Source organism: Pinus tabuliformis, chromosome 9 (assembly GCF_031772625.1).
Source record: "Pinus tabuliformis cultivar Carrire ecotype Pingquan chromosome 9, CPIR1, whole genome shotgun sequence".
NCBI classification, from domain to species: domain Eukaryota; kingdom Viridiplantae; phylum Streptophyta; class Pinopsida; order Pinales; family Pinaceae; genus Pinus; species Pinus tabuliformis.
This window is the reverse complement of record NC_142307.1, coordinates 318,124,302-318,196,390: the sequence shown is the minus strand read 5'-3', so window position 1 is coordinate 318,196,390 and position 72,089 is coordinate 318,124,302. Positions and strand designations below refer to the sequence as shown.

The 72,089-nt window shown below is 39.0% G+C and overlaps 1 protein-coding gene and 1 pseudogene across 2 annotated transcripts; one reads left to right on the top strand and one right to left on the bottom strand.

The window, feature by feature from the left end:
• Positions 1–51,293: 51,293 nt before the first annotated feature.
• On the bottom strand, positions 51,294–52,427 carry LOC149148498 (early light-induced protein 2, chloroplastic-like). The gene is made up of 3 exons (XM_089440108.1): positions 52,062–52,427; positions 51,869–51,952; positions 51,294–51,784 (listed from the first exon to the last, which is right to left on the bottom strand). Exons 1-3 carry the CDS (start codon positions 52,209–52,211, stop codon positions 51,437–51,439), a joined length of 582 nt encoding a protein of 193 aa, XP_089296234.1. The 5' UTR covers positions 52,212–52,427; the 3' UTR covers positions 51,294–51,436.
• Positions 52,428–66,739: 14,312 nt separating this feature from the next.
• LOC149148497 (early light-induced protein, chloroplastic pseudogene) lies at positions 66,740–67,816 on the top strand (annotated as a pseudogene). Its single transcript, XR_016262833.1, has 2 exons — positions 66,740–67,037; positions 67,205–67,816. The product of XR_016262833.1 is annotated as an early light-induced protein, chloroplastic pseudogene (transcript).
• The last annotated feature ends 4,273 nt before the right edge of the window (positions 67,817–72,089 follow it).

Sequence of the window (72,089 nt, the reverse complement as noted above, 5' to 3'; positions counted from 1 at the left end):
CTTTTCAACTCAGAGACCTTGCACTTAAGTGGGATAAAGCACATGAGGAGAAAGCTAAACATACCAAATTCCAAAGAAAGTGGCTTCGCCCATTTCAGATTGGGGAATAAATTAGCCCATCAACGTTTTTATTGTAAGATTTATCAGGAAAGAGAGATTCTCTATCTATTAATGGGAATATTTTGAAGAAATATTTTTCATAGGAGATAAACTTTTCTATCCCTTGAACACTATTTCCTTTACTTTTAGTAGCAAAATAAAAGTTAAATAGTATTTACTTTTGGCCTTTTAATAAAAAATCTCTTTAAATATTTTGATTTTTCTCTTGTATAAGTAGAGATTACTAACAAGATAACTATGACATTTGAAAATAAGATAAGTCCTATTTCTCTGAAATTTGCTTGTTTTCCACCAAAATCATTTATGCTTTGTGAAACCTCAACTTTATAAAGATACCTTTGTTCTATTATCAGTCAAGAAAAGTATCTTTAACAAGGTAAAGACTCTCTGTAGATAAGAACCTTTAACTCTATAATTTTCGTCCAGAAAATCTTAAGGAGTCAATGATTCTGCCCATCTAGTAAAATTTTCTCCTTTTAGAGTGTAATTCTAAAGATATACTAAAACTTAAAGGATAAGAGGTTTCATTAAGAGCCGACTTACCATGTTCATAGGAAATAATAAATTGACATTACCAATATTGCATATCAAAACAGGGTAATGGCTTGAGATTATTTTAATCAAAAGATAAGGGGTCTCATCATGAGCCATCTTGTTCAGTTGGATTACAACCAATGAATGGAATTGTCCTTTTTTGGACACCAAACCAAAACAATGACCTTTAAGTAGAAAAAAGGAAACATTTTTACAAGAAAAATAAATTGTTTAAAAACGAAAGAGAAGAGAATAAGTATATGAGTATGAATTTATCTCTAAAAATTGCACTCTTATTTGGATGGGATACTGAACCATTGATGGTTAAAAGGTAACCCTGTCAAGGCTATGGATGGCTGCTGGAAGCAGAGGCTCTACTTGTGGAAAATGAGTTCATCTAAAAGCTAATCTGCAAGAGCCCCCTGCTTTATCTTTAAACCAAGTAAACATTGATATAGACAAAGGAGTTTTCATTTTGAAAAGGATATCAACTGGATAGTAATTAGGTGAGTTTTGTTTTCTTATTCAGAGAAATGTTACTTATCTTAAATTTCATCTATCTCCTATTTTTTGAACTATCTTTATTTTTGAAGTTTTAGAAGTTTCAAAAAACTATCAGAGATAACTGGTTCTTCTAGTGAATCGCTAATTGTTGTATTGTTCAACAACGCCCCCATTTATTGATTTAATAGTTAATATTTTATTGATAAATGGGGAACCTTTATAAAATTCCTCCAAAAAACTTAACTCTAAAGTGCGCTTTTTTTGAATTATTAGAAATAAATTGCTAAATAATAGAAGGTATCAAGCCAAATCCCTTTATGACTAGAAATTCTCGCTTTATCGCATATCATTGGATCATGTGTGTTAGAGGTTAATTAGGAAACTGAGATTTACAAATTGCGATACGAAGGGATCATCGCAATAAACTTATGATATCATTAAAATTTCCATTTAAAACTAAGGATTAAAGTATTTCTTGTAGAATAAAGCACCTATCGCAATCGCATATCGACATTCACGAAAAGCACAACCAACAAAACCTTCAGAATATGTGAATTGTGATATTGCGACATAACAAGTCAAAACTCATCACATCACGATGCTTTCACAAACGCCAATCTTGTGAACTATGAAAGTTTGTGATATACGATATGAACTAGACCCATTGGAAGTACGCGATAATTGCTATAAATTTGGTTAAGTCTGGTGCATAGTAAAAGGCCACTTTATGCAGTAAGTACTCATTCAAGAAAAATGCACTTTAAACAATAAAAGGTATGTCGCTCACAACGAATCTCGCAAAATTCTAAACAACTTCAATATAACGCCTAATTGAAAATGCGATGATGTGATTTGTGATATTGCGATAATCTTTATCGCAATCGCATAATCAACACCGCTCACTTCAAACTAATCACCTTAAAGTTTTTCCTCACACGTTTGTGATGCAATGGCTTAAATGAATAATAAAGACCAAGATAAAATATTTTAGTGTGTATTTAATAAGTTTTTAATGGCATTTATTTTTAAAATGACTCGACGTGATTTGACATCTTTCATCTGCATTTTTGAATAAAAGCTTCTTCCTTGTCACCTTTCAGAATTAACTGTATCATTGAATTTTCACTGTCATTTTCACTCTGTGTTTATCCAATAATCTCCATTTCTCCATTTCAGGGAACCTCCGAAGAAAAAAGTGTTGGAAAAGATGGAAAAGAAGGGAAAAACTACTGCATCTGAGAAATCAGACATGATACCACTCTTCTCCAATGCCACCTGTAGCAAAGACAGAGGAACCACATCATGGGAAGCTATTTATAACCTACTAGAAGAAGAGAAACCCGGGCCACTAGAAACAAAGGCAACAACTAATACCCTAGAATCATTTGACGCTTCCTATTTTGAAGCAGTATGTTCATTTTTACACAGAAAGGCTACAAGACCTACGATATTACCATACACAGATATGGTAAAATGGGTGATTTATGATGTAAATGTCTCTAACATAACTTTCAATAATTAAGAAAATGACATCATGGGGTATTTCACACCAGATAATCTACACCAGATGTACCAGCTACCAGAGCCTTAAAATCTCTATATTATTTCGTTGAGCATTTTGCCAAAGATAACAAGGACCCATTGACATTACACAAACCTAGAGGTCAGGCGGAGGAAAATTAAAATGGGAGAAATCTGGTATGTACTCTATAGCATCCCTCTCTACCCTAAATAATTTTGCAGCTATGATTATGTGTAGATTATTTGCTAAAGCTGATAGTACCAAATTTTCTAGAGAGTGGCTTCCATTAATTGATGTAGTTTTAATGCAAAAATTATGAACTGGAGTCAAATTTTATCAAATAATTCAGCAATGGCTATTAGGGAATATAGACATAAGAGAAGTGTTCCCTCAAGAATTCCCCCCACCCCCACCTTTTTTATGAGTTCTTATGTTATGGACGCCATTTTTTTTTGTTCTCAATTTCCAAACTTGGGTTGGAAGTGGACTGTACAAAACCCTATCCCCATCCATGTATGCCATAAAATATTGTTGGAATTTGAATTCAATCCCCATTTTTACAAAATCCTCCAGGGTGTTATAATGCCTATTCGTAAAACCAATTTCGATAAAATAACCCCCAGGTTTTCCAAAGAAGCCAGGACAAACTTATTGCCAATTGAAATATGGTTCAGTGAAGAAACGTTCACTTATATCAGAGTCTTTGGGAACATTTATGCACTGCATGTCCTCCCATATTATGTTCCAGACAAGCTACTGGCCAGAGAGATAGCTTACCAGACAATAGGGGAGGGCAGTTTAACCAAAGGGCCGAGAGAACAAAAGAAATCCATTTCGCCAGCCTTCCGATTACAATGTGGCACTTTCACACTACATGACTATGGGCACATAGTAAAATAACCATAGATTATTATGGCTCTGAAATTGGCCACAGTTCCAGGGAGACAGTATGACCCAAATCAAGTTACTAAAGACTTTACCACTATGGTTAAAGTCAAACAATTTACTCATGAAGAGGATATCTTTGATGACCTCTTTCAAGGACCAGAAACATTTCCACATGTCCTACATTTGGCATCATTATAGTTAAGCCCAGAAGATATTAATTCTTTTCATGTATATAGAAAATAAAAGATTGTTAAAAGTCCCATTGGACCTATTACAAATTGAACCAATAAGAGAATCAACTCCTAGCCTAATCTTGGAGGGAAGTTCAAAGGAAAATTATGATGAGGAAACCCAAGATAAGTTGACTCACGAGTCAGAACACTCAGAACAACTATCTCAGAATGGAGAAGGAATTCCAAATAAATATTCTGAGAAAGATACAGAAGGAAATATTGAGGAAATGGCCAAACAAGCCTTGGCCAAGAAGTAAACAGAGGTTGGTTTGATGTTAGCTCAATCAAGGAAGGTTCTGGTCATTGAGCTAGACAAGGAATGGGAGAAATTCAATAAGAAGCTCCAAACATGCACAAATCTTGAGGAAAATCTGAAATTTAGAACCCCAAATAGACTCAGCACAAAGAAAATCTAGAAAGAAGAGAGAAAGGGGCTATAGACACTCAAGATATTGAGGTTATTTCTACATTTCCTACATTCAAAATTGTCTTGAAAATTGAAGAGATACATCCAGTAGATATATTATATAGTCCTACTCATAAGATTGTACTTAAAAGACAAAGAAACAAGAGGAAATTAGACAACACAACTGTTGAAACTCTAGAGAACGAATCAATGGATTTTGTGTGGAAGGACACTCCTATTGACCCATTAGAAAATCTTACGAAGCTGTCACAGTTTGCAAGAGATTATGCCACAATGACCATTGATAAAGAAAGGGAATTCTGATACTACTAAAAGAAAAAGAACATAAAATTTTTCTGCTTGAACAACAATTAGAACAAGAAAAAAACTAATCAACAAGTGGAACAATAGGTAGCTCAGCGTCAGAGGGAATTCAAGCAAATGAGGTTGCAACACCAGGCTAGCTTATTAGAAAAGGACTCGCAGATTCACCAAATGCAAGCCATGGTGGGTAGATTTAAAGATAACTGTCAAACGAACGAGTTAATCAAAGAGGAAATAATGCTAAATTCCCTATTAATACAACAAGAAGAAATGTTTTGCCAGAAAATATCACAGATTAATCCTTACTGTGAGACAAGTGATAAATTTACAAATCAAGCAATTAATATGAGGTTGGAATATGAAGAAATCCACAAAAAGATTTCTAGATTTATTACCTCGTAGGAGTCGGATGAGGGAAGAAAGGTTGACGTACCAAAAACAGAGGAATCCCACAAAGGCATTATGTTTACAGATTGGGATACATGGTTAAAACAGGCAGAATGGTTGACAATGACAGGAGCAGGTGCAACAAGCAGTAAAATAGAAGCCGTTAATGAAAAACTCCACAGTGACAATCATGTTAAAGAGTGCATACCAGGGTTTCTACAAAATTTCAAACAACTGGAGGAACAATGGAAACAAACAACGCAAACAAAGGAAGAATCAATTAAACAGCTGACCAAACTAGATTGGCAGACATATCAGCAATATCTAGTAAAACCACATAGCCTGTTGGAGAGGTAAATCCCCTCTATGGATAGAGGCGATCCCTACTAGCCCAGAATAGGTCTAGCAACAATCAATCAATGGTACTATGCAAGTTCCTAATTGCAATTAAAAGGTAGGCAATGAACACCTACTTTGATTCCAACGCTATTGTTTGATGAAGAGATATCGTTCTCGCTCCTTCGCTTTGGCCGGTCACGATCCTCCATCATCCCCGTAGATAGATACCTGCACACACGAAGAGAAACACAAACACAAGCGTGAAATCTAATAAATGCAATTATACATCAGTCAGAAAGGATGTAATTCACATTAACCATTACAAAGACAAATGAGAATGGAACCATAATAGTAGTCATCTATTATTAATCAATAACAGAGAAAGGTACAACCAAAGTTATGACACTGAGTCCTTCTCTAGAGGGTCCAGCCAGCAAGTCCCTTAAGCATTCACCCTTGGAGGTAGATTCTCCCAAGACAAAAACTCTCTCTCACACAAGCAATACTCACAACCTTCCTTAGCCTCTCTAACAAATCCACACCTGTCACACCAACTACCTACTAGCAGCAACACTCTAAACACTATGAATCCCACACTATCCAAACTATCAAAAACTAGCTGCTCATGGCAATGGTAGAGGTTTAAATAGGAGAAGGAGTCTCCATGAATGGTGGGAGGATGAGCTTATCTCCAAGGAAGGTGGCTCAAATTACGAAACAAACATGCCAGAGAAGGGAGGGCGACATTTACAAGGCCAACAACCAGGTCTGGAGTCATCTGGAAGGCCAGTTGTTAGAACAAACTCGCCCAAACTGGATCAGCGCGGGTCCATAACTGCACTGGAGCGCTGACATCGCATCTGAATAACAAAGAACGTCATGTCAGCGTGATCAGATACGAATAACAGACACGCTGGCTCATGAAATTTGATCAGCGCAAGAAACACGTGTGCTTCCGCGCTGGAAGCGCATTCGGTCTGTTATGGAGTGCCCATCAGCGCGGTTATTTTGAAAAAAGTCACGATGATAGTAAAACTTTGGCAAAGTGGGTCATTTGGTAACATTAGAGAGCATGAGCATGATTAATTTGATTTCATGACATAGTAGGGAGACTGACAGAGATACAGTGACAAATTACTGTGTAACAGATGCCCCCTAAAGCATGAAGCCCGAGAGAGTGGGAGGGGTGAAATGCTTTACAAAACTCGCTAAACTGGAACACCACTGGGAAGAACCTGCACGTATGTACAACTGATATCTCTATTACACGTAGTCTAGGCATGGGCGCAGCCATCCAAAAGACATACAAAAAGGTTTGTGGTATGGACGCAGCCACCCAGCTGAAGAGACCATGATGATAAGAAGGTATGGTCGCAGCCATCCCAAAAGACTCAGGTATGGGCACAGCCATCCATCAATGAGTCATGTAATAACAATCCACAAAATCGCAGCCTGGTTCGCAACAGACAAAAACCAGGGTCTTGCGCTCCCTCCCAACCCGAACAAAGTACAAGTCCAAGCATGTGAATACATGAGCTGAAGTCGAACATGCATGAACATCGTCTGATTACCAGCCAATAATGAAAACTGTTAACAGACGCGAGAGGTACCACCAATAATGACAATGGTCCCCAAGGTACTTATAGGTACAATCCACGGCGTGTGAATCAATGAGCTGGTGTCGAACACCCGCGGAATCATTCGATCGGAGGCCAATTATGAAAACCTCGCGTCGAACACGAAGAACTTGCCATTGAGGCATGCAGGCTCTAAGGCACCTGAAGGGAGTCTCTAAGTCACTTTCCTGGATAATGAGCTGAAGTCGACAGGAAGTAACCTTGATTGAAGGTGGGCCATAATGTTTCCCACATCATCGACACGAGACAAAGAAGGATAAAATATTTTGTGTGAGACATCAGAGGGAGGTGCTAAGTTTGCAGAGGTCAACTTCTCTTGAACATATTGGCGGCACGACAGTGGATTTGGCAGTATCTGACGTCAAATGAGCAGAGGTCATGGTGACAAGGCAATGAGCAGATGAGAGGTCAAATAGGATAACCCAAACCCACGGAGGCTAGTGTAAGACAAGATGAGAAATCCCCACCCAAACACGAATGCAGATGAGTGCCATGTTCAAGAGCGACATACTGCCGACGTGACCATTATTACAGTTCCATTTTCCCCACCATTTCTGGCAGGTACCTCGATTATTTTTGGATGACAAGCTTGTCGGGGATAGCATATGCTTGGAAAGCGTCATTTCGACGGTGTCCGATGTCATTGAGTTTTAACGAGTTTGACAAAGGAAGAACTCAGCGTCTTTTCTTGTTTAGAGAGTCTGAAAAGACAACGGAAAAGAAAACTCCAGGGGGGTCCTTTTTCGTAAAGTTGTGTCTCTCGAGCCCGAAAAAGTATAAAACAATGCTCGAAAGAACCGTCCGACCAGTATGATCAAGGAGTACTTTTCGTAAGTAGTGACTTCGACCCGAAAAATTAGAAAATCGGTCAGAAGTACGTCGTTTTGGAGCCAATAACGAGTTCAAAATGACAAACACTCGGTAATCTTTTTAGTTTAAACGGTCGAAAAAAGAGCTTTAAAGGCGACCGCCTCTCATTCCTTTTAACGAGTCAAGAGGGAACTCAGCAATCTTTTCATCTTTAAACGGTCGGAAAAGACCTGAAAGCAGACCTCCATTTTTATTCTCTTTAACGAGTCAAAAAGGGAAAAGTACTCGGAAATCTTTTCACATTTTACGAGTTAGAAAAGAGCTTAAAAGTGACTCGTCCTAGAGGAACGAGTGGTATAAAAGGTAGCAACTACTTCCGACAATGGTGGAACTGCTCAAAACATGTAATGGTCAAGAGGCTGGCTAATGAAACCACTCATCGCTGCGGTTCCTCAAGAAAGGATAAACAACCAAGTGAGGGCATATGATCGGCCAAAGAGATGGTAGCAATGGAATGAAACAACCAAGGCTCATCTAGCAGAATTGAACGGATAAAAATGGCAATCACGAGGTGTAAAGTGGGTATGGGTTCATTTTTACACAAGCTTGAACCATGGAGAACTCTGCTTGGATTCGGTTTCATGTTTACACAAGCTTGAAACGAAAAATTATGCTTGTTATAAGTTCGCATGCCCCCAGCATAATAACGCAAATCGAGGTACATGCCCCCCAAGCTTCATTGCATTCAACAAAGTGGATGGAATGAAGGTTCACTCTCGAGATCGATGAAAGACTCGACTTGTATTTTACGAGATCTTAATCGAAAGACTCGATTTGGAAAGGGAGGTGTTTCATTTTTTAATGAGGTTGACACAGTAAAAGAACTATCCTCATAACCCTTGTTTCATTTTTTAACGAGCTTGACACAAGACAAGGAACTATGCTCCGACCAAGCCTAGTTTCATTTTTTAAGGAGCTTGACATAGGAAAAGAACTATGCTCCAACCAAACCTAGTTTCATTTTTTAAGGAGCTTGACACTGGAAAGGAACTATGCTCCAACCAGACCCAATTTCATTTTTTAGGGAGCTTGACATAGGAAAGTGAACTATGCTCCGACCAGACCCAATTTCATTTTTTAGGGAGCTTGACATAGGAAAGTGAACTATGCTCCACCCGAACTTCATCATAATGAATAGAAAGTCAGGGCTTCCAAGATTTCCACTCCCGGTGGAAGGGAAACATCTTGGAAGTCAGGGTCCAATGTCCCCAGGACACTATGCACGATGGCGGCATCACTGGATCCAGGCATGGGATAGGTGGCCACGTAGTTGATCTGTGGTGGGGTAGATACAACTCGTGGATAAAATCTAGGAGGGGACGACAACTACGCAGGAGGCATTGGGGGACTAACGAACGACAATTTATCGATAGTCACAATTCTTCCATCGTGCAAAAAGAAAACCACACGGAAAAGCGAAGAAACGAGGGCCCCCATGGCGTAAACATAGTCGCGACCAAGGAGAAGACTAAAGTCTAAAACACCTTGGGTAACCAAGACGTCTATATAGACGGTTTTGCCTCCCGAAGTAATAGGGAACTGCGGGAGAACTCCTAGAGATGGACAGGCTCCTCCGTCGAAGGCCAACAGATTCTGAGTGACTGGCCCAAGCTACGGGGAACCTAAGGCTTGCCAAGTAGTGTATAACATAATACTGACAACCGCCCCTTCATCCAAGACAGTGCCATGCACTGCCTTATCACAGGCATGTACTGTGATCTAGAAAGGCATATGGGATGGAAGGCGACTGGCGATCAAGTGATTCCAATCAGAGGAAGCGACTAGACTACTTGGTGGGGGAATCGTATGATTTCCCCCATGTGCTAAAGGAACCGAAGGAGAACCTTCGGGAGTAGCTGGGTTAGTAGAGTCATTTCGGGACTCCGGAGAATCTGAAGAGACGAGAAGAACATGGGCATGATTCTCTTCCGAAACAGAGTGAGCGAGTGGTGGACTCGAGTCGACACTCTTTCCGACCAATGATTGGTTTGGAACAGGCTGGGGACAGCCAGGTTCAGGAAGAGGAGGTTGGACAAGAGAAGAATATGAATCAATCTCATTGTCATGAGGCGGATGAGCTACAGCTGCAGAAAGATGTTGATATCCAATGGGGAGTTGGGGTGAGGGAGCTGGGAGACTTTCCAAGACACTGGAGGCTTTATCCATGAGTGGACAAAGGTGAAGGGGATGATTGCCTTCACAAAGTCTACAGGGGATTCAAATCTTCCCTTTTCCCTTACCTTTCCCAACTGATAAGGTAGCATCGCCGTGAGCTTCAGAGGATGATGAGGGGTGGGCCGGATCGCGAGACCATACTTCTAGTACCCTGGGAATGCCAGGACAATTGCGAAGAAGATGGTCCTCCTTGCATAATTGACAAGGAAACTTAACCTTCCGCGGAGGAGTGGAAGGGGGCCCGACTCTAGGTGTACTCGAGGGAGTAACGGTTATACTTGTAGCCTCTCCCTTAGGAGACTTCCTCTTCTTGGTCTTCTTCTTCTTCTTAGCCACCTGGTTATTCGAATCGAGACTTTCACCAGGCGAAGTACAAGAGGAAGATGTAGAAGTAGGCGTCGAAGGGGAGAGATCCACCTTAGGATCAACATGATGTTGTTCAGGTGGAGGGACTGATGGACCAGCAGCCGACACGGTAGGGACCAAAGAGGTTGAAAACAACCAAACGGGCAACCCGACAGTTAACCCCGGAAGGGATAACGTTGCCATATAAGGAGCACCAACATTCCCGAGAGGAGGGAAATGACCAGGATTCCCGTCAGGAGGGGAACTTGGGTTGGTGAACCCTGGAAAAGTTGCCATGGCAAACAAAAAGAAGCCTACCCAAGCTAACACACACAAGATCTAACCAGGTGATGTTAACGTGGCCGAATAAATTTTAAAACGCAAAGACACAACTTAACCTTTTCATGTTTTAAGAGTCGAGAAAAGGACGAAAAGATGACTCTAGTCTCCTTCGAATGTTTAATGAGCACGAAGTGACAAGACGCTCACTAGCACCTTTTCTTTTAAGGAGTCCAAAAAGGATCAAAAGTGACTACTCTGGAGACTCTAGGCAAAGGGTTTACCAAGCAATCCGTAAAACTGCTTATACACCTTGGCAATCGTATGAGAACTAAGGACTTTCCGTACTGCAGTCAATCTTCCCGAATGCTGTGTTCGGTGCATTACAGTTCACAAGGCGGTAGACTCGGCTTCCTATGGATCAAGGATAAAAGCCTAGTGGGGTCTCCCTATATACGTGACGGTACGTGGGAGCACAGTCCGTGTTAGACCACTATCGAGTCACAGAAGGAGGAATCACCCAACCGTAATGTGAAACAACAGTGACTATATTTAAAGACACCGGAACACGTCTCTAACCTAGACCTCTAGATGTTTGCATTAGGTTCCAATGCGTTTTTAGGTTTATTCGGTTTATTTTATGGTTGATCTTGAATTAAGTTTCGGTTTCAGGCCCTATGCCAAAGAATATCATTTCGTTCAATGAATTCTAACTATGATAGGGTTAAGAGTTTTCAACCAAACAAAATGGACTCAATCAATCAAACAATCTAATGCAGCTAATGGCAAAGAAATGAAATTTTTCTTTTGAGAATACAAATAAATGAAATGTTCTTCTTTTCATTAACTATTGAATGCAAAAGACATTAGTTCGATTTCTTTTTCAATGGCACTGTGCACTTAAAATGAATTTTGAGAGACAACAACACCGAGTAAAGAGAAATAAAATCACTCAATTAAAAACACAACATGTGTGAAAAGAGCTGATTGAACCCAAGAAACTGTAATCCGTGTCCGGGTAGTGAGAAGTAATCAAAACAATACGAAGACTGGTTCAATAACAATCACCTAAACAACCAAGCAAGTGTGAACTGATCGATCCAAACAATTGTGATCTATGCTTGGTAGTGAAGAAATCGAATCAACATAAAAAGTTGTTCAATAATCGACACTAAAAATCAACCAGCAACAAGCAGTGAAAAAGCCTCAAGCAAATCAATAAGAGGGTTGTGGACGAACCTTGAATAGACAATTAACCTAAGCAAATGGTTTCTCGATGAAACTTCTAAAGGGCTAGGTCACATGGTCTAAAAAACACAAGACTCACTCGAATGAAATCAAAGAGAGTGTGCCCCTAACCAAAAGTAATCAAAACAAGCTAATTGAGGGACAAGAAACAACAGGGGATAAGAAAGATTGATGAATTCAGGAGATTAAGTTACAAAAACAACTTTTCAGGAATCAGCGCAAGTTACACACTGAGAACCCGAGATGATCACAATGTCAATGCAATTTTTACACAGACCACCCGAGATGTCAGAGCAATTTTTACACAGACCACCTGTGCTGATCCGATTTCAGGAGTCGTCGCGGGAATTAAGCTAGCAACCCAAGGTCAGCGCGGGTAAAAAGCATACCAAGTGGTGTTGACATCGCGACTGTACCTCGATTTCGATGTAGTTGAGTTCGACAGGACTCAACGGCATCATATCACCCAAGAGTCTTCCTGATTGGTGGGAGGAAGAACCCACGGATCAGAGCGTACAGAGATCATGTTAATAGGGGCGAGATTCGGAGGTGGGAGGGGAAAGACTCCCATTAAAGTGGGATCCTTGAAAAGTCTAGCACCCACGCTCTCGAGTGACTTAGAGGTATGCTCCACGAATGACACATTACCTTCAGAAGAAGAGGCGAAGAAGGAGAGCTGGTCCACCATGACAATCTTCCCCTGATGAGGGAAACGAATGACACAGAACAGGGAGGAAGCCACGGCTTGCATGGCGTATGTCCAGCTCCGTCTGAGGAGGAGATTGTAGGTAAGATTGGCGTCAACAACTTCGACCTCCACTTCTACGGTCTTCCCTTCCAAAGAGATGGGCAAGCGTTGGAGGATACCGTAAGGACGGGACTCTCTTCCATCGAAGGCTTCTAACATCATAGGAGACTGACTCAAAGTGGGAGAACCAATAGCCTTCCAGCAAGCAACAGACATGATGCAGGTTGAGGCACCTTCATCAATAACCGTATGATGAATCGTTTTGCTATTGATGATGACCTGTATAAGGAAAGCGACTTGGTGAGGCAGTCTCTGTGTAAAACCATCGAGATCAAAAGAAATCAAATCTGAATCTGCCGGGTCGATGCCACCAATAGCTGATAGCAAGGACTTCCTCTGGGAGGGGTAGCTCTGGAGGACTTCTAGAGCGGACATAGTAGACGGTGCCTGAGCTAAGTCCTCAACAATGCTATAGTGCTGGGCAGCACGAGCATTAGGGTTGTAAGACGATGTTCTGATTACACCTTTTGGAGGGGGTCGGGGGATCGTCTCAGTGCTGGCCCTTTCGATGTGGAGAGGACTAGAGCTAGACGGAGGAGCGCTGGAGGGGACCTCCGGCTCTTTCCCGGCATGGGATGGATATTCTTTTGCTCGAGTTGAAACATGGATGGGAATCGTTCCAGCCATGAACACTTGAGAACCGAACGAGGAAGAGGGTTGAGATGGGTCTACCACCATTTGAGTCTGCTGGGAAGGGAAAGGCTCTTTAAGCACGACAGGAGTCCCAGGAGCACCTTTCAATAATCGACTAACTTTGGATCGCCTTGGGTAGTCATTAGTATAGTGATCCTCATCACAGATGAGACAAGGATACTTAGGTTTTCGTTTAGCTCCTTCCTCGGGTGGAGGCTTAGGGGAATCTTGCTTGGGCTGTCCAGATTTATCCTTAGCTTTCCCTTTCTTTTTCCCTTTTGAGGATTTATCCACCGCGGTGGCTGAATGGCATTTACCTCAGAGGTACTTCCAAGATTAGATTGGCCCTGAGGATCATTTCCATTAGAAGCGTTCTGTTTTTGCTTCCCAGGGTTCGCGGCCGATTTCTTTGATGACGAATTTACAGAGCCAATGACTCCATCAACAGATGGTTTTAGCGGAGCCTTGGGTTGTCCAGGCCTTGGGGCGTCTGGCAAATAATCATATAGAGTACCCGACTGAGAGTATACTAAGTCTAGGTACTGAGCATGCACGATTGCTTTCTCTTCAGTTACACAAGCTCCCATGGCGATGTCTCGCGCAATTGCAGGGACAAAGGAAGTTGTGAACCAATCGGTGAGGAGTTGATCAGGAATCCAGAATTTGATCAAGCGACGACGCCTTCTCCATCCATGTATATGATCAGATATATGTGTAGCCGTGTCCTGTTTGAGAGACGTGAGGAGATGTGTTCCCGTCTCGTACCGAATGGGTAACTGAAAATGAGTTAAGAACGCCATAGCCAGCGAGTTGAAATCTTGAAACGTGTTGCGATTCAGCTCAATGTACCACTTAGTGGCTGAGCCGGTGAGAGTTCTTTGAAAGAGGCGGAGCCGGATAGAGTCATCAAGCCATGAGTTCGATGAACACCAGAGGTGATAGGTCATGACATGGGCTTGAGGATCTTCACCAGCTTTGCCATCAAATTTTGGACAATCACTGGGTATTTTAGTTGGAACTGGTGGTCAATACGGATTATGCAGAATGGGATCATTCGTCAGCTTGGACACATCTGGAAGTTCCAACATCGCTAAGAACGGCAACTGAGGATTAAAGGACATTTGTGGCTGTGGAAGCGGGGCAGTACCAGGGTTTCAACCAGGTGGTGGTTGCCCCCATGGACTCTGTCCAGATGGACCCAGCCCAAAAGGGCCTGGCCCATAGGGACCTTGCCCGTAGGGGTTCTGTCCATACGGATTCTGTCCATATGTAGACAGTTGTCCCTGGGTCTGCCCCCCAGCACCACATGTATTAGCAACTTGACCTATAGGTGCAGCATACTGATAATTTTGGTAAGGAGGGACCTGCATCTGTTGATAATTTTGATAAGGGGCAAACTCAGTTTACCCCTTATCAAAATTATCAACAGATGCAGGTCACTCTTTACCAAAATTATCAGTATGCTGCACCTGCAGGTCAAGTTTCTAATACATGGGGTGCTGGGGGGCAGACCCAGGGACAACTGTCTGCATATGGACAGAATCCGTATGGACAGAACCCCTACGGGCAAGGTCCCTATGGGCCAGGCCCTTTTGGGCTGGGTCCATCTGGACAGAGTCCATGGGGGCAACCACCACCTGGTTGGAACCCTGGTACTGCCCCGCTTCCACAGCCACAAATGTCCTTTAACCCTCAGTTGCCGTTCTTAGCGACGTTGGAACTTCCAGATGTGTCCAAGCTGACGAATGATCCCATTCTGCATAATCCGTATTGACCACCAGTTCCAACTAAAATACCCAGTGATTGTCCAAAATTTGATGGCAAAGCTGGTGAAGATCCTCAAGCCCATGTCATGACCTATCACCTCTGGTGTTCATCGAACTCATGGCTTGATGACTCTATCCGGCTCCTCCTCTTTCAAAGAACTCTCACCGGCTCAGCCGCTAAGTGGTACATTGAGCTGAATCATAGCACGTTTTAAGATTTCAACTCGCTGGCTATGACGTTCTTAACTCATTTTCAGTTACCCATTCGGTACGAGACGGGAACACATATCCTCACGTCTCTCAAACAGGACACGGCTACGCATATATCTGATCATATACATTGATGGAGAAGGTGTCGTCACTTGATCAAATTCTGGATTCCTGATCAACTCCTCACCGATTGGTTCACAACTTCCTTTGTCCCTGCGATTGCGCGAGACATCGCCATGGGAGCTTGTGTAACTGAAGAGAAAGCAATTGCGCGTGCTCAGTACATAGACTTAGTATACTCTTAGTCGGGTACTCTATATGATTATTTACCAGACGCCCCGAGGCCTGGACAACCCAAGGCTCCGCTAAAACCATCTGTTGATGGAGTCATTGGCTCTGTAAATTCGTCATCGAAGAAATCGGCCGCGAACCTTGGGAAGCAAAAACAGAACGCTTCTAATGGAAATGCTCCTCAGGGCCAATCTAATCTTGGAAGTACCTCTGAGGTAAACGACGTTCAGTCCACCGCGGCAGATAAATCCTCAAAAGGGAAAAAGGAAGGGAAAGCTAAGGATAAATCTGGACAGCCCAAGCAAGATTCCCCTAAGCCTACACCCGAGGAAGGAGCTAAACGAAAACCTAAGTATCCTTGTCTCATCTGTGATGAGGATCACTATACTAAGGACTGCCCAAGGCGATCCGAAGTTAGTCGATTATTGAAAGGTGCTCCTGGGACTCCTGCCATGCTTAAAGAGCCTTTCCCTTCCCAGCAGACTCAAATGGTGGGAGACCCGTCTCAACCCTCTTCCTCGTTCGGTTCTCAAGTGTTCATGGCTGGAACGATTCCCATCAATGTTTCAACTCGAGCAAAAGACTATCCATCTCATGCCGGGAAAGAGCCGGAGGTCCCCTCCAGCGCTCCTCCGTCTAGTTCTGGTCCTCTCCACATCGAAAGGGCCAGCACTGAGACGATCCCCCGACCCCCTCCAAAAGGTGTAATCAGGAAGTCGTCTTAGAACCCTAATGCTCGTGCTGCCCAGCACTATAGCATTGTTGAGGACTTAGCTCAGGCACCGTCTACTATGTCCACTCTAGAAGTCCTCCAGAGCTGCCCCTCCCAGAGGAAGTCCTTGCTATCAGCTATTGGTGGCATCGACCCAGCAGATTCATATTTGATTTCTTTTGATCTCGAGGGTTTTACACAGAGACTGCCTCACCAAGTCTCTTTCCTTATACAGGTCATCATCAATAGCAAAACGATTCATCGTACGGTTATTGATGAAGGTGCCTCAACCTGCATCATGTCTATTGCTTGCTGGAAGGCTATTGGTTCTCCCACTTTGAGTCAGTCTCCTACGACGTTAGAAGCCTTCAATGGAAGAGAGTCGCGTCCTTACGGTATCCTCCAACGCTTGCCATCTCTTTGGAAGGGAAGACCGTAGAAGTGGAGGTCGAAGTTGTTGACGCCAATCTTACCTACAACCTCCTCCTCGGACGGAGCTGGACATACGCCATGCAATCCATGGCTTCCTCCCTGTTCCGTGTCATTCGTTTCCCTCATCAGGGGAAGATTGTCATGGTGGACCAGCTCTCCTTCTTCGCCTCTTCTTTTGAAGGTAATGTGCCATTCGTGGAGCATACCTCTAAGTCTCTCGAGAGTGTGGGTGCCAGACTTTTCAAGGATCCCACTTTAATGGGAGTCTTTCCCCTCCCACCTCCGAATCTCGCCCCTATTAACATGATCTCTGTACGCTCTGATCCATGGGTTCTTCCTCCCGCCAATCAGGAAGACTCTTGGGGTGATATGATGCCGTTGAGTCCTGCCGAACTCAACTACATCGAAATCGAGGTACATGCCCCCCAGTGGAGTCGCGAAATTGTTGGAGAGGTAAATTCCCTCTACGGATAGAGGCGATCCCTACTAGCCCAGAATGGGTCTAGCAACAATCAATCAATGCTACTATGCAAGTTCCTAATTGCAAATAAAAGATAGGCAATGAACACCTACTTGGATTCCATCGCTATTGTTTGATGAAGATATGTCGTTCTCGCTCCTTCGCTTTGGCTGGTCACGATCTTCCACGATCCTCGTAGATAGATACCTGCACACACGAAGAGAAACACAAACACAAGCGTGAAATCTAATAAATGCAATTATACATCAGTCAGAAAGGATGTAATTCACATTAACCATTACAAAGACAAATGAGAATGGAACCATAATAGTAGTCATCTATTATTAATCAATAACAGAGAAAGGTACAACCAAAGTTCTGACGTTGAGTCCTTCTCAAGAGGGTCCAGCCAGCAAGTCTCTTAAGCATTCACCCTTGGAGGTAGATCTCCCAAGACAAAAACTCTCTCTCACACAAGAAATACTCACAACCTTCCTTAAGCTCTCTAGCAAATCCACACTTGTCACACCAACTACCTACTAGCAGCAGCACTCTAAGCACTATGAATTCCAAACTATCCAAAAACTAGCTGCTCATGGCAATGGTAGAGGCTTAAATAGGAGAAGGAGTCTCCATGAATGGTGGGAGGATGAGCTTATCTCCAAGGAAGGTGCCTCAAATGACGAACAGACATGCCATAGAAGGGAGGGTGACATTCACAAGGCCAAAAACTAGGTCTGGAGTCATCTGGAAGGCCGGCTGTTAGAATAAACTCGCCCAAACTGGATCAGCGAGGGTCCATAACTACACTGGAGCGCTGACATCGCATCTGAATAACAGGGAAGGTTAGGTCAGCGGGACCCAATATGAATAGAAGATGCGCTGGTTCATGAAATTCGACCAGTGCGGGAAACACGTGTGCTTCCGCGCTGGCAGCGCATTCGGTCTATTATGGAGCGCCCATCAGCGCGGTTATTTTGACAAAAGTCGCGATGATAGCAAAACTTTGGCAAAGTGGGTCATTTGGCAACATTAGAGAGCATGAGCATGATTAATTTGAACTCATGACACAGTAGGAAGACTGACAGGGAGACAGTGACAAATTACTGTGTAACATAGCCAATGGATGACTCTGCGGTGTTTAACTACCTCTGCACAAAAGATGGTGTCGACTCTGTCAGATGCCATATTTGTTGGACAGATAAAATCCACAATCAGCCAGCCACCTCAACTCAAACCAATGATCGATATTGCAATCTCATAGATCAAGTTAGCCGACCTAGATAGTTCAAGGTGAAAGGAGCTCGTCATTAGTTTAAATTCTATTTTTAGTTTTATTTTTATTACTCTAGGGAAGGTTGTTTGAAACATCCTCTGTTTTTTTGTAATAATCTATTTTTGAGGCATGTATTATAGTATTTAAACCCCTCTCATGCATTTAGAGAGGGGTACAAAATTTATCGAAAACACTTTTCAGGACATTGCACTTCTCTATTTTTAGGAAGGTTTTGATGAAATTAATGGAACAAGATCTATTTTTCTTTGAATATCGAGCATGCTCTACTGAAATTACACTTCATACCCTTATAGTGTATTTGATTGGATGAAATTGGATCAATATTGTTGAGCCCATGAGAAGAACCTTTCATATATTGTACTTGTATCATATGATTGTGTTTTATTTATGCATTAGAAATACTCTTTCATTTGAAAAAATATGTGTGCCAAATCGCATAGAAATGCATGTTGAATGTGAAAATTTGGAACTTGCTTCCCTTCAAGGACTGTCTCGTATATGCGGTTGAATTCTGTATCACTCATCTAAAGATGCCGCCACCACGATGTCTTGTGCTGGCCGTAGTCAAGCAGAGTGATTAGCACCATAACTAGTGGTCAGCCAAGGCAATCAATGACATTATTGGTGTTTCCATTCTTATACTTAATGTTCAAATGGAACTATTGTAGATAGGTGGACCATTTTTTATGGCAATCATTCTACAACTTCCCTTGTGTCGGTATGAACTATAGAGGTCGATGGTCTGTGTGGATGATCGTTTCCTTCCCTAGAATGTAAAGTTTAAATTGATGACATGCCTGCACAATGAAATACGTTTCCTTGTCATATGTGGGGTACTTTTAGAATGTGTCTGAAAGTGTCTCACTGTGATAAGACAATGGATTCCCATGTTGGATAAGAACTGCACCAATATCATAGTCAGAGGCATCTGTCTCAATCTCAAATGGTTGTTGTGGGTATAGTAATGTGAGCACTAGTGTAGAACATAGGCAATTATTCAACTCGGAGAACACTCATTGTTGGGTTTTCGACCAAAATAACTTTTCTTTCACTTCGCCCTTTGTGACTTGACTTAAAGGCCAAGTGATATGAGAGAACCCAAACACGATCCAATGTTATAAATTAGCAAGACCCAAAAAGTTGCAGAGCTATGTTAGAGTGGTTGGGGATGGCCAATCTTGAATAACTTGTATCTTGGATGGGTCTAGATGTACACCTTGCTCATGAATGATGTACCCCAGATATTGAACTTAGTTTAGGCCAAAGGTGCATTTCTCTAAGTTAGCACAGAGCTTATGTTGTTGAAGGGTTTGAAGGACTTGTCAAATATGGTGGAGGTTCTCCTCCAAACATTGGTTGAAGATCAAGATGTCATCTAAATACACGACCACAAATTCATTGGTGTAGGGCCGCAAGATGTTTTCCATCAATCTCATGAAGGTTGCAAGGGCATTCATTAATCTAAATGACATGACCAACCATTCGAAATGGCCCTCCTTGGATTTGAAGGAAGTATTCCACACATGGGAGGGTTCGATAGGCACCTAGTGATAACCTGACTTCAAGTCAATGTTTCTAAAATATTCCCCCCCTTGAGCTGGTCCAAAGGGTCATCAATCCACGGGATTGGGTACCTATTCTAGACGGTGATCTTATTCATAGCCCAATATTCAATATAGAGTCTCGAGGTCCCATTCTACTTCTGTACCAATACAATCAGGCTCGCACAGGGTGATGAGCTTAGCTTGATCTACCCTTTTTGCAGTAATTCTTGTATCATCCTCTTAATCTCATCGTTCTCCAGAATAGAGCATCGACAGATCGTCCATTGGGTAATGACGCACCCAGGGTCAATTCGTTGGAGTGCTTGACCTAATGGTGCAGAGTTACCCCTGTGGGTGAGGCAAAAATATCATTGTACTCCTCCATGACCTTGTCCATCTGTTGCTCCTGTGGAGAGGAGCCCTTCCTATAAGTCGTGGCCACAACATTCTTCTTTCCTTGGGGGTGAATCATAAGGAAAAAATAATTTTGGGTCTAGGAAATGATCTTACTACATTTCTTTATAGTGATCAAAGATATGGCGGTAGGTGGGGCTACCTTCAGTGTCCTTTACAATTTATTAGCCACAGTAATAATCACAAAGCGAGGTCTAGACTCATATACAACATGTCGCTTCCACAAGTATGGTTTTCCTAACAATACATAAGAAAATTCAAGATGATAAATGTCACACAGCACCTCTTCCTTGAAGGGCTTGATGTTGTGTGGAAGGCAGCACTGCTAGCTGACGCAAATATATCGTCCTTGGTGAAGACATTTGATGGTGTGTTGGGCGTAATAAAGAACCTAACATTTAACTGTCAATCTGGGAATTCGTAAACTTAGAGGCACAACAATGGAAATGACAGAGAAAGATTTTAGCAACCTGCACTAGTTAATACAATGACATGACACTGTTCTAGAAATTGGATTCACCCAATAAAAATAATTGTCACAAACTTAAGGAAAGGAAAAAAGGTAGATATTTCAAACTAAATGTCAGTGCAGTCATAAGACAAGGAAATAATTAAACTATTAAGTGCATTTGTCTTTGTTAAAAGTTTTCCTTCCTGGCCCGAATCGTCGTTCCTGCACTGCAACAACATTCCTCCACTAGAATGATATTCTTGTACTAAAACAATGTTCATGCATAGGAAGTATGTTTTGTTCTTGCACTGAGTATATCAGCCTTCATACAAGAATTATGGGTTCCTGTACTAGAGTACTCTGTTCCTGAAGCAGGGTATCGGTTCTTGTACTGAAACAGAGATTCTTGTACTAAGAAATCAATATTCCTGTACTGAGCTTCCAAACCACTTGCATAAAATGTAAAGTGTGCTAACTAGAAATTGATTGCAAGGCAAACTAGAGCAAAGGAAATAACCACACATAATCAAAAGACTCCTTATCTAATCATTCATACGGAAGTGAAAAATACTTCAAAAGTCAAAGGAAAATCTTTACTACAATAGGAAACTTCTTCGTGTGAAAAATGATCATCTAATCTAAATACAAGGCATGCTTTCTTTCAAAGATGACTGTTGTCATATGAACCAGATCTACACTCTTATAAAATGGAAGTTTTAGTTCAGATGTTCCTTCACTAAATTCCAGTCTTAAACTAGATTACTTCCACAAAGACATGAGTACAAGTACAGATCCATGTAATGCAAACAATGTCCCATTGAAAGAATGCATATTTGATACGAATTTTCCAAATCTAGGCACATTATGGAATTCTAGCAAAATTGGTATTCTTAACAAACTGCCTCCAAAGAACTCTTTGTATCTTCTTAACCATTATGAAGTTTGGAACACGGCCTGTAGCTTAAGCAATTTTCTATGATGGAAAAAAACCCATGTTTCGCAATTTTAATTCTCTATAATCGACATGAAAATCGAGGAGGAAATCAACAGTTTGGAAACTATTGTGAATTTGGGGCTGAAGCATTAATTATTCCCTAAATATAAATCCATATGACCTGGGTGTATCTTGACTCATGTGGAAGTGTTAAATCAAAATTTTGAACAAGAAATTCTTTCATATTTTCCTAGAAATGTGTCAATGTATGAAAGCCCCAAATTGGTGTAGGAATGTTGCTGTAAAAACTAAATTGGTGTAGGAATGCTATAAAGACTATGATGGCTTAAATGTCAAATCCTGTTAAAACAAGGGAGATGTGTTACACAATAAATATTGCTTTATCGCTTCTAAGAATACACAAAATGTCGACAATAAACATACAATATAAGAAAAATCACGAGGGATTTCCAAATAAAAATGGATATAGAACAAGAAAAAATAGAGGCATAACATCCCCCCATGCTGATCATCCTGCATCTCCCCATGCAAGCAAACCAATTGTTGTATTGTCTCTACCTTGCAAAAAAACTTTTCAATTGTCCTAACAATGGAGCTATATGTTGGTTTATTTCATGTTGGATTACTCATTCATTAATATATATTCCAACAAAATATGATACTAAGAAAAAAAATGCTAAACTGCAAGGATAGTGTCATAAGGAAATAGACAACCATGAAAATTACCATAAAGAATCTCAAGAGTATCCTTAGATAGAATTTTTTCACCTCAATAGCCTCATTGCAAATAAAAGTGACATGATTTGAAAGTCACAACATTAAATATGGATGGAAATATGGAAAAATAAATATAACAAAACAATACCTTTCCATGATGACCCTCTTACCATTACTGAAGCATATACCTGAAGCTCCTCTTGTCCAAGCAAAGTGAATTAGGTGCACTAAGGGTCCCTGTTACCGGGAATAGTGTCTATGCAGAGCTGCTAATCCCACTAAGGCTGGTAGCTACCTTAGAAACAAAAAACTAAAACTACTTTCGTCTTCCTTTATGAGAGATAGATGAGAGAAGAATAAAGGAGACCAACCTCTGTCTTGTGCTTGGTTCCTTGTTCGATTCCTCTCCCTTCTGATAGATCTTTTGCTACTCACTTCCTTGTCCACCCAACTTCACAGGGTACCTGTAGAATCACAACAGCATAATACTATCCAAGAACATAGATCTATTATCATAAACAATATAGGATCAGATGTACATTGACCACACAAGTGCATAAAACATTAATCATACAAACATGTGGAGGAAAACTTGAATAGCTTTATTGATAATCAAGAAAGAGCCAAAATAATTACAACCAATTGTTCTGATCCAGCATCATCCTCTCAGCAAGAAGCCCTTCTTCACCTCATGAAAAGCTTAGATCACCCAACACTATGATATTGCACCAAGAAACCAACAACACTTCCTTACAAGATACAAAATTCCAGCCTCTGGATCTCTGGGATGAGGGATCCATATATAGATGTCTGCAAGGGAGGTGAGTTAGCTTTTGAGATTTGATTAGCGTCTTTTCTCTGATAGTTCTTGCTTCCACTTAGAGATTGATGATCTCTTACTCATCCCTGGTCGAATTCAGAGAGGCAAGTGTCACAGGAGAGGTTTATGGAAGATTCCATGCTCCTCCACCTTGCATCCCTTCTCGCCCATCACACCCCATAGAAGGGATTTTTGACATGCATCGCACCTACTGTGTGTATTCAGGTGGGATGCAATGCACTTTGCCTATGGCGCAGGTGAAATGGTCTAGTTTTGACCAGTTCTGAGTAGTTTTTCATGGAGAACTTCTAGGAGAAGATGTAATCAGTTGACCTTGTTCCTTTAGGGGTCGGAACAACACTTTTAGGGACTTAAGAGCCATTGGTTTATTGACATTTATGATTGGGGTTGCAGTGCCCAAAAATGTCCATAATAGTTGCCCCCTAAAGCATGAGGTCGTTAATTTTTTGATGTCGAGTGAAATGCTTTATCATGAGGATCTCAAGTTCTTTCATGCTGGAAGGAGACCTGTAATAGGATACAATACAATACATTATATTCATAATATTTTCATGATCTAGCTGAGGCGGGCATTCCCATGCTCAACTTTATAAATTCATTTTCATGTACATGAGACAGAAAATTGTCTGAGTGTAGACTGATGATTCTGGTAGAGCCATCATCCCTTAGATTGGATGGTTATCTGTGCAGCAATGATGTACATTTGATGTCTTTATTTTCCTTAATATATATCGCAGCCCGGATGGATGAAACTAGATTCGGGGTCTTCAATCTCGTTCGATCTTCACTCAAAGTACAAGTCGATCCACGTGAGAGATGTTCTGGAGTCGAACATGGAAAGACATCGCCTGATTACCAGCCAATGATGTAAGCCATTAACAGGCGTGAGAGGAATCACCGATAATGATTATGACCCTCAAGGTACTACAGCACAATTCACATGGTGTGAATAAAGGACTTGGTGTTAAACACCACGCAAAATCTTTCGGTCGAAGGCCATTGATGTAAACCTATCGCCGGAAGTGAGAAACTTGCCATTGAGGCATGCAAGCTTCAAAGTACTGAAAGGGTTGTTCTTAGATCGAATTCTTGGATAATGAGTTGATGTCTAGAAGAAGCGATCTGTCATAGGAGGGCCTTAGTGAATCCCACATCAATGACACAGAACGGAGCAAATGATTTTAGTGGATGTGGAAACAATCTGGTGATATATGGTTCAGGGTAGCGGCCATGAAAGAATGGAGCGAAAATGTATTATAGTGGGTGAGACACAGGTGAATTCTCTGAGTGACTTCTCTTGAACATATCGGCAACACTGACATGATGGATTGGTAGCATTAACCTGAAATGTGGATGGTGTGATGGAACCATGGTGATCTGAATAGTGAATGGAACAACCCAACCCAACTTGGATGCGGAGTGAAAGTGTCATGTTCAAGAGCGACTTTCTACCAACAAAGTTTCTTCAAGTTTTCTTCCCAATTTTTCCCCAATCATTGCTGACCAGTACCTCTTTATTTTTGTCAAGCTTGAGGAGGATAACATATGCTTGTTCTATAATTTGCCCTTCGGGCAAACCCATCGCTATGTTTTAACGAGCCTAGCGATAGTGAAACACGTTCTTGTCTATTATGGACAAGTTTGTCGCTATTAGGTTTTAACGAGTTTAACGACAAAGATAATTCGGTCCTTTTCCATTTTACAGAGTCTGAAAAGGGACGTAAAGGAAACTCCAAAAATCCTTTTTCGTCATCTAATCCCTTAAGTCCGAAAAAGTATAAAATAATACAGAAGGGATGAATTTTCGGTACTTTTAACGAGCCGAACAAAAAAAGCGCTCGATCTTTTTGTGTAATAATCCCTCAGGTCCAAAAAGATTAAAATCTAAAGTACGGATAGCACTTCCGGTCACTTTAACGAGTTGGAGAGGCCAATGGCTCGGCAATCTTTTCATATTTTATGAGTCAGTTGAAAAGAGCTTAAAGGAGACTCGTCTTTGAGGAACGAGTAATAAATTCGGGTAGCAGCTGATTCGAGAAAAGGTTTGGAATTTTCCAATCACGACAGTGTTACAAGGATGGCTAACAGGATCACTCTTCGCAGCTGTTCCTCAAAAGGGGTAAACAATCAAGTGGAGGTGAATGATCGGCCAATACAGAGTGGAGGTGATGATGAGACACGACCAAGGCTTCAAAGGCTGAAGTACTACATTCACGATGGTTATTTACCATAAATTGGTTAATTTTTTATTTTAAAATGAGCTTAAACGCTGGGGGAAACACTTGCTCATTGCTTATGTTTATTTTTTAACGAGCTCACAGTCCGCGTTAAAACTGCTCAATCCAGTCATCAAATAAGAATGTCTCATCTAAAAATGGAATTTTTTCAAAGCTTTGCCCCACATCCTTTCTTTATGCAAGTTAGGAAACGACCAATGCTATGAGTTTAAAGGGTTAGAGGACCTACAAATTCAAAAAATAAATAGTCGCTCTTCGCTTGCATGCCCCCAAGTATAGTGAAATAGAGTTTCGAGGTTACCCCTCAATTTGCAGACAAATTTTTTTTTTATCGGGAAAGGCCTACCTCTTTCAGGTTACCAAAGATTGTTCTATCTGTGTTACAAACAAAACACTTCTTCGGCGATGTCTACCGAAATAGACAAAGGTGAGTGGCGCAGATGCCTCCACTCACATAACTTTGACAAGGGAATCTTATTCTAGCTTAATCCCCATTTTCCTAAATGGACGGGTGTGTCAGACTAGTCATATGTCCCTCGCGGAAACTTACCCTATACCTGAAGTTTTCCTGCCGAAGCAGACCAGGGTGCATGCCCTCTGGGTTTCAGTCATGTCCCCCGAATCACTCGCGCTCATCAGGTGGATGGACTGGGGATTGATGAGACATTCCTTGCGTGAAAATACAATTTAGGGATGGTATATGACTATTTGCTATGCGTGAACCGGGGAATGAAAGCTGGTCTACGAGCTTGACCACTCTTCCTTCGTGTGGAAAACACATTACTCTAAAGAGTGAGGAGACAATGGCTCCCATGGAATAAATATAGTCTTGTCCAAGGAGTAGATTATAATCCAGGGGTCCTTGGACTACCATCACGTTCATGTGAACGATTTTCCCTCTCAATGTTATGGGCACATTGGGAAGGATCCCTAACGGTCGATTGATTCCTTTTTCAAAGCCTGTTAGATTTCTCATCTCAGGAAAAATCGATGGTGAACCAAGCGCTTTCCAAGCAGTTGAGGAAAGGATACTCACAGAAGCCCCTTCATCTATGATGGTACCGGCCATGACCATTCTATATATTTGAGCAATGATTAGAAATGGTACACTAGCCGGTAAACGAGGTCTGCCTAGTAGATTCCAGTGAAAGGAAACAACCAGGTTGCTTTGAGGTGGAACCGAATAGATGGTCGGATATGACTCTGACGAACTTCCTTCCTGCGGTAAAGGAATGGGTAGACTGCCCCCATGTTCATCGGAGTCTGTGTTTATGAAGAGAATTTGAACGATGTCGTTCTTGTTCTCTTCGGTGATTGTATCATCTAAAGATGGATCCTCTAAAGGCAAGACCGGGTCAACTGTCGCCTCGACCTTTTGAGTTCCGTCTGGTATGGATTCAGATGGTTTTTCTTCAATGATAGACGCTTCGGCCAACCACAAGGGCATGTTAGCCAGATTTTCAACTAGTGACGGACTCGGCAAGAGTTTCTTATATCCAAGAGCAAGCTGTAACGGTGAAACCGGACGGTCATCCAAAACTCTTTTAGCCTCATCTAAGAAGGGACAACAGTGGACGGCGTGATCACCTTCACATAATTTACAAGGAAATTTATATTTTCCTTTTTGTCCAGGGGCTTCACTTTCACTAGTTGATGGTGTACTTTCAACATGATCACCAAAGTTTGATGACTCCGGATTGTGCAAACGAGGAGACCAGTCCCTTAAGATCCGAGGGATGCAAGGACAATATCGATGATAGTGGTCTCCTTTGCAAATGACACATGGAAATTTAGGCATTGTCGGTGCAGTGTGTGGATTTTTGCTAGACGATGCTTGGTTGCCCCTTTTCGCCTTTGGCTCCTTCTTCTTCTTCTCTTTCTCCTTCTTTTCCTTCTTCTTCACAGGTACTTGATTTTTGGCTTTACCAGCTTCATCAAGTGAAGAGGAAGGAGGAGAGGAAGAATTGGACGAAGTAGAGGGTTAGGGGGTAACTCTGGAATCATTTAATTGTTGACTTGATTATTCAGGACTCGCAATGTTCTGAATGACGGAGGTTGAGAAGAGCCATATGGGCAAGCCAATTGTCAATCCTGGAAGCGACAATGTGGCCATATGGGGTGTAGCAACATCTCCCCAAGAGGAGAAGGGACTAGGATTTCCTCCAAGGGGAACTCCTTGGTTGGTGGACTCCATTTTCCTCAACCTAAGACCAACGTAGGAAAGGTGATAATTATTCTGTTTAAAATAAATTTTAGACGCTCCGACACAACTTGTTTTTTCAATTTTTAAGAGTCGAGAAAAAACAAAAGATGACTCTAGTCGCCTTTGATTTTTAATGAGCCTGAAGTGACAAGTGCTCAGGTGGACCATTTCCGTTAAGGAGTCTGAAAAGGAATGAAAGGGGCTGCTATGGAAATCTAGACAAAGGGATTACCAAACCAATCACAAAACTGCAGAATACTTTTTACGGTACGGCAGTCATTCTTCCCGAATGTTGTGTTCATTGCATTGCAATCGATAGGGTGGCAGACACGGCTTCCTATGGATAAAGGATTAACCCTATTGTGGTCTCCCAAAATATACTCGATGGTACGTGGGAGCACAAGTCCGTACTGGCACTTATCGTCTCAAAGTGGAGGAATCACCCAACCAACAGTGAAAGCAACAGTTACCAGGCTTTACGACGCGAGAATACGTCTCTAGCCTATACTTCTAGATGTTGTGTGTTAGGTTCCAAAGCGTTTTTAGATTCATTAAATTTATTTTATAGTTGATCTTTCTTAAGAAATTTGCCTTTCAGGTTCACCGTGTGATGTAGATGTACAATTCCTAAAATGCAATCTAAGATGATAAACAGTCGTTTAGTCTTCTTTTTGCAAATGAAAATCCTAGCTACTAAGGAAAGAGAGATGGCGTTCTTTCAACAAAGAGCAAAGAGCACACACTATATGCACTGTCCTAAATCAAACCAACAAATAGTCTAAAAGAAAATGCACATGCATGTATTTGTTTTCAGACTTCTTAATGTGTAAATGATAAAAAGAAAGCTAAGCACAAATCTGAATTATTTTTTCAAAGCGACAATTACTAACAAGTTTCTTTTCAAGACAAAATGAGGACAATGACAACACTTTGCGATTTCGAATTGAAAACTTGCTTTCGACACTAGAAAAAACTACTAATTCAGATCAAATACAACAGTAACAGTGTATTCGACTATCAAGAACAATCAGATTCTCTTCTATGACTAAAAACGACACTTGCGACACTTTCAAATCAAGAAACAACAGTACAATTACGCTACTTCTTTGTAAAGGAGAACTGAAAATGACTCAAAAAATACATAAAAACATTTACAGTTCTTTGCACAATGGAGGCAGAATAACAGCAAGGAAAGGGGTTTCAAACAGAGGTGTACTAACTACAAGTAGCAAAACTCTTGAATAGAGCTGAAAAGAATGAACACAGAAACCAAAATTTAGGAACAAGGCCTTGTCTGATCAGTGCACCTGTAACACAGTGAAACTGAAATGCAACGCACCTACTACACTCGGGACGTACACTGCATTTGAAGTTCACAGAACAGACAGTGAACTGGACCATGGACGAGACTTTGATTGGGTTCTGAGTCATAGTTTGCAGTTCAGTTCAGGGATTTTGGCCGAGCAAGTGGCAATCAGTAAATGAATCAAAGGGGTAGATCTAAGGAGGTTACTAGAGCCACCACAAGGGCAATTAGAGCTTGTAAATCAATTGTTTAATTCATAAACAAAACCCGGAGATTCACTGAAGAAGCGTTGATCTAATTTGCACTTGCATAGCAAATGCAGTTCGAAGGCTAACTGGCTTGACTTCAGGCTCCGTCTGTAAGTTTATAAAGTAAACACATGTAGATGAACAAACAATCAACTCGCTCCCCAGTGGAGTCGCCATTTTATTACCGAGAATAGTGTCTATGTAGAGCTGCTAATCCCACTAAGGCTTGTAGCTACCTGAGAAACAAACAAGCTAAAACTACTTTCGTTTTCCTTTATGAGAGATAGATGAGAGAAGAATAAAGGAGACCAACCTCTGTCTTGCACTTGGTTCCTTGTTCGATTCCTCTCCCTTCTGATAGATCTTTTGCTACTCACTTCCTTGTCCACCCAGCTTCACAGGATACTTGTAGAATCATAGTAGCATAATACTATCCAAGAACATAGATCTATTATCATAAACAATATAGGATCAGATGTACATTGACCACACAAATGCATAAAACATTAATCATACAAAAATGTGGAGGAAAAATTGAATAGCTTTATTGATAATCAAGAAAGAGCCAAAATAATTACAACCAATTGTTCTGACCCAGCATCATCCTATCACCAAGAAGCCCTTCTTCACCTCATGAAAAGCTTAGATCACCCAGCACTATGATATTCCACCAAGAAACCAACAGCGCTTCCTTACAAGATACAAAATTCCAGCCTATGGATCTCTGGGATGAGGGATCCATATATAGATGTCTGCAAGGGAGGTGAGTCAGCTTTTGAGATTTGATTAGTGTCTTCTCTCTGATAGTTCTTTCTTCCACTTGGAGATTGATGATCTCTTACTCATCCCTGGTCGAATTCAGAGAGGCAATTGTCACAGGAGAGGTTTCTAGAAGATTTCATGCTCCTCCACGTTGCGAATTGACCCTGCCATTTGTCCCTTCTCGCCCATCGCACCCCATAGAAGGGATTTTTGACATGCATCACACCTATTATGTATATTCAGGTGGGATGCAACGCACTTTGTCTATGGAACAGGTGAAATGGTCCAGTTTTGACTAGTTCTGAGTAGGTTTTCATGGAGAACTTCTGGGAGAAGATGTAATCAGTTGACCTTGTTCTTTTAGGGGTTGGAACAACACTTTTAGGGACTTAAGAGCTCTTGGTTTATTGACATTTATGATTGGGGTTGCATTGCCCAAAAATGTCTATAACAGTCCCACATCCATAAAAACCAAATTATTTCTGAAAGATAGAACTCTAAAGTACCTTACTGAAACGATCTTAAAGACCTTCTCATCGAGATATGATAATGAGTTCAAGTAAAGACAAACCAACCAGGAAAATCATAGTTTAAAATTAACTTTAATACCACAATGTTATAGACATTTTTGTGCCTTACAGCATTGAGCATGAAATGTCCATAATCCAAGGGATCCAAAGTCCCTAAACATGTTGTTCCTACCCCTAGAGGAACAAGGCTAACAAACCATAGCAATTCACAGAAGTTCTCCACCAGAAACTGCTCAAAAACAAGTCAATTCAGGATCAATTCAGAGGCTCCACTAGCTGTCTGAGCTTAAATGCAGAGATTGCACTGGCTGGGTGCACTACAACGCAGGTAGAAGCACTACCAGGGTGTGCTGAGCGGGAAGTGACAAATGGCAAGTTCATTCAACGAGGTGGAAAGACCCTGGAAGCTTCTAGAATCTTCTCCAATGACACTTGCCTCAAGGAATTCGACTAGTGATGAGTAAGAGACTCTTAGTCTCCAAGTGGAAGCAAGAACTGACAGAGGGAGAGGACACTAGTCAGATCTCAAGCTGACTCATCCTCTCTCCAAACATCTATATATGGATCACTCCTCCATGAGATCTAGAGGCTGGAATTTTGTTATTGCAAAGAATTGCTGTTGGTTTGAGATTGGAATCATTGGGTGCTTAATGCTTTGAAGGAAGGCGAAGATAGGAATTTCATTTGATGGGAAGGAGATGCTGTATTGGAGCCCTCTGGGTTGTATCTCTTCCTGAACCTTGTTATTCATCAATAAAGCTATCTTGGTTTCTCTTATATACTGATGTGTCTTTGATGTATGATTGCATTAGTATATTTAGTTTATTTCTAATCCTGAACTAGTTATGAATATGAATCCATGTCTTTGTGTAGTGTTCTCTTCTTGTGATCTTGCAGAAACCTCTTGAAGCTGAGCGAGCGAGAAGGCAAGCGGTTGGGAACTCTCAAAGAGAAGAGAAACCAGATCGAGGGACAAACGGAAGACACCGGTTAGTCCATCCATCTCTCTTCATTCTTAATTCATAAAGGAAGAATAATAGAATAGCTGTTTTTGTTTGTTGCTAAGGCACTGTCACACCTTAGGTGGATAGGATCATCCTGCATAGGCATTTTTCCCCACAACAAATTGGTGACTCCACTGGGGAGATCTGTTTAGTCATTTTATTTGTGTCTCTATCATTGTTTGTTTCATAGACTCAACAGCAACAATCGAACTGCATCTGCTATTCTCAGATGCAAAGTAGACAGCTGCTGCTTTGATCCAATCACTGGATTTGTCTATGATCTGAAAAATGGACTCAAAAATGATTTGATGATCCTTTGTGATAGATCTTAGCCCTTCCTCAAAGCATCCCTTTGATTGTACCTTGCTTGTTGCTTTGATTTGGCCTGAAACTATAGATTAATCATCAAACTGTGACCCAGAACGCAGTGAGAAACTCTCGTTTCTCCTTCAGCGCAGACCCTGTGAAGAGGTTTTGCATTTCAACGCAGGTCCCGTGAAGGCTACCTGCGCTGAATGTCAAAACCTCTGTATTAGGGGTGTGTTGATCCAGTTAGGCCTTGTGCAGCTGGGGTTCTATGCTCTGTTTTGCCTTGTTTTGATCTCTTTTTTTGCAGCCTATAACCAGCATAGGTACCTGTCTGATAACTCCTTTTCTCTGCTTAAATTTCGCCTCCTTTTGTACAAAAAGACTGTGAGTGTTTTTATGTGTTTGTGGCGTCATTTACAGTTTTCCTTTGCAAGAGTGAAATAGTCATCCTGTAGCCCTTGATTCAGATCTGTTGATTGTGATCTTAGGAGAGAGTTCATTGGCTGTTTACAGTTGATTATACATTCATTTTTGCTTTTGGTTTGAGTTTGTCTCTTTTGAGTGTCAAAACAAGTATTCATTTCGAAAATCGTTAAGTGTTGTATTCTCTTCTACCCTTTCTGATTTCGAAAAAAGTAAACTTGTTTGTATTTGTCATTTAAAAGCAAATTCAAAGTTGTACAAAAAGCTTTCTTTTTTAGGCATCAATATTAAGAGAGTGGAAAACAAACACCTGCATTGTGCATTTGCATCTTGATAGTTTGCATGTTTGATTTAGGAAAAGTGCATTAGAGTGTGCTGATTGCTCTTTGAGAAAAGATGGTGTCTTTCTTTTCCCTTTGTAGCTAGGATTTTCATGGTTGAAAAGATATAAAAAGCTTGCTTATCATCTTTAGACTGCATTTAGGAATTATATCATACATCTCGTGGTGAACCTCAAAAGGCAAACTTCTAAAAAGATCAACCTAAAATAAATTGAATGAACTTAACAACGCTTTGTAACTTAACGCACAACATAGAGGTCTAGGCTAGAGACGTGTTCCGGCGTCGTAAAGCCTGGTGACTGTCGATCTCGCTGATGGTGGGTGATCCCTCCTGAGGGACGATAGTGCCAGTACGGATTGTGCTCCCACGTACCGTCGAGTATATATTGGGAGACCCCTATAGGCATAAAATATTTATCCTTAGGAAGCTGTGTCGGCCGCCCTACTGATCGCAATGCACTGAACACAGCATTCAGGAAGATCGACCGCCCGTACCTTAAAAAGTATTGTGTGGTTTTGCGAAAAGTTTGGCACACCCTCTACCTAGAACTCCAGAGCAGTTCCTTTTGGCCTTTTTCAGACTCTATAACGGAAAAAGTCCATCCGAGCATTTGTCACTTCGGGCTCGTTAAAACATCGAAGGAGACTAGAGTCATCTTTAGCTTTTTCTCGACTCTTTAAAATTGAAAAAGCAAGTTGTGTCTAAAGAGTCGTTAAAAAATATTTGAAACGGAACAATCACCCCTATTCCTGCGTTGATCTTTAGTTTGAGAAAATGGAACACACCAACCAAGGGATTCCACTTGGTGGAAATCCTAGTCCCTTCTCCTCTTGGGGAGATGTTGGTGCGCCCCATATGGCCACATTTTCGCTTCCAGGGCTGACAATTGGCTTGCCGGTCTGGCTCTTCTCAACCAATGTCGTTCAGAACACCACTGTTCCTGAACAATCGAATCAACAGTTAGACCAGACCAGAGTTACCCACCAGCCTTCTACTTCATTTAACTCTTCCTCTCCTCCTTCCTCTTCACTTAACGGAACTGGTAAAACAAAAAGCCAAGTTCCTAAGGAGAAGAAAGAAAAGAAGAAGAAAGAGAAGAAGAAGAAGGAGCCAAAAGCGACTGGGGGCAAACAAGTGTCGTCTGACAAAAATCCACACACAGCACTGACTAAGCCTAAATCGCCATGTGTCATATGCAAGGGAGACCACTTCCACAGAGATTGTCCCTGCATCCCTCGGATACTAAGGGACGGGTCTCCTCGTTTGCACAATTCGGTGGCGTCAACCTCTGATAGCCATGTTGACAGCTCACCGTCAATTAGTGAAAGTGAAGTCACAGGACAGAGAGGGAAAGCTAGATTTCCCTGCAAACTGTGTGAAGGTGACCATGCCATCAACCGTTGTCCCTTCTTAGACGAGGCTAAAAGAGTTTTGGAAGATCGCCCAGTTTTACCAGTGCAACTTCCTCCTGGATATCAAAAACTCCTGCCAAGTCCTTCACCAGTTGAGAACCTGGCTGGCCCGCTCAGGTGGTCAGCCGAAGCACCTATCATTGAGGATGAACCGTCTGAATCCATACCTGACGAAAGTCAAAAGGTTGAGGCGACAGTTGACCCGGTTTTGCCTTCAGAGGCTCTATCTTCGAATGATACCATCACAAAGGAGAATAAAGACGACACCGTCCAAATTCTCTTCATCAACACAGACTCCGACGAACAAGGGGGCACTCCCCCCATTCCTTTATCGCAGGAAGGAAGTTCGTCAGAGCGATACCCGGCCGTTTACTCGATCCCACCATCAAGTAACCTAGTTGTCTCGTTCGACTGGAACCAACTAGGCAGACCCCGTTTTCCAGCAAGCATACCATTCAGAATTATCGTTCAAATATATAGAATGGTAATGGCTGGCACCATCATTGATGAGGGGGCATATGTGAGTATCTTTTCCTCTATTGCTTGGAAAGCACTTGGTTCGCCAGCGCTTTTGCCTGAAACAAGAAATCTAACAGGCTTCGATAAAGGAACCAGTCGACCTTTAGGGATCGTCCCCAATGTGCCCATAACATTGAAAGGGAAGACCGTTCAAATGAACGTGATGGTTGTTCAAGGACCCTTGGATTATAACCTACTCCTTGGACGAGACTATATATATTGCATGGGAGCCATCGTCTCCTCACTCTTTAGAGTAATGTGTTTTCTGCACGAAGGAAGAGTGGTCAAGCTCGTGGACCAGCTTTCATTTCCCAGATCACGCATCGCAAATAGTCATATACCTTCCCTAAATGGTCTCTTCACGCAAGAAATGTCTCAACCCACGGTCCGTCCTCCTGATGAGCGCGAGTAATCCGGAAGGATATGACTGGACCCCAGGGGGCATGCATCCCGGTCTGCTTCGGCAGGAAAACCTTGGGTATAGGGTAGGTTTCCGTGGGAGAATATGACTAGTCTGTACGCCGTCCGTCTTGGAAGAGGGGTTATTCTAGAATAAGACTCTTTTTTCAAAGTTATGTGTTTGGCACTGAGGTCATTCACCTTTGTCTATCTTGGTAGATATCGTCGAAGGAGTGTTTTGTTTGAAAGATTAATGAAACAATCTTTGGGTACCCTGAAAGAGGTAGGCCTTTCCTGCTTAAACAAATGTTTTGGAGGACAAAGTAAGGGTAACCTTGAAATCATATTTTATACCTGAGGGCATGCAAACCTTTTGGAGTGCAAGCAAGGGGCGACTATTTATTTTTTAAATTTTTAGGTCCTCCCTTTAAACCTGTAGGTCTAGCCCTTTAAACTCGTAGGATTAGTCGTTTCCGAACTTGCATAACGAAAGGATCCGGAGGAAAGCTTTGTAAGATGAAGCTCCATAAAAAATAGCATCTTCAATGAGACATTCTTAACATATGACTGGGTAATCGAGCAGTTTTAGCACACAGTTCATTCTCGTTAAAAAATAAACGCAAGATCCGAGTAGTTTTAGCGCATAGTTCATGCTCGTTAAAAAATAAACATAAGACCGAGAAAATGTTTCCACCCGCGTTTAAGCTCGTTAAAAAATGAACTATTCCGGTAAATAACCACCGTGAATGTAATATCATCAGCCATTAAAGCCTTGGTCGTGTTTGCACCGTCACCTCCACTTTTCATTGGCCGATCTTTCACCTCCATATGATTGTTTACCCATTTTGAGGAACAGCTGCGAAGAGTGATTTCACTAGCCATCCTTGTGACATTGCCGTGATTGGAAAATTCCAACCCGTACCTAGAATTAGCTGCTAACCCGTTTTATCACTTGTTCCTCAAAAGACGAGTCTTCTTTAAGCTCTTTTCATCTGACTCGTAAAATATGAAAAGATTGCCGAGTTTTGGCCTTCCAGCTCGTTAAAGCGACCGGAAGTGCTATCCCTCCTCTAGATTTTAATCTTTTTGGACCTGAGGGATTATTGCACAAAAAGATCGAGCGCTTGTTTTGTTCGGCTCGTTAAAACTATCGAAAAATCATCCCTTCTGTATTGTTTTATACTTTTTCGGACTTAAGGGGTTAGATGACGAAAAAGGACTTTCGGAGTTGACTTTACGTACCTTTTCAGACTCTCTAAAAATGAAAAGGACCGAGTTATCTTTGTCGTTAGACTCGTTAAATGCATTAAATAGCGACAAACTTGTCTTTAGACGAGAACGAGTTTCACTATCGCTAGGCTCATTAAAACATAGCGATGGGCTTGCCCGAAGGGCAAGTTATAGAACAAGCATATGTTATCCTCCTCAAGCTTGACAAAAATAAAGAGGTACAAGTCAGCAATGACTGGGGAAAAATTGGGAGAAACTCAAGAAAACTTTGATGGTAGCAAGTCGCTCTTGAACATGACACTTTTCCTCCGTACCACAATCGGGTTGGGTTGTTTCATTCACCGGTCACATCACCATGGTCTCGCCATACCATCCATATTTGGGGTAATGCTACCGATCCATCGCATAAGTTTCGCCATATGTTCAAGAGAAGTCGTTCAGAGAAGTCAACCGTGTCCCATCCACTGCCATACATTATCCTTCATCCTTTCATGACCGCCACCCTGAATCATATATCATCAGATCGTTTTCACCTCCATCAAAATCATTTTCTCCGTTCCGTGTCACTGATGTGGGATTCATTAAGGCCCTCCTTTGACGGATCACTTCTTGTCGACATCAGCTCATTATCCAAGAAGTTGATCTAGGAACAACCCCTTCAGTACTTTGAAGCTTGCATGCCTCAATGGCAAGTTTCTCACTTCCGACGACAGGTATACATCAATGACCTTCGACCGAAATATTTTGCGTGGTGTTCGATGCCAAGTCCTTTATTCACACCACGTGAATTGTACTGTAGTGCCTTGAGGGTCATTATCATTATCGGTGATTCCTCTCGCGCTTGTTAACGGTTTACCTCATTGACCGGTAATCAAGCGATGTCTTTCCATGTTCGACTTCAGAGCATTTCTCACATGGATCGACTTGTACTTAGAGTGAAGATCGAACGAGTTTGAAGACCTCGGATCTAGTTTCATCCATCCGGGCTGCGATATATATTCAGGAAAGATAAAGACATTGACATGTACATCATTGCAGCAGATAATCATCCTACCCAAAGGATGATAATTTCATCAAAATTATCAGTCTACCATTAGACGATTGTCTGTTCTATGTACAGAAAAATGAATTTATAAAGCTGAGCATGGGAATGCCCGCCTCAGCTAGATCATGAAAGCAGTATGAAAAATAATGTATTGTATTGTATTGTATTACAGGTCTCCTCCCAGCAATGAATGAACTTTGGATCCTCCTGATAAAGCATCTCACCCGATAAACGGCCTCATACTTTAGGGGGCAACTGTTATAGACATTTTTGTGCCTTACAACATTGAGCATGAAATGTCCATAATCCAAGGGATCCAAAGTCCCTAAACATGTTGTTCCTACCCCTAGAGGAACAAGGCTAACAAACCACAGCAATTCACAGAAGTTCTCCACCAGAAACTGCTAAAAAACAAGTCAATTCAGGATCAATTCAGAGTCTCCACTAGCTGTCTGCGCTGAAATGCAGAGATTGCACTGGCTGGGTGCACTGCAACGCGGGTAGAAGCACTACCAGGGTGTGCTGAGCGGGAATTGACAAATGGCAAGTTCATTCAACGAGGTGGAAAGACCCTGGAAGCTTCCAGAATCTTCTCCAATGACACTTGCCTCAAGGAATTCGACTAGTGATGAGTAAGAGACTCTTAGTCTCCAAGTGGAAGCAAGAACTGACAGAGGGAGAGGACACTAGTCAGATTTCAAGATGACTCATCCTCTCTCCAAACATCTATATATGGATCTCTCCTCCATGAGATCTAGAGGCTGGAATTTTGTTATTGCAAAGAATTGTTGTTGGTTTGAGATTGGAATCATTGGGTGCTTAATGCTTTGAAGGAAGGTGAAGATAGGAATTTCATTTGCTGGGAAGGAGATGCTGGATTGGAGCCCTCTGGGTTGTATCTCTTCCTGAACCTTGTTATTCATCAATAAAGCTATCTTGGTTTCTCCTATATACTGATGTGTCTTTGATGTATGATTGCATTAGTATATTTAGTTTATTTCTAATCCTGAACTAGTTATGAATATGAATCTATGTCTTTGTGTAGTGTTCTCTTCTTGTGATCTTGCAGAAACCTCTTGAAGCTGAGCGAGCGAGAAGGCAAGCAGCTGGGAACTCTCAAAGAGAAGAGAAACCGGATCGAGGGACAAACGGAAGACACCGGTTAGTCCATCCATCTCTCTTCATTCTTAATTCATAAAGGAAGAATACTAGAATAGCTGTTTCTGTTTGTTGCTAAGGCACTGTCACACCTTAGGTGGATAGGATCGTCCTGCATAGGCATTTTTCCCCATAACACACAAGCATGACCCTACTGCTGGCAAGCATCTATAGTCTCGATAGGGATGATTTTTAACCCAATGAAATGCATGTATCCCACCTATTAGATATATATTTCATAGTCATTTAAAATAATTTACTTTGACTTAGGAATTAACTTAAGGCCACTATCCTGGCTTGGTAACCATCAAATGACATTTCCATTCACAAGAGATAACAAGAATGAACAAGCTGGCTCATGATGAGACCTCTTGTCTTCCAGCTTTTCAACTGAAAATCATTACCCTGGCTTGGTGATTAGTAGTGGTAATGTCATTCTCGTTAGGACACATGATCATAGTAGGTCAGCTCGTAATGAGACCTCTTATACCTCAATTAATCTGTTTATGTTAAAAAATCTTTGATTATGATCAACCTTAAATAGGCTACTTAATAGGTGGGGAATAAAATTAGCTCTTGAAGAGCACAAACTCGTGTGAAAATATTTTAATTACTAATCTTTATTGGTTGGTCCTTCTACCCTAAATATTAATTTTAAAGAACACATATTAGATAATGACTGGAAGATCCCTCAAGTTGATCACTCTAGGATTCTTGTGAGTGCTCATTATGGTTTTATAGGAGTGGTCCACCATAGGAGGCTTTTCATCAATACCTTCGAAGAGAAAGTTGAAAAGGTTTCTTGGATGGAAGTATTTTAAGCTTATGAATGGAAAGCATAACAATAACAATCCCCGTAACTCACCCAATGGATAATATCGACCAATAATCAAAGTCACTTTATAAAAATATAAGGCATTAAAATTGAATTTATTCTGACAAGTCTTACCACAAGAGTGCATTATGACAAAAATTTCAATAGTTGTGCCTTAGGAATTGCAATTTCAAGAGTGTTTCTATAACAATTTTATTCCAAATGGCATTTTTATTTATTGTTTGTATATTGCCCTACCGTAATTTAAAGAGAGGAATATTTCCTTCAACGGTATGAATTTTTCCAATGTAGCCATGTGCATAACAAAATACTCACACTCAAGTTTAAAATGTAAACTTAACACATATCGGAGTATGAGAAACCGAGTTACTTACTTGATATCCTACCAAGAGTTTTTGAATGATGAGGGAATGGGGTGTACTAACAATTTTTTGGAACTAGGATTCAATAGCACCCACATATTCATGGTTCTGTAACTTGTATAGGTCTTTCATAGCTTGAAGTTTTCTCTTTTCATATTGACAAGGATGGTTAAGGGAAACTCTAGGGTTTTATTCTTTGTGATCTTCAACAACAGTTTTCGAACAAGTTCCAATCATAGATTGCTTCTCTAATGGTTTGTGGATTAAAGTTTATTCCCGAGGTAAATATTGTGTGGTAATAGGGGAAGTTTCTAGATTCACTCCTCTACCCTCTCTAAAAGATATGAAATTACATTTGATAGGGGAGTGAGTAGGAAAAATAGGTCTTTTAAATTGATGTGCAACTTGATTGTTGAAATCAGGGTTTGGTTGCAAAAATGGTTGGGGCCATAGAGAGGAATAACATGGTGGTACATTGGATAGTAATTGCAATTGTTGTTGCTCAGGTAATGGAATTTTCATGGGGCATTTCCCTAGAGAGGAGGCTCCAAACCATCCATGAGGCTAGGGGAATATTCGACTCGAGGGAGAGGCCCATTGTGGGAATATGGTGGGGTATTGAATCAAAGGAGGATTATAAGTCTGCCATGGAACTTTTGGGTTGTATATGTGTTGAGGAACCTGCTGGGGACAATAAATACTACTCCAAGTATTAAATGATGATGAGTTTTGAGTTATACCTGGTGGTCGATTTATTTCCTTATTTGATTCCTTAAATACCCGTTGAAACCTCGACAGTGATGGGAAATAATCTGTTGAATGATCATCCTTACAATGCTTCCATTCTTCCTACAAAACTTCCAATTGTAAATTTAGAAAATATTTTGTAGCTCCTATTTTTGTAGTAGATTCCAAAAATTGAGAATAAAGTTCTCGAGAATTCTTACCGATCTTGGAGATTCCTCTTGAATAACTAATGCACAATTTACAAACATCATCATATGGTAAGTGAGAAACATCACCTGCTCTTATCAGGTTTAAAGGATCTAAAAATTCATCTTTGATTCCTTTGAGTGGGAATGTTTTCAAGGTCTCTTTTACCAAATTCTTATGTTTTGATTTTTGGAGGTTGCATCTAAATCGCTCCACATAATCCTCCAAGCTTTCATTTTCCTCTTGTTTTATTCCAAAAATATCTTCACCGGCTTGGCAGTAGTATTGATATTTTTCCAAGAATAAATTCTTCATGTCTTCCCATGTTTAAATGTAGTTCCCACCAAGGCTCATGAACAATTGGAGATTTTCTCCTTTAAGAGTAAGAGGAAACACTTGCAACCTTTGAGAATTAGTACAATAATCATATTCTCTACAAAGTAGTTCAAACTCAAATAAGAATGTATCTCAGTCTCCATTTTCCAAACAATGAAATTTTGGTAGTGCAGATGGGGGAATATTATGCATTTGAGCCACTCCTAGATCTTTGATAGGAAATTCAAAAGTAACAACATTTGCCATTGTTGACCAACATAAAAGAAGTTATCCATGTAATACTTTGGGACTCCTTTAAATGTTCATGGAAGCTAATCAGTGAAATAGGTGCATTGAATTATTGATATTAGCCTCAAAACTCTTCATTGAAAAATGCCTCGAAATACCATTTCTTTGTCTTAAACAAGCTACTTGGCATATATTGTTAGCATGTTGTTGAATAGATAAGGGGGGGGGGGGGGGGCCGTTGTGGTTCTTACAGCACCCAAGAAATAAAAAAAAAGAACTTAAAAAGAATGAAATAAAGAAACAAATTCAAAGACTAAATTCTAAGGAAATAAAATTTGTGAGAAAAATTAGGTAAAGAGAAAACCAAAATTCAGCGGTTACCAAGGTCAATCCTCTAAGCGCCTCCCCAGTAATGGCGCCAAAAGGTTGGGCATAATAAACAACCTAACATTTAATTGTCAATCTAGGAGTTCGTAAACTTAGAGGTGCAACATTGAAAATGCGAGAGAAAGACTTTAGCAACCTCACTAATTAATAGAATGACATCACACTATTATGGAAATTGGATTCACTCAAGAAAAATACTTGCCACAAACTTAACAAAATGAAATTCAAATCAACATAAACAATCCTCATCAATGAAAGAAAAAAAAAAAGGCAGATATCTAAGACTAAATGTTAGTGCAGTCATAAGGCAAGGAAATAATTAAAATGTTAGGAGAATTTTTATTTGTTACAAGTTTTCCTTCCTGGCCTGAATCATTGTACCTACACCACAACAGTGTTCCTGCATAGGAAGGATTTTCTTGTACTAAAACAATGTTCCTACACCGGAAGCATGTTTTGTTCCTCCACTGAGTATATCGTTCTTCATACAATAAGTCTAGGTTCATGTACCACAGTACTCTATTCTTGTACCAAGGTATCGGTTCCTGTACCGAAAAAGAGATTCCTATACTAAGAAATCAATATTCTTGTACTAATATTACAAACCACATGCATAAAATGTAATGTGTGCTAACTAGAAATAACCACACATAATCAAAAGACTCGTTATCTAGTCATTCATACGGAAGGAAAAATACTTCAAAAGTCAAAGGAAAATATTTACTACAATAGGAAACTTCTTCGTGTGAAAAATGATCATCTGATCTAAATACAAGGCATGCTTTCTTTCAAAGATGACTGCTGTCATATGAACGAAATCTGCACTCTTATAAAATAGAGGTTTTAGTTCAAAGGTCCCTTCACTAAATTCCGGTCTTAAACTAGATTACTTCCACAGAGAAATGAGTACAAGTATATATCCGTGCAATGAAAAAAATGTTTCATTAAAGCTCATGGAGATGTAAATAAATTAACCTTAAGTTACACTTTTATGCTAGAATGCTTGTAACTTATACTCAGAAATAAAACATGATTTGCATAAGGAAAACAAACTAACTTGCAAAAAATAAATTAACTTGCAGAAGTAAAACCCTCACTGAAGTAACCTTCACTTGTGAAATAAAAACGCATCAGTGCAAGTAAACTAAAACACACCCTTTTGCAGAAAGAAAAATACACAATGCATCAAAGGAAAGGAGTGTTGTCACGACATGCAATAAATAAACACACCACACCCACACACCTCAAATCTGAATCACACACGATTTATGAAGAAGATAGAACATGTTAACTACATAAAAGAACAAAATACTTCCTACTCAAACCCTGCATAAAAAATTAGATCTAACACACCTTACGAAAGAGGGAGAATGATTTGGGTTGGTAGGGCCCTATCCAACCATCTCCTTTCCCTATTGTGAGATTTGGAAAGTCAAGTGCTCAAACAATGCATCACATAAAACATTAGAATAGGAAATGAACAACTAACATAGCTCCTTGGAATAAATTCAATGTTTGCTACAATTTTACATCAAAGCTCTGAATCTAGCCTCCAACTAATCATAGGGAAGGGGCAAGATCCCTCTAAACATGATCCAATAACATTGAAGTGCAATTCTAGTTTTCTCCTCCTCCTCATCACGCTTGCATAACTCTTTTTCTTTTATAACATTTTTACTTTACCAGTTTGGCTTTAGACAAGCCATTCCTTTGCAAATGATATCGGGATTGAATCCAAACTAACTATAATAAATATAATATCAGTACAACTATTGCCCCATTGAAGGAATTCAGATTTGATACCAATTTTCCAAATCTAGGAATATTCTGGAATTTTGGAAAATTAGTATTTTTAACAAACTGGCTGCAAAGAATTGTTTGTATCTTCTGAACCCTTATGAATTTGGGAAAAAGGCATGCTAATTACTCAATTTCCTATGCTGGGAAAAAAACCCATGTTTCACAATTTTAAGATTCACTATAATTGGTATGAAAATTGAGGAGGAAATCGGCAGACTGGAAACTGTTGCGAATTCGAGGATGAAGCATTAATTATTCCCTAAATATAAATCCATACGGATTGAGTGTTTCTTAACTCATGCAGAAGTGTTCAAACAACATTTTGAACAAAAACCTCTTTCATTTTTTCCTAGAAATGTGTCAATGTATGAAAGCCCTAAATTGGTGCAAGAATGTTGTTGCAAAAACTAAATTGGTGCAGGAATTTGATGTGTTGTCGAGGAACCATTTTCATATAGGTAAGAATGTAATTGACCCTCTTTAAACCTACAAAGAAAAAAACCATCATTAATAATGGCTTAAATGTCAAATCTTGTTAAAAATAGGGAGATGTGTTACACAATAAATATTACTTTATCACTTCTAAGAATACACGAAATGTCGACAATAACCATACAATATAAGAAAAAACACGAGGGTAATCCGAATAAAAATGGATATAAAACAAGACAAAACAAAGGCCTAACATGGTGTACAGCTGTGGATGTGTTATAGTTTTTAGGTCCAACCACTTCATGACTTCTGCTAAAATGAGGTTCTTTTGGCTCCCGTTGTTGACAATGAACTGTAGCGTAGAACCCTTTACCCACATATGTGAGTGGAAGAGGCGTTACCCATCCTCTGGATATTCAAGCTCAATTTTCTCGATCTGTGTGGTGGCCACGGTGGCACTAGGCTCTGCATCAATGATCTTCTTCCCTTTCTCAGTCTCCTTATTAGGTTTTGATTCAGAGTCGGAACCTGCGTCTAATTCAGAAAACTTCAGCTTGGCCACTAGCGACTGCTCAACCCAATACTCACTTGTATTGTGAGTGGAGATCTTATGGAACTCACACCATTTTCTTGTGTCCTTCCTCGACTTCGTGGTGTTGTTATTTTCTTTCTTCTTCGGTGGGCTATCCTGGGTAGCCCTGCCTTGGCTTGATCCCCTGTTCTATGGATTGGGGGCGCCTTTTGCTTGCTTTGGATTCGTAGATCCAACGTCCTACCTCTTATGTTTAAACTTCTACTCAATATTTATAGTGTATCGATACACATGTCGAGCAAGGAAATTTCCAGGAACTCCATCTCAGAATGGTTGTATTTGTTTAGACAACCACTGAACTTGATCACCAAATGCCGCTTAGTATCCTTGATACCCAACAATGTGCAAAGGTTATGGAAAGTGTTTGTGAACTCCACCACATCTTATTCCCTTCCTTGCTATAGTGTGGTCCCCCCTATGTATTTATCTTCATAGGTAGGGTAATATTATTCCTTGATGGCATCTCAGAATGACTTCCAAGAGGGTGTAGCTAAAATAGCTAGGTTTCACTCTCATCCTTTTGTTCAGGGTAGGTTTCTCACCAGTCCTTGATGTGTGGAGATTCTTTGAGAAGTGCTAACGTAATCTTTTCTCTATTGGAAAAGTAACAAACTGAAAAGTATCCCTCCAATAGGTTTAACCATTTATCTACAATGTCTACATCTATCTGGCCTTCGAATATGGGAATATCAAAGTGAACTTGTACCTTGAAAGGAGTGGTGCCTCTAGAGTGGCTGCTGGATGAAGATGCAGTGCCTATGGGTAGCCATCGAAGGATCTGAGCAAAGTTATCCATCATCACGTCCCTTTGTCACTTAAGGGATTCCTCGAGCAACATTTTGAAAGGATCTTTTTCTCCCTCATCTTTCCATTCTTTCACCATGGGAGGTCATTGGGTTTTGTGACATTGATCCTGCAATGGTTCAATGAGTTCGAGCCCGAACTCCTTATACCCTGACCTCGTTGGGGATATGTAAGGAAAAATAGAGAAAGAGAAGACCACTCTGATACCACTGATGTGAACTTAAATAGGAACACAACAACTTACATATATAATTATAAACACAAATATGCACTAGAAAAACACTTCATTTCGTTAATAGAAAAATATTGAACTATGCTTACAAACAAAATGGAAATAAGATAGCTCGAGCAATGGTAGCTTATCTCTTAGAAGAGATGTTGTGGCTACATGCCTCTGAACTGAGTTACAATGAGGCTAAAGGGCCTTTTTATTATTGAACAATAAGATAAAACCATAAACAACCAAAACCCTAACCCAAGGAGATGTAACACCAAGAGTTTATGGGCCCCTTTGGGGAACTTAGTTGGGTAGCCAACTTCTCGAGGTTGTAACTTGGTCATATTATCTCTGTTTGACGCGTATGATACATCGTTAGAAATATCTCTTCAAGGACTACAACTTTTGATGCAATTCCTTTATCAAGCGCTGAGCAATTTTTCCAAAAAAATCCTCATTTAGGGCCTCAAAATGGCTTCAGAAGTTGAGGACTTAAAAAACTGCCAAAAATAGTAAAGTGTGGTACAATTAAGGAAACATATGAAACTAACTGCAGGGTCTATGTGGAATAGGCGGGTGTGCACCAATATCCACCTAAATCATTTCCAAAATGAGCCCATATAGCTTGGTTAGGATGTGGCTAATCACAATGCTCATGTAGTTAGAGGGAACACTTTTGTCCCATTTGTAAAAATAGGCACAATAAGGTTTTGCATCCAAAACATAGGGAAGCCATGTTGTGCAACCAAATTCAGAAGCTTGTGGAGATGAGGAACGAGGATATATCTTCTCATTTTAAAGATCTCAGCTTGTTATCCTTCAATATATTTAACTTTCCCATTAGTGAGCTTATTAATCTCAGAATGAAAGTCTTCTAGTGAAAATATATCATCCTTAATATGAGTTTTTAAGATGGCGCCCATGGTGTCGAGAGAGCCATACAACTTCATAAGATAGTTGTCCTAGTTTTCTAGGGGTTTAGAATGATTATATTTAGTTTCACGAACAAGCACATTCTACCAAAACATTTAGGGCACAACTTTAGAAAGGTAGAGAAGATGCTCTTGTCTCTTATTAATATATGACCTCTTCTTCCTCATGAGATCTTTGTATATAATTATATTCCAAAGCTAAATGATTTCATTAGGAGTGTCTCTGATTGCTTTCTTTGCAATTTTACAGTCTTTGTGATACCAAGGATTGGAAGTTCTATTTTTATGCTTATACGAAATCTCATTAGAGAACTTTCTAATGGTAGTAGAAAGGGTAGTAGTAAAATGGTAATAAATTTTATCAATGTTCTTATTATAAGTCCAAGAGCCTAAATCACTTTCTAAAACCCTTAAGAAAAGGACGACATTAATTCTATCAAAGCGAATGTGTGTTTTTGTTTCATTGGTCTCCTTCGTGTGGGTGGTGTGGATAATAAGAATGAGCAAAAAAAACAGAGGTGTTTCATCAGAGTTAGGCTCTAACCCGTTACGTAACTTAAAGTTTGTAATATAGTTGAGGACATGGGTGTTAGAATTTGCATAATCCACGACACTACTACCCAACCAATGGAAACACATTGTCTCACCGAAGAGAGGCCACTTGTTAACACCATTAAAAGTGATTAGGTCCTGGGAACTACAAAGTTTGACGACCTCAGTGCTGAATACGTTATCAATTATGTCTTCAAAGTTTATCTTCAATCTATTACCTAAGTTACTATCTTCATCAAGCCACAAGGGGTTGGAGTTAGAGTTGTTACTTAACATAATATCTAGGTTAGTAGCATTCTAGCATTAAAGTCCTCAAGGAAAACGATATTAAATTCATTCCTTAGGTTGTAGATTTATTTTTCTAGGGTATTGAAAGGACAATTCTTATCCAAGTTGTTTTTCTTATAGGATGCAGAATTGATAGGAGTGAAATAGCAGATTGTAAGAAAGATCCTATTGGTGGTAGAATCAAATATCTCGGTCCAAATATACTGATTAAATGGGTCAATTCTATGAAGTTGGATGTGAGAGGAAACAATGTTCATTATATAATAGGCTATACCACCAAAACCACTCTAAGAGTATTTCTTATCCAAGCTAACCAAAGAGTGAACCAGTCAAGGTGACAGACCCTAGATTCGTCACATTCCCAAGTTTCAAATAAAAGAATAAGATCAATATCACTCGGGATCCAACTTTGCATAGGACCTTTACACCATGGAAAACAAGAACAATTCTAGAAGAGGATCTGGAGTGATGCAAGTCCCTATTTATCACTTTTTTGGTACTCTATCTCTTATAATAGCTTTCCTATTCCTAATGATTTCCCATTTCCCCTCCCTTCTTGCTTCCTTAACCTTTTGGACTTCTTTCCTAAGCTCAGCTTGGTCTTCTGGAATGAGATCTTCATTTATAAAGATTCCTCTTCCTTTTTTTCTTGGGGATTTCCTTAGTATATCCAATTTATGGTCATTACAGATGACCTTGACATAGATTAGTCTACGTTTATGCTCAAATATCTTTCCTACCCTTCTTTCTTCTGTGAGATAAGTTTTTGAATTTGAGATTATGTTTTTAATTGTTTTTCAACTATTTCTAATGTGTCTTCATTGTTTTTCTCTTCTATAGCAACAATTATAAGGTGCAAGGTTCTTTTGTGGCGCTCATGGGTGAGTACAATTAGTTTATTAATTTCCTCTTTTATGGGTTTAATATTTAATTAATTGTCTATGTTATTTAAGGTTGAGTTATTATGTAGTCGTACTTTTAGATTTCTAATCTTGCTTTCAAGGTATCATTTTCCATAACGATTGCTTGTTTGCTATGTTCTATTTCTTCAATTCTGCCTTTCATTCCTTGGAGCTCTGTTTCGTGTTTTATTATTTTATTTTCTAATGATTTGCGGTCATTGTCAATCATTGTAGTAAATTCTAGTTTAAAATGGTTTTCTCTTTCTTCCTGCCATTTATCTAAATATTCAATGTACTGATAAATACTCTTTAGGGTAATTTTACTTGGTATCCCTTTGCTAGAGGGTGGGCTTAGGAATATGAAGGGGAGTACTCATAGCGTAAATAAGAAAAAAATAACAAGAGGAGGGGAACATATGCACCTATGAGAGTTGTATTGAGTGTCGCAGAACCAATGCGAGGTTGCACCATAGGGGTATTGTACCAAATTACTGCACCGTAGATAAAATAACGCAGATGTCTTGAAAGAATACTTTGCTACTGAGGAGAGGTATTACCATGGGCTTTCCACAGAAGACATTAGGTTTTGATTATGCCTTCAAACTATTTTGTTTGGTTAAGAGCTTGTTTTCCTCAAACTTAAGGAAATACGTCAACCATCCAAGACCTAAAGGCATATGGCATGAGTTAAAACATGCCCCATTTTGGAGCACCAACAGAAGTGGCATTGTTTTCCTTGAATAACAGTGATGAGCCAACTGACATTCATAAATAACATCAATAATGAGTGTCCTTTTTAGTAATTTTACAACTAATTATAACAAATTTTCCCATTATTTAAAAGAAACATATAAAAATTATTTAATATTAAAATAAAAATATAATAGATTTTAATTATTTTAATATTTAATAAATATTTTCATTAAAAATTATATATATAGTTGGATAATTTTAAATCTATTTAATAATATAATTTTAAATCTATTTAATAATATATTCGGGTTAATAGAATTCATGTTCATGAACTGTAAATATTTTATAACGTGGAATTATCATCCAATCATGATGATTACTTAATGGTTGCATACCAAGTGAGTAATTAGATGAATTAGACCATTAGTCATTAACATAGATTATAGTGTGTTGATGTTATATTATGGTTTATTTTAAAATATAAATTTCTAATATTTATAAGTGAATTAAAATATATTATATTTTTAATTAATATATATATATATATATATATATATATATATATATATATATATATATAAAATTAAAAAAAAATTTATTTAATTAAATAAAATAAATTAAAAGATATTAGTTTTATAAAACTTTACACTAGACCTTGCTCATTTGATTTACCTATGTAACCAATAATATTTTTATTAATGTAATATCATATTGAAATTAACTTGCTACCATTGACATTTGTTTTTATAAAATGTGTTTTAATAAAATAAAATATTATTTTGTTATTAAATATTTTTTATAATATTTTAATTTATTTTTTATCTTATTTATTTATAATATCGTTTTTATTTTTATTTTTATATATTAATTACTTTTATATTTAAATTAGTTTTAAAAATATTTATTCTTAACTATTTAATCTCCTCAAACCATCTGAACCTGGTACTATCATATATCACAACATTTACTACGTTTTCCCTTTTGAATGATCATCTTTATACTATTCAAACCCGCTTCTGCTAAAATGCTTATTTCTCGACAATCTAATTAATCTAATGCTTCCACCAAGCCCGGTTATGTGAGGATCTACGTCTCTATACTTTTATCCAACCACGTGGAAACACATTACGAGGAAGAGAAACCTCGACTTGGCTCAGGGTGCTGCCGTTCAATGAATAACCCCGAATTTCTATGTGTGTTTGTTAGTTCATCTGTTCATTATCTTGTTGTTCCCTATGTGCATATAAATTTGATTCGTTCCATTAGTAGGATTCATTTAATGGGGTTTGTTCTCATACATAGTATTCATTATTATTATATCACAATGGCTGCTGGAAATGTATCATTAACGGCCATGAGGGGAACATCCCTCCTAGAACAGAAGGAAACGGAGAGGTCAACAGGGTTCAGTAAAATCAGGAATAGCGTTATGCCTGTGCCGAGAGGCCTTCCGCTGAAGTGTATGGCAGAGGTAACTATAAATATTTTATTTTCTTTGATTAATACTATTGGTTTAATTACCGCCCTTTACCCAATATTGTTTTGTTTATATATATATATACGCACATAAATTTAACCCTATGTTCAAGAACACGTCCGTATGTTGTGGAGTTGACAATATTCCCTCTGTTCTTCAATTTAAATTTGTAGGTATATCCGCAGCCAAAACACTCCGTCACGCCCTCCAAACCCCTATTTCTCCTCCGCTTCTCCCCCACCTAAGAACGTAAGCTTGTTGGTGCTCACTTTTACATCAAATAAACGACCTAGTAGTATTCATATGATCATGCACTGAAGTAAAATAACTGAATTAATAAAATTATTTTATGAGTAAAGAAATTTCATGTATTATGTAATTTCTTTTAATGGTTCATCAGAACATTTAAACACATTTAAATGAGATTTGGATTTAGGTGAAAAGACGTTAATTTTTTGGAAAATTACAGTCATACTAAGGAGCATGAAAGTAATTTGAACATAGATAAATTCATTTTATTTTTAAAAGGACTAATTTGAAAGGAGTACGTTCCATGCTGGAGCAAGATTTTACATTTGATGGCAATTTATTGGTTACATGCAGTTAAGAATTTCCTATAATTCTAGTGAAAATATTGAAACCTCTTGAAAAGTCAAATATGAAAGTGGTTTTATATTAAATTCCAACCCTACTTGCCCCATCAATGTACACGGTGAAAATCATTATAGGGCGAATAAATATCTCTTCCTGGCCAAACAAACTATATTAATCAGCAGCTGGCAAATAGATTACATTTCTTGGCCAATGCGGTCAAAAATTGAATTCTTGTTTATAAGACAGGTTTTCTTAAATATGATATCGATGTATATTGGTGGAAAATATTAAATCGTCTTTTGCACAGAACGATACTTGTATTTACCGTGGCCCATGAGGGTAACGATCCATTTGGAAAAAGAATCAACGCAATTTATGGTAATTTATATTGTTTCAGGACCAGCCTGCTAATGATGTAAACAGTGTTGTACCGCAATTGTATATTCTAGAAACACCTGAATCAAAGTGATAAGAGAGAGACATCCCTCATATGATATTAATTGCCAGAAAAAAGTTGTAACAGTGTTTCTCTCTTGCAAGCAGAGTAAATAAAATTTGGATATGATTACATCACTCTATGGAGGCGGCATGAGGTGATGATGTTCAAGAGAAGAGAGGACCTCCCTTTAGGTATTCGGTTAAGGCCAGCGCAACGAGGCCAATCATGGCAAAACGCCCATTCAACATCTCTGCCCCAGAAGACATTATTTCCTGTGATTTGCTCTCTTTGGACACTCCCTTGAACATGGGTATCAGAGAAGCAAGCGTGAAGAGAACCGCGCTTCCAATAAACAGTGGAACTCCTCCGCTGGCCAGTTGGGCGGCGAGGTCTTTCCCGCTCGCTATCTCCACCCCGACAGCTGAGACGAATCCGAGCATGGCGAGTCTCCCATTTATGGTTTCTGGGGCTGGCCCACTGAAAGCAAACACGTCCCCAAACTTTGTGCTAACCTGAATTAATGCAGTAGTTTTATATTATTTTCATATGAAATACTTGTTGCTTACTGTTGTGAAAATGGGCACTAACTTGCTTACCTTTTTAGGGGCAGGAGGAGGAGGAGGAATGGAGGTTGCAGGCTGAGTGGAGGGTGGAGAAGAGTCCTTTGGCTGTGTATCTCCCTGCAGGTTGAAAAGCATAGGCCATGTTCAACATAGAATTAAATTAATGAATAGACAGAAACAACAACAATATTGGGTATTATGCTAGTAATGGAAAATATTATATTACCTCTGCCATGCACTTCACCCGACGGCCCCTGGAAGTCGGCGCAACGTTTTTCCTGATATCACCCAATGCTGTACGTGACCTTTCTGCTGACCTCCATTGTTGGAGGGATGACCCTTTCATGGCCATTAACGATGCATTCACAGCAGCCATTGCAATATAATAATGAATACTATGTATGAGAACAGATCCAAATTATATGGAAAGAAAGAAGAGATCGGCAGAGGCTATTGATCTGCTTTGAAACTCTCGGGGTTCCTTAGGGTTATATATAAGTCTGTGCAGGCTATCCGGAAAATTCTAGCGCCAAGTCAAGGTTTCTCTTCCTAGCAATACGTTTCCACGTGGTTGGATTAAAATGATGGCGTGCTTTGAAACTCTCGGGGTTCCTTAGGGTTATATATAAGTGTGTGCAGGCTATCGGGAAAATTCTAGCGCCAAGTCAAGGTTTCTCTTCCTAGCAATACGCTTCCACGTGGTTGGATTAAAATGATGGCGTACATACTCAAATGAGTGTGCTTGCATGTTTTTTGGTTAAGGATAACGAAGTGTCAGTGTAGCCATGCGTATATTTTCAGGTTTTGATTTATATTTTCCGTTGTTATGAAAATCAGTAAGGATTTATCTTATTTTGTGTCTATTTAAAAATCCAATGGGAAGCAGCAAATTCTGGAATGAATATATTGACGAGTTTTGAAATTCTTGGCTTAAACTAAACCTTTTCATGTACATGTAACCTTATTCATATTGATTAAGGCTATCAATACGTAAACGATAGAATTATAATTCAATATTATTATAAATAATGTTTACATTTTGTTTTAATAGTTTTTCAAAATTTATTATTAATTATAGATTCTTTGTATTGAAATTTATAAAAGCAATCCTAACGTCACGTTTACAAAAAGATATATCATGTTTTCACCTTTAAAGTGTAAATGGTCCTGTGTTATTACCCTAAATAAAATATATAGCACAAAATTTGGATATAAAAATTATAAATAGAAAAAGTAATGTAACTAGAAATAATTATATATTTGGAGTGTTTATAATAATTTTATTTTTAATGAAGTTGTATAATTTATTTTAAAATTGTATAATGTCTATGGGGTTTTGGATATAGGTGATCTGGTGTTCTATTGACTTGTTCAATTCCCTACAGTTTGTTGCCTCATGATATATTGAACAGGATGAAGATGTAATTCTACCAAGCTTATAGAAAAATATGGTAGGAAAAAATAGGAATTTTTTTTTTTTTTTTTAACAAAGTCGGTTACTTATATATTATAAAAAGCCAGCAATACTGAATTCGATTACATAGGGAAAAAGGATCTGAAAGCTGAGGTTCGAAAGTGGGTTCGCAGACCCATAATCCTCATTGCTTCTCTTGGTTAAACAGAAAACAAAATGAAGACGACTGTACTGCCTAACGAAGGAACCGCCTAACCATTTAAATTTACAATGCATATCTATTAAGGAAGGTGTTGAGTGACTGAGTCATCCTGGTGCCTTGCGCTTGCCTTAGTTGATGTTTCGGCCTGGTAACTCTGGGTGAGGGAGCGAATGTGTTGAATGGTTGCCTCCAAGTGGCTGCATCTATCTTGAAGAGCTTCGATCTCATTCTTCCTTTTGTCTAGCTTTTTTCTCTTGGAGTTCCTGTCTGCATGGTAGTCGTCCTTCAGCTCCTTGAGTTGCTTTGTGAGGCTGTTTATCATAATCGTATGGGCCTTGCACATGGTGCAGTCCCTATTATTGAAGATCCTGTCCAGAACGATGCCGGGTTGGGCTTGGGCGGGAGGGTTGTTGTGCTGCTCAGCCATTATGGGGAGTAAAGGATCAGTGTTTGGAATGAGAGAGGGCCCGCTAGGAGCTAAGGGCAGGGGTATAGAAGGAGGATAAGCTATGTCGCAGAGGTTCTGGATTGGAGAGTATAAGATCAAAGGGCTCAGAGAGCTGAGATGAGAGAGCTGGGGGAGATTTCTGAGAGCTCTGCAGATAATAGAACACAGAAGATTAGTTGTAATAAAACCCACAGAGCAAAAAACAAAGTTTACCAAGATCCGAGTGGAGGCTTGATCCCGCTGCGAACTGATGGAGGTCGCGCAATGCCAACTTTTGAAAAGAACAACGGTGTTATGCCTTGCAAGATTGCGAGCTTTATGGTTTCTGAGTTCTGAGGTGCAATTTAAAGAGTGCGGGAGGCTCCTCCTGTTATCGATCCAATGCATGAAACCAGACATGTGAAGAGGGTTGTCTTTTGTAATAATTTCTCTGCCGCCCAGAATCATGTGAGAGAGATGGGCTCGGCCTCCCCTCCAGAGATTGGCTGCACGATTCAGGATGAAGGACATGATTAAACTTAGCTTGCTGATATGGGCCATATTTTGAAGACAGAAAATAGATCCTTGGTACCAAGTTATGCAGTCGAGATGGATTGGAAGGCGGAATGAAGAGTTCGAGGGAGGTCTGAAATGATGATCCTCCTGTCTGAGTTGACTACTGTCCTGGATTGAGGCGATGTCATAGATTTTTTTTATGGGATATCCTTTCCATATACAGTGTTATTCTCTCTTATCTGACCTGGCTGCCTACCTGTGGCTTTGTTTGCTTGCTCATCCGCCTCCCTGTTGTTCTCTCTCAGAATGTGCTTGAACGAGACCTCTCCTAGAAACCTGATATTTTCCCTTATTCTAGTTTTGATGTTGTTCAGTGCCATCTGCTTGAAGTCTCTTCCTGAAGTCATGGCCGCAATGATAATTGCAGAGTCGCCCAACACAAGAAGGTTCTGAAGGCCTAATTTCCGAGAGATAGAGGTTCCCAACAGAAGGCTGTAAGCCTCTGCCTTGTTGTTGGTCATGGTGCCTAAACCCCATTCATAAGTAACTATAACTTTTCCTTGAGGGTCTTTAATGATCCCACCCGCTCCAGCTTGACCAGGATTATTCTTGGAAGCTCCATCGAACTGGAGGACAGGTCTCCTTTGGTTCTGAATCCACTGGGTGACTTCTTCTTTTGTCCCACGAAGCTTCCACTCCGGATTACCTTTCCAGATGCTTGGATTTTTCGGAGGAGTTGTCCCATAATTAAATTTGCCAATCCATTCTTTTATTTTTGCATCAGACGAGTCCAAGTCCACCTGAGTTATACCCTTAGCCTCGATAGTCTCAGAGATTAAAGCTATTGTTTTTGCAATGGTGCTAGCTATGCTTGGTTTTTCGTTGTTGAATATACACTTGTTCCGGGAGATCCAAATCTGCCAGCAAAGATTTGGAGGAATGTTGTTCCAGAGCCTTGCTGTTAGGGCCTTGCCTTTTTTCTTCTGCGGAAGGAGTTTCCCCCAGTTTTTCTGAAGAAGAGTGATTTGGTTTGGCAACTCCCCTGTATCTAAGGGGCTGGTGAGGAGCTTCCAACAAGTTTTGGCGAACAGGCACTCTATGAAAATATGTATGCTGCTTTCCTCCGCTGCCTTGCACATGCAACAAATGGAGGGACCTTGGATGCCTTTCTTCTTGAGGTTCTCCGCAGTGAGGATTTTGCCATGGAGTAGGGTCCAATTGAACAGTTTCACCTTTGGCAGACTTTCAGTTCTCCATGCAACTTTGTGTAGGGGCCATGTATTGACTGCTGAGGTATTTTGGAGAGCTTTGTAGCCTTCTTTCACCGTGTATCTTCCTCCATTAGGATCCCAGACAAACTTATCCTCAGTCTGTTTGTTGATGGGAGCTGCACCTGTAAGGGAAGTCTTGAGCTCGGTCCAAAGATTTGTGAGATCCGAGGGGAGGTTGAAGGATCTCCACCCTATCCAAGAGTTGTTCTCCCATAGAGAGATATCGAAGAGGGTTTTGAATTTTGCCTCAGTCATCCACCTCTGGAGGGGCCTGAATTTGTGGAGGGATTCCCTTTCATTTGACCCCATTATCCTGTCCTTCCAAATATTAATATCCTTGCCATTACCCGGAACCATGGATATATGGGATTTAAATTGAGGGAGCATTTTTTTAATCAGTTTCCACATAGGTGTGCCCTGCCTATCAATGATGGTTTCAGTGAGGATGTTACTATTGGCCCCGCTCAGGTACTTCTTCTTAATGACTTCTGTCCACCAGGTTCCTCTTTCATTGAGAATTCGCCAAATTAGTTTGAAGCCCATGGCCATGTTTGCTAGTCTTGGTATTCTGATTCCGAGTCCGCCCTTCTCTAGGGGAAGAGTGACCTTGTCCCACTTTACCAAACTAAACTTTTTTGTGTTTTGCTTTCCTCCTTGCCACAGGAAACTTCTTATTATCAGCTCCATGTGTTTGTGGATGCTAGCCAGGGCTAGGGTGGTTGCAAATTGATATATTGGGAGAGCTGTGAGAATGGCTTTGATTAGTATTGTTCTGCCCGCCAAGTTTAGCCAGTACACGCCCCAGCTTTGAAGTTTGCCTCTCAATTTTTCGATCAGCTTGACCCAGATCTCTGATTTTAATGTTTCTTTTGCTAAAGGAAGCCCTAGGTACATAAAGTAAGTCCAATTCCTTTGAGCCGGGATTTCCATTATTGTGGAGATTCTCTGAATTATATGTCTAGGGACGTTCCAAGTGTAAATCATGCATTTGTGGTTGTTTAGCTTGCCTCCAGAGGCTTGCAGGAAAAGATCTAGAGCTTTTTTGAATCTCCGGGCCATGAGACTTGAGGCACCTCCTATTAATAAAGTGTCATCTGCAAAAAGGGAGTGGTTGATCCCCTTGACACCTCTAGCTATTTCTACCCTTGTTATTTCCTTTGTCCTTCACATATTCTCCAGCTGTAAACTGAGAGTTTCCACCATGATGATATAGAGGAAGGGGGAAAGAGGGCACCCCTGTCTCAAACCTCTCGAGCTTTTGAAGGCTTTGTTGGGCCTGCCATTTATAAGGGGGGCTGTCCAATTGTCTGATATGCATTCCATGACCTTGTTGATGAAGAGTTCAGATATCCCGAATTCCTTTAGAACTGCCTGAAGGAATGCATGATTAACCCGGTCAAATGCATTTGCCATGTCAAGCTTAATGATCATACCCCTTTCGTTTCTTGACATGCTGCTCTGAATAGCCTCCTGGATAAGGATAACATTATCAGATATTTGCCTCCTAGGAACGAAGCCGCCTTGGTTCTCTGAGATGAGGGAGGGGAGCAGATTTTTAAGCCTGTTTGCTAAGATCTTGGTTATGATCTTGTAGGAGACATTACAAAGAGAAATGGGGCGGAATCTATCGAAGGATTGGGGGTTTGGGTCTTTGGGGATAAGGGCCAGATGGGAGGATTTCATACCACTGCCCATTTTGCATTTAGCGAAGAAGTTTTTTGCCACCCTGATGTAGTCCTTCTTTATGATATCCCAGTGGGTCTTATAAAAGTCCACTGTGAAGCCATCGGGCCCCGGAGCCTTGTCCGAGGCCATACTGTAAATTGACCCTTCAATTTCTTCAACCGTGAGCTCTTTGTCTAGTTCAGCGTTCTGGTCTTCTGAGATTTTGTTTGTCAAATTTTTGAAGAAATCCAGATTGGGCATGTGATGCGGATCAGCGGTTAAGAGGTTTTGGAAGTGCTGAGTCGCTGCCTCCCTAATCTCCTCTTGATCTTTGAGCTCTTTACCTTCCACTGTTATTTTTTCGATATTGTTTCCAGCTCTTCTTAGTTTCAGACTGTTATGGAAAAAGGATGTGTTTCGGTCTCCCGAATTGAGCCAGAGGCATCTTGATTTTTGCCTTTGCTGCTCTTCTTCTCTTCTATTCTGATTGTACAGCTCCTTCTACAATTCGTTTTCTTTTGCTTGATCTTCCTCCGTTTCTTGTCTGGTTTCCTTTTCTAGATTCCACTGTGTTATATTTATTTGGAGTTCAGTCTTCTTTTTACTCTCTTCTTTTGCCTTGTCTCTTGCCCAATTTTTAATAGTAATCCGAAGGAGTTTGAGCTTGGTTTCCCATATGAAGTGAGGGGAGCCTAATATTTCAGTTGCCCACTGAGCTTTTATCAGAGGTTTGAAGTCCTCGCTTCTGTCCCAGGCTCTGTTGTATTTAAACGGGAGTGGACCCATATTCCTCCCCTTATCCATTTTCAGTGCCACTGGTTTGTGGTCTGAGATATACCCTTGAATGATGGAGCTTTGGATGCTTGTGAAATTAGCCACTATTGTCTCTTGGACCAGAATACGATCCAGCCTCTCTTTGATGTTGTTCTTTCCTGTTCGCTTATTTGACCAAGTGAAGTGCCCATTTTGAGGCTGTATGTCCACCAGATTATGGGCTTGTATGATTTCTTCAAGGGCATCTCTTGAGGGATCTGCCAAGAAATTCCCTCTTATCTTTTCTTCAGCATTTCTGATTAGATTCATATCACCTCCCAAGCAGATGTTTATTCTTTGGGCTTCCATTAGATCAGATGAGATTGACTCCCAACAAATGGCTTTTTCTCTGTAGTGAGGGGGGGCGTACACATTGTAAATGGTGTATTCTTCTGTTGATGCTATGTTTTGCATGTCTGTTCTGATCCACCATCTGCTTTGCCTGTAGTCTTTGAGCTTCCATTTGTTCTTATTCCAGAGTGTCCCTAAGCCTCCTGAGGCTCCTGCTGCACTTACTGCGGTTCCTTCATATATGTTGCTTTTTTTCAAACTGCTTTGAAATTCCTGCTCGGTGATTTTGGTCTCCTGGAGAAGGAGGATGTCCGGATGTTCTGATTTTAGTAGGTCTCAGACTGCATTTACTTTGAGGGAGGAGCCCATCCCCCTACAATTCCAAGAGACCAGATTCATCATTTGTGTTTTGTGTGGGCCCCGCCTTTCTCTTTCGTTCTTTCCCCGCTTCCTTCAGAATTGTCTAGGAATGTATCCATTGGCTGTTGGGTCCCCGTGGCCATCTCTTTAGCAGCTGTCTCATCCCTTATTTCTTTGTTGGATTTCCTTCCAACTTTTCTTGGAGGGTCTATGGAAGAGCTAGTTTCCTTAGACTTGTTCCTTGTTAGGATTCTTTCTGTCGTTGGAGGAGGAGAGGTTGGATGAGGAGATTCAGGGGTAACAATGGGGGCTCTTGGAGAGGTAGGGGGGGAAGGAGGTTCTTCTGTGGACAGAGTTTCAAAAGGGTTGGAGGATGAGAGGAAAGGAGGGCCAAATCCGAAGGGGTGAGAAGGGGAGGAAGGGGTTTCAGGAGGGGGATTAGAGATACTTGATGGAGGAGGGTTTGATTTCTTTTTCTTGACTGTTTCCCATGCTTCTTCCGGAGCTTCATTGTTAGTTTCAGATACATTTAACTTAGATTTAGTACATCTGTTTGCAAAATGCCCATATTCATGACATACCTTACACTTGAAAGGTAGTTGCTCGTAGTCCACTTGCTGTATGTGCGTCCACTGGTCGACTTTGAGCTTGATTGCTTCTGGCAGACACTTTCCCAGATCAACTTCCACACAGATCCTTGCGCATGCATGCATATTCTCTTTTGGTTCTGATCTGTCTATATATTTCCCCACTGCGTTTCCAATGGCTTTTACAGATTCGTCTCCCCAGCAGTGGAGCGGCAGGTGCGGGAGACGGACCCAAACAGGAACAGCATTAGGGACATCCATCTCTAGGTCGAAATCAGGGGTCCATCTATTCAAATAGAGGCCTCTAGTATCCATGAAGTAAGGGCCATTTCTGAAAATGAGGTTCCGATCCTCCGTTGTTTCGAAGAGGAAAGTGAAAAACCCTCTTCCACAGAGCCTTATTGTTATCTTTCCTTGAACCATCGAGTTCCAGTTCCTTTCCACCCATCGTTGAACGGTGCGAGGAGAGGGCCATAGTCCGGTAAACTGGCCAACCAGGCCCCGGTCAGCTAAGGCTACTGCAGCTCTCCTCGGGAGGGCGGGAGGGAGCGAGACTTCCGGAATTTCGTCTAGCTTTTTGATGAATCTTGTTGCTGTAGGTCTGATTCTTTCTGAAGAGTTCTCTGGAATAAGTGAAGCAAAGGACTTTTCGAGATCCTCGTTTTCCTTATGAGGAGGATCCATTGAAGGCGAAGCTTTTGCACCTCTGGCTCTCCTGCGGAGGCGCCCAGAGTGGGGGAGAAGTCTAGGAGCAGCGCTGCCAGGCGCAGACGCTTAGAGGAGAGGGGGGATCAGCTGGCAGACGAGGCAGAGGCCCCGGAATAGAAGGGAGGGCAGAGGCCCCGAGCTGAGAAGGGCAGGAGGCCCTGGGCAGAGGACAGGCGCTGCCGAGCAGCAACGCTGCCAGGCACAAACCCGCGGGGGAAGATCAGGAGGGAGCCATGGACGGGACTCCGGGGCTCAAACGCGCATCCTTTAGATTTTTTAAAAGAATAGAAATATTTAAAATTACAAAAAAAATTGTAACTTAACCATATTCAAAATAATAAAATTGACAAATATATTAATAAGCATATTTATAAGTAAAAAGTTTCAATTAAATAGTATAGTATTTTAATAATCCATCCATACATAAATAATTTTTTTTTTTATATATATAATTTAAAATATCTTTACTTAATTAAGTAATAAAATATTATTTATAATGTTAGAATAATGTAAAAATTGAAGAGTCGAAAAAGTGATAGATTTGTTGAGTTGTCTTTTTAACTATTAGACGATTTTCTAAATCTATGTGAGTCATAATAGGAAACATTGTGATGTATTTGGTGTTAACAGGGTTAGGCCGTAATTAATAAAAGTGTTCTGATGTATTAAACTATGTCTTTTTCAATTTGGTACCAAAGCTTCAGGCAAGGGTTGAATTTGTTGTGTGTTTAATCGTTGTTGGTAGAGGCACTTCAAATTGATTGATCGTGGATCGGATGTGGAGGAGTTTCTCTATGTCATCGTTGGAGTATGTCTTTATCGTTTTGTGGATCAATTTTTGCTTCGAACATGTGTTTAAAGTTTTTGGATAGATCGATCCTACATCATTGATCGATCGCTATTGCACGCAGTCGCTGCTCCAGAAAATTGTTGGTTTAATGTTTTGGTGATCAACCAGCGCGACCAAACCTTGATCAGAATTTGAGACAAGGCGCAAGGTGACTGGAAACCAATTGTTGGAGTTGTGTGTTATGCAAGGGAGATTTGTTGGTCTGCTATGTTTTTTGATATATTGAATTGTCGCTTGTGGAAGATTGTGGAAAATTGCATAGTAGTCGAGCAATTGTTGTGTGGGTATAAATTGCATTTCGGAACACATTGTTGTCAGAATCACATAGTGTGAAGGCTCACAAGGATAGGCTCAATCAATTAGTGTTGTGATTGTTGTTGCCTCTAATTGGAGGTGCCAAAGAAGCCATCGCACCGATTGAAACATGAAGCTCTTGTGGGGTATTAAATAATGTGTTGAGTATGTGTGTGGTCAACAGAGAGAAACGACCTTGTTTATGCTAGTGGAGTGTGGAGTTGTGTGTGGTTGCTTGTGTTGCTGAAGACTATTGTTTTAGTCATCTTTGAATTGATTGGTGTTTGTGTTGGGTGAAAGTGGTTGGTGAGGAAACTTTGTGGGATTATGAAGTGTTTGCCACTATTTTGAATCATCTCTTGTGTGCGATGGTTGAAAGAACTTTATGTGGAGGCTTCCGGATTACTCGTTTGTTCACATTGAGTAGTCATGGGATCTGTCGTACAGGTGGAGATGCAACGTCAAGTGGAGCTGCAACGTCAATGAGTTTAGACTGCCCCCCATTGTTGAGAAGGTCATCATCGAATTGAGACTAAGTTGTAGTAGTTAATTGAGAGTGCAAGCTTCTTACCAATTCTGGCTGGAGCCGATTAGTGAAGTGAGGTGAAATTCAATGCAAGAGTGTGCTACTTGTAGGAAAGAAATGATTAGTGAGTTCTGCATGAATTGGTAGTTGATTTTGGGCAAAGAAATTGTAAAAGAGAAGATTAGAATCCATATTAGGGTTGGAAAAAGAAAATTAAGAAATTCTGAAGAGAACTGATATAGTTGAGAAGAAATAAACAAAAGTCAGAAGTTGCAGAAAAATATGGAATGTTTCTGACAGAAGAACCCATACATGAGGATCAGAATGCAGAACTAGACTAGATCATTGAAGAATTGGAAGAAATAAATGAAGTATTAAAACAATTAATGTCAATTTTTCGATGTTTTTCATGTATAAATTATGAATCTTTGGAAAATGAAATGATAAAATTACTTTGTTCAACTAATTTATTGCATTATGTTCAAGACGAATTTGTTAACCTCCATGATTAAAGGAAAGGAGTAATAGCATTATATCTTATTATATCAGCATTGGATGAAAATATTACTTCTATCATTTTAAATGGATTTGGTGAAGTAAAAGGTGTAAAAGTATTTTGGCATATCCTGGAGATGAAGTATGTTGTGAGAGAGAGAAAGATGTCTAAAGATTCACCAAAAGAAATTATAGAGAAGGTTACAGAAAAAGAGAGTGAAAGAATTGTATAACTTAAAGTGAAATACATTAATGAACAACTTTTAAGACAATGTTGGTTCCAAATGTTGCAGGAAAAGAAACTCATAGATAAGTTGCTAAATGGAGTAGTATTTGTGGTTGAAGATCAACTACATGGGCTAGATGAAACTGAGTATAAAGATTTGGCAGAAGAAGACAAAGTTAGAAAGAACCCAAATTATGATGGTGTAGATTTTTACTTGTACATTCAACAACTTATGTGATATGCTAAAACAAAAGATGGGAATCTGCTATACTCTTAAGTGGAAACCAAAATTGATCGATGAAAATAATAAGCAGAAAAGAAAGAATATTAGTTGCACATAACAAAATATTGATCAATGAAAATAATAAATAGAAATATAAGAATATTAATCGCACATAACAAAACATTTCTCTCAGGAAAGAAACTGCTAAACATGCTAACTATCTATATTGCATTAACCATAATATCAAAGAAGAAAATACAATGCATTTTCAACCTGAGCAATTCATGCACTAATACAATCTAACTCTACCTCACAAGCCAACTCAAGCCAACAATTAGCCACTTATGATGCCTGCCAAGCCCCTATTTACTTGTGTAATTCTTGGGAGTATTAGCCCGGATTTAATTGGGAAATTCACTCTCCATAACTGCGCAATCCATCCATAGGCCCTCAACTAATTGGTTGCACCATTTGTACAAGTTGGAAAGAAAATTATACAAACGATAGTACAATATCCCTGAACTCTTATCTCAACTGGGTGTTCCTGTGAACTCACATGTAAGAGTTATTTATGAGTGAATCTTCATTTAACATTGTCGTGAACTCTAATCTCAACTAGGTGTTCCTGTAAACTGACATGCAAGAGTTATTTATGAGTGAATCGTCATTTAACTCATGTGCTACTCAGGATGCATAACCTCCTGCTGGTTCCTCCAACAGTTAGAACTAGTTTAACTGACTATAACTAAGTTATCTAATTACAAGTCAAAAGAACTCAACATGGGCCCCTAAAATTTAGGGATCACTCTACATGACTCTAGATGGATTTCCAACTCTAATATCCTAAGTCAATTATATCAATTTAACTTAATTAACTATTACAAGTTGCTATGAGAATAGAATTTCGATTTAATTCACAATTTAATTCAATCACAAATTAAATTGGAATTTATTGTTGTTATTTTTAACATACGGTTTAGTGAATCTCATGAATTTTTCTTAGTGTGCAAATATTAGCAACAATTAAGAAGAAGCAACAAAATTTGAAGAAGAATTAAAGTTCCTTGAAGCATGTCAATGTAGAAGATGCAATAATGAAGGTTGAAGACATCATGAGCGATATAGAAAATGAAATGGTTAATGAAATTTTGATGTATTGGAATCTTGAAGAGATTAAATATTATTATGGATTGATGTGGGAGTTGTCTAAAGAACAAGAAACTATTCATGATAGAAATGAACTTGTTGAGAAAGGAGTTGAAGTGACTTCGCGTCATCCCATTTATAACCAGAAGCAATATCCAAAGTTCATGAGAAAACAAAATGTTTATATATATATATATATATATATATATATATATAAAGTTATAATTTTAAAAATTATAAAGATATAGATAGAATATTTTTACATATGAGAAGTTTATATGAAAAAATTAAAACATTAGGAGCCCAAAATTGTTCTTGCTTGGCTAAGAGCTTCATTTTTTTTGGAGTTACAGAAATAGGTTAGGGGCCCAATACCCAAAAACAAAAGTCAAAGCCTATCCCTTTCAACCACAATATTAATTTTAAAAAAAACTCCATATTTTCCATGATATTATTTTCACCTAATACTTTTATTATTAAAAAAAAACAAAAATATATTATTGTGTATATAAAATTTTAACAAAATATAATATGTAAATATTTTAGCTAATATGAATTCATAACTATCTATATTGCATTAACCTTAATACGAAAGAAGAAAATACAATGCATTTTCAACCCGAACAATTCATGCACTAGTACAATCTAACTCTGCCTCACAAGCCAACTCAGGCCAACAATTAGCCACTTAAGATGCCTACCAAGCCCCTACTTACGTGTGTAATTCTTGGGAGTATCAGCCCAAATTTAATTGGGAAATCCACTCTCCATAACTGAACAATCCATCCATAGGCACTCAACTAATTGGATGCACCATTTGTAGAAGTTTGAAAATTATACAAATGATAGTACACTGTCCATGAACTCTAATCTCAACTGGGTGTTGTGAACTGACATGCAAGAGTTATTTATGAGTGAATCTTCATTTAACACTGTCTGTGAACTCTAATCTGGGTGTTCGTGTGAACTAACATGTAAGAGTTATTTATGAGTGCATCTTCATTTAACTCATGTGGTACTAAGGATGCACTGGTGCCCCACCCCACTACTAGACCTCCTGCTAGTTCCTCCAATAGTTAGAACTAGTTTAACTGACTATAACTAAGTTATCTAATTACAAGTCAAAAGAAGTCAACATGGGCCCCTAAAATTTAGGGATCACTCGACATGACTCTAGATAGATTTCCAACTCAAATATCCTAAGTCAATTATATCAATTTAACTTAATTAACTATTACAAGTTGCTATGAGAATAGAATTTCGATTTAATTCACAAATTAATTCAATCAAAAATTAAATTGGAATTTCTTGTTGTTATTTTTAACATACGGTTTAGTGATCTCATGAATTTTTCTTAGTGTGCAAATATTAGCAACAATTAAGAAGAAGCAACAAAATTTGAAGAAGAATTAACGTTCCTTGAAGCATGTCAATGTAGAAGATGCAACAATGAAGGTTGAAGACATCATGAGCGATATAGAAAATGAAATGGTTAATGAAATTTTGATGTATTGGAATCTTGAAGAGATTAAATATTATTATGGATTGATGTGGGAGTTGTCTAAAGAACAAGAAACTATTCATGATAGAAATGAACTTGTTGAGAAAGGAGTTGAAGTGACTTTGCATCATCCCATTTATAACCAGAAGCAATATCCAAAGTTCATGAGAAAACAAAATGTTTATATATATATATATATAGATATATAAAGTTATAATTTTAAAAATTATATATATATATATATATATATATATATATATATATATAAAGTTATAATTTTAAAAATTATAAAGATATAGATAGAATATTTTTACATATGAGAAGTTTATATGAAAAAATTAAAACATTAGGAGCCCAAAATTGTTCTTGCTTGGCTAAGAGCTTCATTTTTTTTGGAGTTACAGAAATAGGTTAGCGGCCCAATACCCAAAAACAAAAGTCAAAGCCTATCCCTTTCAACCACAATATTAATTTAAAAAAAAACTCCATATTTTCCATGATATTATTTTCACCTAATACTTTTATTATTAAAAAAAAACAAAAATATATTATTGTGTATATAAAATTTTATCAAAATATAATATGTAAATATTTTAGCTAATATGAATTCATATAAACATATAATTGACTATATTTTAATTTAAAATGCTATATTTCCTATATATATATATTAAAAATATATTAATGATAATGTGTGTATTGTTAAGATCTTTTGTGATGTGAAGGTGATGAGTTAGAAATTTTGTGAGTAAAAATAGATAACTCACACCACTTAACAAACTAAAAAATTCAATAATTTAAAAATATTACTGTCATAAAGTCAAGCTAATTTAAAAACCGTTTTACTTTATGTTTTCATTTTTATTAATATTATATTATATTGAAATTAAATAAAAATTTTTTTATCTATTTAAAAACTAATATTCTTATTAATATAATATTTTATTGAAATTAAATAATAATTTTATATATAAGTTTTTTATAATATATATATATATATATATATATATATATATTTAAAAATATTTATTTTCAACTATTAATGAACTGAATTTTTCAGATAATTACATACGAAAATATTTACTACCTTTTCACTTTTGAATGTGATCATCTTTATAGTGTTGAAACCCACTGCCCCGGTAATGCTTGCTTCCCCAGCAATCTAATTATTTATCTGTAATGGTTAATACTTCTCTTACCAATCTAATCAATAATTTGTAATGCATCCACCAAGTGCGGTTATGTGAGGGTCTACGTCTCTATACTTTTATCCAACCACGTGGAAATATATTACAAGGAGGGGAAACCTCTACTTGGATCACAGGGTTGCCGTTCGATGAATAAACCAGACTGCTCCTTTGAGCTGCACGCCATTATATATCACGACGAACAGCCGGGAAATCAGAATACAGAACAATAGGGGCTATTATTCTATGTATGCTTGTCAGATCATCTGTTCATTATCTCGTTGTTCCTTAAGTGCATATAAATTGGATTCATTTAATTGGGTTTGTTCTCATACATGCTAGTATTCATTATTATATCACAATGGCCGCTGTAAAGGTATCGTTAATGGCCATGAAGGGAACATCGCTCCTACAATGGAAGCCAACGGAGAGGTCAACAGGGTTCGATAAAATCAGGAATGCCAGTGTCGAGAGGCCTTCAAGTGAGGTGTATGGCAGAGGTAACTATAAGTAATTTCGTTTCTCAGATTAATACTATTTTTTGAATTACTATCCTTGTACCCAATATTGTTGTTGTTTCTGTATATATGTATGAACTTAATCCTATTCTGAGCAACACGTCCATATGTTGTGGAATTGACAATATCGCCCGTGTTCTTCAATATAGTTTGCAGACTCGAATTCATATGATCATGCACTGAGGTAAAGTTGCTGCATTAATGAAGGCTAGCATTAAGTTTGGGGACGTTTTTGCTTTCGGTGGGCCAGCACCAGAGACCATAAATGGAAGACTCGCCATGCTCGGATTCGTCTCAGCTCTTGGGGTGGAAATTGCTAGTGGGAGGGATCTCTTCTCTCAACTGGCCAATGGAGGAGTTCCACTGTTTCTTGGAAGCGGGGTTCTGCTAACGCTTTCTTCGGTCATACCCACGTTCAACGGCGTCTCCACAGAGAGCAAATCACCAATAATGTCTTCTGGAGCAGAAATGTGGAATAGGCGTTTTGCCAGGATTGGCCTCATTGCATTGGCCTTCACCGAATACTTAAAAGGAGGTCCTCTCATCTCATGATCATCATCGCCTCACAACTCCATAGTACGATCTAATCATACCCCAATTGTATTTACTCGACGTTTAAGAAATAAACAATGTAACCATTATTTTTGGCTATTAATATCATATTTGAAATGCATTTGTCCATGACTCAAAAGTTTTACATAATAAACATAAACATTTGAACGGAAGACTGTTTACATCTTTACGAATCCACTGTTGATATTTTTAATCACAACTATACAGGGTTCACTTATTTGATGGTTTACCATTTCTGTGGAAGACAACTATTGTAATATTTTTCATCACAACTCTAATATAATCCACTTATTCGGTGATTTGCTATTTCTATCGGAGACAACGAATGTATTTTTAAGAGATGAGTTGAAGTTCTGCTAGGAGAATTACCATCTGGAGGACATGTGCACACACTTCTGGTGTGCTTGCAACCATGTAGTAGGACACTAAGTTCTAACTTTGCTAGAATCTCTTCCTCAACGTCACTAACGAAACATTTTTATAAATGGAATCTATTAACTTCCTTGTATGGATGGCTATTGCTTAAAAGTTTGTGACTCGGTAAATCACTCCAAATAATGGTTTATCTTTAATAATGTGCATGGGGAATTTTAACAAAGTGACTATAAGCAATATAGGTTAGATATGATTTTTTATGCCATTCTCACAATTGCCATCATTTTAGGTGTAAATATAGGCCTACCACCTTAAGTTTCATCATGTCATTAGTAATTCCATGGAGAGCGAAGTAATGTTCCTTTGAGAGGCCCATATTGATCAAAACCAACAAACTTCTTCAAGTCCACCTCACGAGAACAATACCATATGTTATTATACATTAGTCTATTAATGTGTAGACCTAAAGAGGGTTGTGAAAGGCTACACAGTCTCAAGTTATAAGTTTCTTTGTGGTGTTGCTAAATGTGTTGTGTATGCCAATGTTGTTCTCCTAGTATACCTTGAGCTAGTATACTTGAGAACTTGTCAATGAACATCTTGTGAATGTTCTCAATCTACATCTTGTGGTCCTGCACATTGTGCTAATAGAACTTCTTATCTAGCTTCTTACCAAAATTTAACTCCAATTTCTTAACTTCGATTTCCAAGATATTCAACATAGCTAAAGTAGAATAGGTGTTCATGTTGTTTTAAGAAGTATTGGATGAGTTATAGGGATTATTCTTCATGGATAAGGCCACTAGAAAAAATTACTAGGTCACAAGGACAAGGGAGTGTGAAGTGTTATAGATCTCTAATCTAAATGTGGATCCAATAATAGTACCTGGCCCAACATCTCACGGCACTAACTATAGAGGCTCAATATGACATGGGGTCTTCACTTATTGAATATATGACATGCCACATTTATTCACAGAATATTAAGAAATATCCCTAGATTCACCACATATTGATAAATATTGCCCAAAATCATTCTGTTGAATCCTTGTCCCAATACATCTTTTCCAGTAACAAAAAGCTCTTATTTTTAGAACATACTCCTTTTTCTATATCGAATACCTATAAACCCCCTAGTACCTTGACCTCCTCCCAATTCCTACGATATATTAACTTCATTTTTCATAATTTCAAAACCCCCATTAAGAGTGAACATGACAAGATATTGGTTAACAAGGTGAAGTTGACATGAGCCATGCATACAACCATACTACTCGACTACCTAGGTGCTAGAGAGTGGTTTCTCTAATAGTTATTCTTAGTGTACTATAGAAATAAAACATCTTGGTAGCCTATATAAGCTAAATTTTGGGTATACCAAGGGAACTTCCAATAAACCTAAAGGTACATGGAAGTGAAATTCTATATATATGGATTGTTTGATGTAGTACTATTCAAAGGGGTACCAATAATGGTTTCCAACAATGTAATTCCACTTGTATTTCATATGTGTATTCTTTCCCTATCATAATGTTATCCAATAAATGACATATCACCGTGTTATTTAAATATTTTATAACATGTATCTAAAGAGAAAAAGAGAAAATTTATAACCCTAGAAAAAGCTCTTAAAATCACTAAAAAGTAACTCGTGCAAGGTAAATTTTAAGGCTGAAAATATAAGATGATCACTAATCCAATTATGCTTCTTATACTGGATATTATGATTGCAATTATGAAATTCCATGACTTCTCTAGTTCTATTAACACTAGTTTGATTCAAATCTACGCTCTCTCTCACAATATAGCCAATGTGAGAGTAAGAACCAATCTAGCATAAACCTTTAAAAGAATGTTATTTTAATTCAATAACATCTCTACTCTTTAAAGAATTATGGAGGTATAAAATAGGCCTCATTAGGACTATTATAAAATAATAGTGGTTATCATAAAATAATATTAGATTACCTTATCAAGTTTGGAGAGAGAAAAGAAAAAAATATTTTTTCAACTTGTATTTTCAACTTATCTCCTATAATTTTACTCAAATTTTAAGCAGGAGCACTTTTTGGATGAGAAATTTAGTTTTGCATCCAAGGAGTACCAGTTTTACATACTTTCGATGGACCCTACAACACGAGAAATGTGAAATACATCAAAAGAATATAATAGTAATCACATTCTTTTCATGTATTTCACATTTTTCGTGTAGTAGGGTCCATTGAAAGTATGTGACATGGGTACTTCTTGGATGAAAAATTAAATACCGCATCAAATGTTGGATGCTCAAAATATGAGTTAAATTGTAAGGAGATAAGTTGAAAATACAAGCTGATTTTTTTTTTCTTTTTTCTTTTTTACTCCAAAAATGTTGAATCATCCCTCATGGTTGACATCATCATATTCAATCCTATTGATTCTTATAAATTTTATTTTTGTTGTACATTTTTGTTTTGAGGCTCATTTTTTACCTCAAAATTTCTCTAATGTCCTAGACTTTGTTTTGGATGAATTGCCTTTTGAAATGAGCTACTTTTCAAGAGGGATTTACTTCTTGGATTAGTTTTCCCAAATTCTGCATAGAGTGTTTGATAAATTGGCTTAAATATTCATGTCCACTTTCCTCTTCAAAAGTCAAAAAAAGGAAAACAAATTATTTATTTCCACTAAAATTTTGTTTATGCCCAAGAAAGATCTTTGATGTCACTAATATTGTAATAAAACCCAAAAATTCAAAGTATTTACATAAATGTAGTGAAAAAACCAATAACACAGAGAAAATAGAGACAAAACAAAAATATCTCTTTTGATAATAAAAGATAGATATTTATGGTTACTTTCCTTTTTAAGGGGGCAACCTCTAAGAGTAATTCTCCAAATAAAATCGCAATTCTTGAAGAAAACATTCTCTCTCTCTCTCTCTCTCTCTCTCTCTCTCTCTCTCTCTCGATATATATATATATATATATATATATATATATATATATATGCTCCAAAGAAATACTCTTCCAGGAACCCTTAGACACCTCCACATATGTCACCGATTGTGTTTAGTGTAAACATGTCAATGTTAATTATGAAACCGAACCTTGTAGGAATATTAACTGAGACACAAAGTAGAGGTAGTTAGTTTAAGGGGTCAACCATTAGAGCTCCCATAGGAAGATGAGATAACTATAGCACTTGAGCTGTCTCTCTCTTTCTCTCTCTCTCTCTCGATATATATATATATATATATATATATATATATATATATATATATATATATATATATAATGTAAAGGATTTATTAAAAGATAAAGTAACCTTGAAGATAAGTATCCAACGGACAGAAACCTTTCATATTAGTCCTTTTTTTACAACAACATGTATATTCATTCCTAATGGATATAAATATTTTTTTCTTTGGATAAAAAATTTTTAATGACTAATCTCTCCTTTTCTGGTCCGACAATGAATTTGTTATCCTTGAAAACATTTTTTCAGAATCAATCAGGTTGTATAAATGTATCCACGCTATGAAGGAAGAACCAAAAATTAATGATAACTTTGAATTAGTTTATACTTAAGTATTTTCTATATGTCAAAATTCCACATACAACAAAACAAGAAACTTCGAAGTCTACTTACCACATCTTCTTTTGTATTTTCTAGTTTGATAGAGTAATTAGCATACACAAACATACATGCATATGTTAACCATGTCATCAAGAACAAACTAGGTGTAAAGTTGACCAATATACTAGAACTCATAAATAAATGGTTTCAAGTTTACACTTTTGGAATTTATGTAACAATCATGGATACAAAATATCATTTGAATCTGGAAAATCAAATGGAATGAAGAAGTAACTTACTTTTTATATTTATGAGAAATAGATAGGAGTTTCTTTGACATATATTCCAACATTTTAGTAGAATGACTTATACATTTTAGATGAAAAACCTATAAATTCAAAGGGCCAGATTCCAATAGTTCTCCTTTCCACCCAAGTATCATATAGAAAAATAGTTTGTAACTTATATTCTATTGTAGTAGACTTCACACATTCCAATAGGATTATCATAGTTAAGCACAATAGTCAC

Bases quoted from the DNA above. Each gene is read 5' to 3' on its own strand.
- LOC149148498 (XM_089440108.1), bottom strand. From the start codon at position 52,211: ATGGCTGCTGTGAATGCATCGTTAATGGCCATGAAAGGGTCATCCCTC. The intron at 51,953-52,061 runs GTAATATAATAT...TTCAACCTGCAG, and splicing joins GGGTGAAGTGCATGGCAGAG to GGAGATACACAGCCAAAGGA. The intron at 51,785-51,868 runs GTAAGCAAGTTA...GCATTAATTCAG, and splicing joins CTCCTCCTGCCCCTAAAAAG to GTTAGCACAAAGTTTGGGGA.